Raw genomic sequence first — 72,089 nt, forward strand, 5'->3', positions numbered from 1 at the left:
TGACCAGCCAGAGCCGCCAGCGAGCCATGACCAGCCAGAGCCATCAGCGAGCCATGACCAGCCAGAGCCGTCATCCAGCCAAGATCCGCCAGAGCCGTCATCCAGCCGGGATCCGCAAGAGCCGTCATCCAGCCGGGATCCGCCAGAGCCGTCATCCAGCCGGGATCCGCCAGAGCCAGCCAGCCAGGATCCGCCAGAGCCAGCCAGCCAGGATCCGCCAGCCAGCCAGGATCCGCCAGCCAGCCCGGTGTTGTCCCTCAGTCCGGAGCTGCCGTCCCTCAGTCCGGAGCTGCCGCCCCTTATCCTGGTGCCGCCCCTTATCCTGGTGCCGCCCCTTATCCTGGTGCCGCCCCTTATCCTGGTGCTGCCCCTTATCCTGGTGCTGCCCCTTATCCTGGTGCTGCCCCTTATCCTGGTGCTGCCCCTTATCCTGGTGCTGCCCCTTATCCTGGTGCTGCCCCTTATCCTGGTGCTGCCCCTTAGTCCGGTGCTGCCACTTAGTCCGGTGCTGCCCCTTAATCCATTGGGGTTAATTTGGAGGGTGGCCATTTGGAGGAGGATACGAAAACGGGTAGTGACTATGGTGGGGTGGGGACCACGACCAGCGCCAGAGCCGCCACCGTGGACAGACGCCCACCCAGACCCTCCCCTAGACTTTATGCTGGTGCGTCCGGAGTTCGCACCTTGAGGGGGGGGTTATGTCACGCCCTGGCCTTAGTATTCTTTGTTTTCTTTATTATTTTAGTTAGGTCAGGGTGTGACATGGGAAGTTTGTGTGTTTTGTCTAGTTTAGGGTGTGTGTATTGTTTAGGGGGTGTTGTATAGTGTATGGGGTTGTGTTCAGGAGAGAGTTCTAGGAAAGTCTATGGTTGCCTGGTTTGGTTCTCAATCAGAGACAGATGTCATTAATTGTCTCTGGTTGGGAGCCATATTTAAGGCAGCCATAGGCTTTAGGTGATTGTGGGAGATTGTCTATGTTGAACGTAAGTAGCTTGTGTGTGCACTTTCGTTTGTAGCTTCACGGTTGTTTTTTGTTTTGTATAGTTTGTATAAGTGTTTCGTTTCGTGTTCATCTTCAAAATAAAGAGAAGATGTATTTTGCACACGCTGCGCCTTGGTCCACTCTCTCTAAAGAAGACAATCGTGACATTTGCGACCAAGCTTTAACTTCCTGACTGATGTCTTGATATGTTGCTTCAATATATCCACAGAATTTCCCATCCTCATGATGCCATCTATTTTGTGAAGTGCACCAGTACCTCCTGCAGCAAAGCACCCCCACAACATGATGCTGACACCCCTGTGCTTCACGGTTGGGATGGTATTCTTCGGCTTGCAAGCCTCCCCCTTTTTCCTCCAAACATAAAGATGGTCATTATGGCCAAACAGTTCTATTTTCGTTTCATCAGACCATAGGACATTTCTCCAAAAAGTTCGATCTTTGTCCCCATGTGCAGTTGCAAACCGTAGTCTGGCTTTTTTATGGCGGTTTTGGAGCAGTGGCTTCTTCCTTGCTGAGCAGCCTTTCAGGTTATGTCGATATAGGACTCGTTGTACTGTGGATATAGATGCTTTTGTACGTGTTTCCTCCAGCATCTTCACAAGGTCCTTTGCTGTTGTTCTGGGATTGATTTGCACTTTTCACACCAAGGTACGTTCATCTCTAGGAGACAGAATGCGTCTCCTTCCTGAGCTGTATGGCGGCTGCATGGTCCCATGGTGTATATACTTGCATACTATTGTTTGTACAGATGAACGTGGTACCTTCAGGCGTTTTGAAATTGCTCCCAAGGATGAACGAGACCTGTGGAGGTCTCCAATTATTTTTCTGAGGTCTTGGCTGATTTTCTTTTGATTTTCCCATGATGTCAAGCAAAGAGGCACTGAGTTTGAAGGTAGGCCTTGAAATACATCCACAGGTACACCTCCAATTGAGTCAAATGATGTCAATTAGCCTATCAGAAGCTTCTAAAGCCATAATCATTTTCTGGAATTTTCCAAGCTGTTTAAAGGCACAGTCTACTTAGTGTATGTAAACTTCTGACCCACTGGATTTGTGATACAGTGAATTATAAGTGAAATAATCTGTCTGTAAACATTTTTTTGAAAAATGACTTGTGTCATGCACAATGTAAATGTCCTAACCGACTTGCCAAAACCATAGTTTGTTAACAAGAAATTTGTGGAGCGGTTGATAAACGAGTTTTAATGACTCCAACCTAAGTGTATGTAAACTTCCGACTTCAACTGTAACTGTATTCCCCACTATTTGCGTGATATTTGTTCGCTAGCTAGACTTGAATTAAAACCTAACATGTAGCCTACCTATCCATACCGTAGATGCTACTGCTACTACTGCTGTAGACAAAGATCCCAATGTGTGTCTACTACATGAAGTTGAAACAGCGGACCTTGGAGGTGAAGCAGTTGTTTTGGAGCAGCAGCAGCATAACTAGACCATTTTTAAATTGTAAAGTTCGCCACATGATGACTTAGACACACTTAAATACGTATTCTATTTGATATGTATACCATTAAAACGTTTTTTTTTTCTTTCAGTTGTAGATGTTTAGTACGGTAACCTTTGTAGGAGCGAACATTAAACCTAAAATTCCCCTTTGTTAACTCACTTCCTAGTGCCCAGAGAGTTGCAGGTAGGCAGAATGTCAGCAGAAAGCTGTCAGACAGACTCTGATGCAGTGGAGAGCAGGGGGGAGGAAGAGGAGTTAAAGAGTAGCAGCAGTGCCGGTGAAGGAGTGACAGAAGAGATTGAACAAGCAAGTAATAAGGGAAAGGAAGAGTATGGACAGATTCGAAGTGAGGAAGTTGAGGTTTTAGATGATCCAGCACTGTGGCCAGAGAAAGTACAAGACCATGAAGGAGAAGCTATCGTTCACAGACTAGCCAAGAGGTGTGGTGAGGAGACAGAACTGTATTAAATCATGCCCCCAGACTCAGAAGGCAAGCCATTCCACAACTATTTACAGTACAGTAAGTCACCAAACAGAAGAAAAAAGGTGCAGAGAGACTGGCTTATTTATAGGTAGAGTGTAAAGGCATTATATTGCCTTTACATGTGTTATTTTTTCTCATGAGCAAAGTAAACCATCACCCAGGTCTCTGAATAGTAAGGATGGCCATAAGATATCATCACTGAAATGGTGGAGAATGTATGACAATCCACCAGAGCACGAGGATGGTGTGTCTCACAAGAACTGTTACTGGAAATGAAAAAATCTGCAGCATACCGTAACAACAGCTACAGGTATAGACAGTCAGCTGCAGAAACAAATCCAGTCATAAATGTATAAAAACAGAGCACTTGTAGAAAGGATTTTGGATGGGACACTGTACTTAGCATCTAGAAATCTGCCATTCTGGGGGAAATCACTTAATCTTGATGATGTGCATAATGGACATTACCTACTGTAGGCTTACTTGAACTGTTGTCAAATTTTGACCTGCTATTACGTCAGCACATACAGAAAGGCAGGGACAAAAAGAAAGGAGCACGGCTGACTCATAACCTCAGCCCTGAGAGCCAAAACGAGTTCATAGGAATATGTGGTCAAAGGGTGTTGAAAACAATACTTTATGAAAGAGAAGATGTAATCTATTTCTCGGTTATATGTGATGCAACTGCAGACATGTCCCATACTGTGCAAAATGTATCATTGGTGAGATATGTGCACAAAGATAAAGTTCAGGGAACAGGTGAATGGGAAATAATTGAACGTTTTCTTGAATTTAAAGACTTTGCTAGAAAGACAGGCAGTGACATTTCTGAAATGATTTTGTGCATTAGGAGGGCATGGCATTGCATAGCAGATTGCCATGGTGAAGGCTATGTTAATGGTGCAAATGTCAGGGAAAGTGAAGGGAGTTCAAGTACACATTCTGCAAAATAATCCACTGGACCAGTTAATTTTTTAATTTAACCTTTATTTAACCAGGTAAGCTAGTTGAGAACAAGTTCTCATTTACAACTGCGACCTGGCCAAGATAAAGCAAATAGGCAATAAATAGGCTATAGTAGGAAAGTAATTACAATTCAGCAGATTAACACTGGAGTGATAGATGAGCAGATGATGATGAGCAGACGATGGTGTGTAAGTAGTTATACTGGTTTGCAAAAGAGCAGCAAAGTAAATAAAAACAATATGGGGATGAGGTAGGTAGATTGGGTGGGCAATTTACAGATGGACTATGCTGCAGCGAACGGTTAGCTGCTCAGATAGTTGATGTTTAAAGTTAGTGAGGGAAATGTAAGTCTCCAGCTTCAGCGATTTTTGCAATTCATTCCAGTTACTGGCAGCAGAGAACTGGAAGGAAAGGCGGCCAAAGGTGGTGTTGGCTTTGGGGATGACCAGTGAGATATACCTGCTGGAGCGCGTGCTACGGGTGGGTGTTGTTGTCGTGACCAGTGAGCTGAGATAAGGCGGAGCTTTACCTAGCATAGACTTATAGATGACCCGGAGCCAGTGGGTCTGGCGACGAATATGTAGCGAGGGCCAGCCGACTAGAGCATACAGGTAGCAGTGGTGGGTGGTATAAGGCACTTTGGCAACAAAACAGATGGCAATGTGATAAACTGCATCCAATTTGCTGAGTAGAGTATTGGAAGCTATTTTGTAGATGACATCGTCGAAGTCGCGGATCGGTAGGATAGTCAGTTTTACTATCGCGTGAGTGAAGGAGGCTTTGTTGCGAAATAGGAAGCCGATTCTAGATTTGATTTGGATTGGAGATGTTTGATGTGAGTCTGGAAGAAGAGTTTACAGTCTAGCCAGATACCTAGGTATTTGTAGTTGTCCACGTATTCCAGGTCAGAACCGTTCAGAGTAGTGATGCTAGTCGAGCGGGCGGGCATTTGGTTTTACTAGCATTTAAGAGCAGTTGGAGGCCACGAAAGGAGTGTTGTATGGCATTGAAGCTCGTTTGGAGGTTAGATAAAACAGTGTCCAAAGAAGGGCCAAATGTATACAGAATAGTGTCATCTGCTTAGGGGTGGATCAGGGAATCACCCGCAGCAAGAGCGACAACGTTTATATATACAGAGAAAAGATCGGCCCGAGAATTGAACCCTGTAGTACCCCCATAGAGACTGCCAGAGGTCTGGACAACAGGACCTCCGATTTGACACACTGAACTCTGTCTGCGAAGTAGTTGGTGAACCAGGCGAGGCAGTCATTTGAGAAACCAAGGCTATTGAGTCTGCCGATAAGAATGTGGTGATTAACAGAGTCGAAAGCCTTGGCCAGGTCGATGAAGACGGCTGCACAGTATTGTCTTTTATCGATGGCGGTTATGATATCGTTTAGTACCTTAAGCATGGCTGAGGTGCACCCATGACCATCTCGGAAACCGGATTGCACAGCGGAGATGGTACGGTTTGATTCGAAACGGTCAGTGATCTGTTTATTAACTTTGCTTTCGAAGACTTTAGAAAGGCAGGGTAGGATGGATATAGGTCTATAACAGTTTGGGTCTAGAGTGTCACCCCCTTTGAAGAGGGGCATGACCGCGGCAGCTTTCCAATCTTTAGGGATCTTGGACGATTCGAAAGAGAGTTTGAACAGACTGGTAATAGGGGTTGCGACAATGGTGGCAGATAATTCTAGAAAAAGAGGGTCCAGATTTTCTAGCCCAGTTGATTTGTACAGGTCCAGGTTTTGCAGCTCTTTCAGAACATCTTCTATCTGGATTTGGGTGAAGGAGAAGCTGGGGAGGCTCGGGCAAGTAGCTGCAGGGAGTGCGGAGCTGTTGGCCGGGGTTGGGGTAGCCAGGAGGAAAGCATGGCCAGCCGTAGAGAAATGTTTTGATTATCATGGATTTATCGGTGGTGACCGTGTTACCTAGCCTCAGTGCAGTAGGCAGCTGGGAGAAGGTGCTCTTGTTCTCCATGGACTTTACAGTGTGCCAACATTTTTTGGAGTTAGTGTCACGTTCCTGACCTGTTTTCCTTTGTTTTGTATTTATTTTAGTTGGTCAGGGCGTGAGTTGGGTGGGTTGTCTATGGTTGATTTTCTATGTTGGGATTTTGTTTTCGGCCTGGTATGATTCTCAATCAGAGACAGCTGTCAATCGCTGTCCCTGATTGAGAATCATACTTAGGCAGCCAGGGTTTCACTTGTGTTTTGTGGGTGTTTGTTCCTGTGGAGGTTTTGTTGACACACAGGACGGTTTCGGTTTTGTCACGTTGGTTGTTTTTGTATTTTGAAGTGTTTTGTTGATTTTCATTAAAAGAATGAACACTAACCACTCTGCGTTTTGGTCCCCACCTTCTGTCAGCGAGGACAGCCGTAACAGAAACACCCACCACAAGAAGACCAAGTGGAGTGCAGAAGGGCAGCGACAGCAGCAGAGACAGACAGAGCAATGGACATGGGAAGACGTCTTGAACGGCAAGGGTTGCTACACATGGGAGGAGATCCTGGCTGGAAAGGATCGCCTCCCATGGGAACAGCTGGAGGCAGCGAGGAGAGCAGAGGCAACCGGAGAGAGGAACCGGAGGTATGAGGGTATGCGGCTAGAGGCTCACCCAAAAATTTATTGGGGGGGAAGGGATAAAGGGGAGTGTGGCGAAGCAGGGTTGGATACCTGAGCCAACTCCCCGGGCTTTCCGTAGAGTGAGAGGGCGTCGTACTGGTCAGACACCGTGTTATGCGGTGGAGCGCACGGTGTCCCCAGTACGCATGCTTAGCCCAGTGCGGGCTATTCCACCTTGCCGCACTGGTAGGGCTAGGTTGGGCATCGAGCCGGGTGCCATGAAGCCGGCCCAACATATCTGGCCTCCAGTAGGTCTCCTCGGGCCGGCGTACATGGCACCAGCCTTACAGGTGGTGTCCCCGGTTCGCCTGCATAGCCCAGTGCGGGCTATTCCACCTCGCCGCACTGGCAGGGCTACGGGGACCATTCAACCTGGTAAGGTTGGGGAGGCTCGGTGATCAAGAGCGCGTGTCCTCCTTCACGGTCCGGTATATCCGGCGCCACCTTCCCACGCCAGCCCAGTACCATCAGTGCCGACACCACGCACCAGGCTTCCAGTGCGTTTCCAGAGCCTGTTCCTCCTCCACGCACTCTCCCTGTGGTGCGTGTCTCCAGCCCAGTGCCTCCAGTTCCGGCACCACGCACCAGGCCTACTGTGTGCCTCAGCAGGTCAGAGTCGGCCGTCTGCCCAACGCCGCCTGCGCTGCTTGCCGGCTCAGCGCTACCCGAACTGTCTGCCTTCCCAGCGCTGTCTGAACTGCCTGCCTGCCCAGCGTGGTCTGAACTGTCTGCCTGCCCAGCGCTGCCCGTTTGTCCCGAGCCTTCAGAGCCGTCCAGCCAGGACCAGCCAGTGCCGCCCAGCCAGGACCAGCCAGAGCCGTCCAGCCAGGACCAGCCAGAGCCGTCCAGCCAGGACCAGCCAGAGCCGTCCAGCCAGGACCAGCCAGAGCCGTCCAGCCAGGACCAGCCAGAGCCGTCCAGCCAGGACCAGCCAGAGCCGTCCAGCCAGGACCACCAGCCAGAGCCTTCCGCCAGCCAGGATCCGCCAGAGCCAGCCGCCAGCCAGGATCCGCCAGAGCCAGCCGCCAGCCAGGATCCGCCAGAGCCAGCCGCCAGCCAAGATCCGACAGAGCCAGCCGCCAGCCAGGATCCGACAGAGCCAGCCGCCAGCCAGGATCCGACAGAGCCAGCCGCCAGCCAGGATCCGACAGAGCCAGCCGCCAGCCAGGATCCGCCAGAGCCAGCCAGCCAGGATCCGACAGAGCCAGCCAGCCAGGATCCGCCAGAGCCAGCCGCCAGCCAGGATCCGCCAGAGCCAGCCAGCCAGGATCCGCCAGAGCCAGCCGCCAGCCAGGATCCGCCAGAGCCAGCCAGCCAGGATTCGACAGAGCCAGCCGCCAGCCAGGATCCGCCAGAGCCAGCCAGCCAGGATTCGACAGAGCCAGCCACCAGCCAGGATCCGCCAGAGCCAGCCAGCCAGGATCAGCCCCTCAGTCCGGTGCTGCCCCTCAGTCCGGTGCTGCCCCTCAGTCCGGTGCTGCCCCTCAGTCCGGTGCTGCCCCTCAGTCCGGTGCTGCCCCTCAGTCCGGTGCTGCCCCTCAGTCCGGTGCTGCCCCTCAGTCCGGTGCTGCCCTTTGGAATAGTGGGATTGACATGGAGGGTGGATATTGGGAGGAGGCCACGGAAGCGGGGGTTGACTATGGTGGGGTGGGGACCACGACCAGCGCCAGAGCCGCCACCGTGGACAGACGCCCACCCAGACCCTCCCCTAGACTTTGTGCTGGTGCGCCCGGAGTTCGCACCTTAAGGGGGGGGGGGGGGTTCTGTCACGTTCCTGACCTGTTTTCCTTTGTTTTGTATTTATTTTAGTTGGTCAGGGCGTGAGTTGGGTGGGTTGTCTATGGTTGATTTTCTATGTTGGGATTTTGAGTTCGGACTGGTATGATTCTCAGAGACAGCTGTCAATCGTTGTCCCTGATTGAGAATCATACTTAGGCAGCCAGGGTTTCACTTGTGTTTTGTGGGTGTTTGTTCCTGTGGAGGTTTTGTTGCCACACAGGACGGTTTCGGTTTTGTCACGTTGGTTGTTTTTGTATTTTGAAGTGTTTTGTTGATTTTCATTAAAAGAATGAACACTAACCACTCTGCGTTTTGGTCCCCACCTTCTGTCAGCGAGGACAGCCGTAACAGTTAGCTACAGGATGCAAATTTATGTTTGAAAAAGCTAGCCTTTGATTTCCTGACTGACTGTGTGTATTGGTTCCTGACTTCCCTGAACAGTTGCATATCGCAGAGACTATTCGATGCTATTGCAGTCCGCCACAGGATGTTTTTGTGCTGGTCAAAGGCAGTCAGGTCTGGAGTGAACCAAGGGCTATATCTGTTCTTAGTTCTACATTTTTTGAAAGGGGCATGCTTATTTAAGATGGTGAGGAATTTACTTTTAAAGAACGACCAGGCATCCTCAATTGAGGGGATGAGGTCAATATCCTTCCAGGATACCCGGGCCAGGTCGATTAGAAAGGCCTGCTCGCAGAAGTGTTTTAGGGAGCGTTTGACAGTGATGAGGGGTGGTCGTTTGACCGCGGACCCGTAGCGGATGCAGGCAATGAGACAGTGATCGCTGAGATCCTGGTTGAAAACAGCAGAGGTGTATTTGGAGGGCAAGTTGGTCAGGATAATATCTATGAGGGTGCCCATGTTTACAGATTTAGGGTTGTACCTGGTGGTTTCCTTGATAATTTGTGTGAGATTGAGGGCATCTAGCTTAGATTGTAGGACTGCTGGGGTGTTAAGCATATCTCAGTTTAGGTCACCTAACAGAACGAACTCTGAAGACAGGGGGGCAATCAATTCACATATGGTGTCCAGGGCACAGCTGGGAGCTGAGGGGGGTCTATAACAGGCAGCAACAGTGAGAGACTTATGTCTGGAGAGATTCCTTTTTTAAATTAGAAGCTCGAACTGTTTGGGCATAGACATACTCACCTTGTGCATCCCATACTCTTAATCTTGTGGGTGTACATGCAGCTCATTCGTGCTCAGAAGTATCAACCTTTTTTCACTGTGTGAAACGTCTTTACAATCTGTTCAGTGCCAGCCCAGAGCGATGGGCCATTCTCAAGTTAAAAAAAACTGGCTGCTGTCTTAATTGCCTTTCAGACACGCGATGAAGTGTGTGTATTGCTGCGGTCCGACTAGTGGCAACTCATTTACCGTCTATTATCAAGGCCCTAGACATGCTTCTTGCTACCTGCAGCCTGAAAAACGAAGCCAAATCTGAGACAAAGCGTCTGAAAAGCTACTTCAATCAATCAATCAATCAAATGTATTCATAAAGCCCTTGTTACATCAGCTGATGTCACAAAGTGCTGTACAGAAACCCAGCCTAAAACCCAAAACAGCAAGCAATGCAGGTGTAGAATCACGGTGGCTAGGAAAAGCTCCCTAGAAAGGCCAGAACCCAGGAAGAAACCTAGAGAGGAACCAGGCTATGAAGGGTGGCCAGTCCTCTTCTGGCTGTGCCGGGTGGAGATTATAAGAGAACATGGCCAAGATGTTCAAATGTTCATAGATGACCAGCAGGGTCAAATAATAATAATCCCAGTGATTGTAGAGGGTGCAACAGGTCAGCACCTCAGGAGTAAATGTCAGTTGGCTTTTCATAGCCGATCATTCAGAGTATCTCTACCGCTCCTGCTGTCTCTAGAGAGTTGAAAACAGCAGGTCTGGGACAGGTAGCACGTCCGGTGAACAGGTCAGGGTTCAATAGCCGCAGGCAGAACAGTTGAAACTGGAGCAGCAGCACGGCCAGGTGGACTGGGGACAGCAAGGAGTTATCGGGCCAGGTAGTCCTGAGGCAAGGTCCTAGGGCTCAGAGAGAGAGAGAGAGAGAGAGAGAGAGAGAGAGAGAGAGAGAGAGAGAAAGAAAGAAAGAAAGAAAGAGAGAGAGAAAGAAAGAAAGAGAGAGAGAAAAATAGATAAAAAGAGACAATTAGAGAGCATACCTAAATTCACACAGGACACCGGACAAGACAGGAGAAATACTCCAGATGTAACAGACTAATCCTAGCCCACCGACACAAACTATTGCAGCATAAATACTGGTTGCTGAGACAGGAGGGGTCGGGAGACACTGTGGCCCCGTCAGACGCTACCCCCGGACAGGGCCAAACAGCCAGGATATAACCTCACCCACTTTTCCAAAGCACAGCCCCCACAACACTAGAGGGATATCTTCAACCACCAACTTACCATCCTGAGACAAGACCGAGTATAGCCCACGAAGATCTCCCCCACGGCACAACCCAAGGTGGGGGCGCCAACACGGACAGGAAGATCACGTCAGTGACTCAACCCAGTCAAGTGACGCACCCCTCCCAGGGATGGCATGGAAGAGCACCAGTAAGCCAGTGACTCAGTCCCTGTAATAGGGTTAGAGGCAAAGAATCCCAGTGGAGAAAGGGGAACCGGCCAGGCAGAGACAGCAAAGGCAGTTCCTTGCTCCAGTGCCTTTCCGTTCACATTCACACTCCTGGGCCAGAATACACTCAATCATAGGACCTACTGAAGAGATGAGTCTTCATAAAAGACTTAAAGGTCGAGACCGAGTCTGCGTCTCTCACATGGATAGGCAGACCATTCCATAAAAATGTAGCTCTATAAGGAGAAGGTCCTGCCTCCAGATGTTTGCTTAGAAATTCAGACAGTAAGGAGACCTGTGTCTTTTGACCGTAGCGTACGTGTAGGCAGGACCAAATCGGAAAGATAGGTAGGAGCAAGCCCATGTAATGCTTTGTAGGTTATCAGTAAAACCTGGAAATCAGCTTTGCCTTAACAGGAAGCCAGTGTAGAGAGCCTAGCACTGGAGTAATATGATCATATTTTTTGGTTCTAGTCAAGATTCTAGCAGCCGTGTTTAGCACTACTTCGTGTCTTTCAGGGCAATCTTCCTGAGCACTTTCTGGGTTGACGCTTTGCAGTGTATTGAGAATAGAAGCCTAATTCTTCAGTCAGGAAATATTTCTCTGGACACTGAAGCAGCTCACATTAAGGCACTACAGGAAGAAATACAGGCTCTGCGTAATCAATGGAACGCTCTTCTGGCAGAAGCCTCCATGGTGGCAAATGAAATGGGTGTAACTACTCAGTTTCACAGTGAACAGAGGAGCCGCCAGAAAAAAATAAAACCTGATGAGACTGAAGACTACGTAGCAAATTAACAGTCAGACACGGGATTTCGCAACACAGTGTTTTATGTGGCGCTGGATAGTATAATCAGTCATTTGGATGTGCGGTTCCACACGATTAGAGCTATATGCGAGGAGTTTTCACCAAAACTTACATTTAGGAAAATGACTGAAAACCAAATTTGTGTATCTTGCCACAAATTGAGAAACAAGTACTCCAAAGATCTCACAGATGGATTTGAAAATGAAGTGCGACGTCTAAAGGCAATATATGGTGCCACTTTTTCAGATGGTCTTTCTCCTGTAGAGCTCCTAAATGCCATCCACAAGATGCAGCTACAGAGCATTTTTGGAGAGGTGTGCATTGCACTGCGAATCTTCTGTACAATGCCTGTAACAGTTCCTGGAGGTGAACGTGCCTTCAGTAAGCTAAAACGTATAATGAACTATCTAAGATCTACAATGTGCCAAGACAGGTTGAAAAGGCCTTGCTATCCTTACAATTGAAAACCAGTTAGCTAGAAAATGTAACTTTAAAGACATTATGAGTTTGCTCACAAGAAGGCTCGACGCTGGGCTCTTGGTGCAGTGTAACCTCTGAGTTTTGTTTACAGGGAACAAACGCAAGGACAAATGCCTTAACCTGTTCTACCCAAGCCTGCCCGGGGATGGGCAAAATACAGTTTCAGAGTATTTTCTGCTATGGTTTATCTCCTGTTGAACTTACTCAGGAATGCCCACACAATGTCTTTACACTACAGTTGCAGTTTTTTAGATGCTTGTTCTCTGTAGGTACCACATTTATGCCTGCAGTCCACATAGTTCAGGATTTTTTATTTATTTTGTGTATGTTATTTAGGCATATATTTAGGAATTATGCATAGGGAAGAAGAGGGTTAGCCTTGTTTATAAGAATTGGTAATCGATTCTTTAATCTGAAACAGGATCATTGGTAATTTCTTCATTAAAACTGACTACAATAACATACTATATTAGAACATAAGTCACCAATTGTGTAGTTATTTATAATAAAGCATCATAAAAATGGCATGACAGACAGCTTTTGTTAACATTAGGAACCAAAAATGCTTGCAGTACTGTTAATATAGGCAAAGGACGGAAACTAGAATCTGCACAATTGTAGTACAGAGCAGCAGAAGCTTATAGTTAGTACATTTAATAACACATATTGTTCGGTATGGTATTTTAATCTGAAACATTCTGATTTCTATGTTAGGGGCCCGGTAGTTTTTTTTCTTCAATTCTGGCAACGCCCCTGTGGATCCTAATAAAAAATAATAAATTGCAGATGTCCTCCAGAACAGATAGTCTCCAATGAAGACTGACGTCAATAAAGGTCTGCTGGCTGTACAGTTTAAATTAGGGTCTTATTCAAAGTTGGCTTAATATCTATCAATATGCTCTATTTCATAAAAAGGTAAATAGTACTCGAGACATTGGAATCATTTACAAATGTCAATAACTTGAATGAACATTTATTTCACAGTATAATTTCAATGTGATGGTGAAAGCATACTAAAAAGGTTCACACCAAGTGTGATGTTGATTTTTTAAATTCAGAATTAAATTGTAAGGAGGATCAGGTATCAGCCAAACAACAATCAGCTAGCTTGTCTAACTATCTTAGCTGGCATACCTTCTGGCAAGGTTGGTAGACTTTAGAAAAGCAAGCAATTACTAAATGTACTGAATATGACTCACATTCCTTTTAATCTTTTACCCAGATTTTAGCAGAGATGAAGAGAAGCATATTTCATTTCTTTAAAAAAATAACTACTAGTCAGGAGGATACAGACAGTTCGAGAGGTATGCTTAGATACGCGGGAAAATAAACATAGAATTAAACATAATGATTATGGCGCTAGATTGCAGATTTTCTTCTTTTTTTTTTCATGTCTTTGAAACATTCAAAATTATCCAACTTCCTGAAAGAGGGACCACGGACCACCTCCAGCCATCCTCACGTACTGTGTGCCACTTCAGATATTTGCGTTGCATGACGCCCCTGCTCCACTGTATCATGTCCTGTATAGATTGGATTTTCATGCTGGTAAAGTAAAATTCTCTTAAAAACAAAAAAGCTAAAATGTCCACTATTCTATTCCATCATTTATATTCTACCGCATTCTATTATATTCCGTTCTATTCTATACTGTCTGGGTATCCTCAGTTATGCCCAGATATTCCGTGACCAGGTAGTTTATGGTTTGAACTAAGCATTGGATGTGTTATTAATTAATGGAAAGCAATATGCAGGGAATCTTCTGTGCTGGTGTTTACCTATCAGCTGGCTCAGGCTCTCCAGAGCCCATTGAGGAAAATCAGAACATTGCTTATTTTCGTTACCGCTTGAATTACTCTTGAGTATCACTAATTGGGCATAATTACATGTTTGTTTGATATTGTTATTGTGTAAGAACATCTGTGTGTACAATGCTGTAGATACGACCAGAGAAGTATGTAAGACAGAAAACATCTCAGCAAACATGGCCCCATGTGGGTATTTGGTAGGCAGGGTGGGCACGGGCTAGCCTACACCAGGCCCACAGCAGTCCCGCATCAGCCCAACAGGTCTAGCCCACACCAAGTCCAATACTGGCTAGCCCACACCAGGCCCACAGCAATCCCGCATCAGCCCAACAGGTCTAGCCCACACCGGTCCAACACAGGCTAGCCCACACCAAGCCCGCACCAGCCCAACACAGGCTAGCCCGCACCAGTCCAACACAGGTCTAGCCCACACCAGCCCAACACATGATAGCCCACACCAACCCCAACACAGGTCTAGCCCACACCAAGCCCAACACTTGATAGCCCACACCAACCCCAACACATGATAGCCCACACCAACCCCAACACAGGTCTAGCCCACACCAAGCCCAACACAGGATAGCCCACACCAACCCCAACACAGGATAGCCCACACCAACCCCAACACAGGATAGCCCACACCAACCCCAACACAGGATAGCCCATACCAACCCCAACACAGGATAGCCCATACCAAGCCCAACACAGGTCTAGCCCACACCAAGCCCAACACATGATAGCCCACACCAACCCCAACACATGATAGCCCACACCAACCCCAACACATGATAGCCCACACCAACCCCAACACAGGATAGCCCACACCAACCCCAACACAGGATAGCCCACACCAAGCCCAACACAGGATAGCCCACACCAACCCCAACACAGGATAGCCCACACCAACCCCAACACAGGATAGCCCACACCAACCCCAACACAGGATAGCCCACACCAACCCCAACACAGGATAGCCCACACCAACCCCAACACAGGATAGCCCACACCAACCCCAACACAGGATAGCCCACACCAACCCCAACACAGGATAGCCCACACCAGCCCAACACATGATAGCCCACACCAACCCCAACACATGATAGCCCACACCAACCCCAACACATGATAGCCCACACCAACCCCAACACAGGATTGCCCACACCAACCCCAACACAGGATAGCCCACACCAAGCCCAACACAGGATAGCCCACACCAAGCCCAACACAGGATAGCCCACACCAAGCCCAACACAGGATAGCCCACACCAACCCCAACACAGGATAGCCCACACCAGCCCAACACAGGATAGCCCACACCAAGCCCAACACAGGATAGCCCACACCAAGCCCAACACAGGTCTAGCCCACACCAACCCCAACACAGGTCTAGCCCACACCAACCCCAACACAGGATAGCCCACACCAAGCCCAACACAGGATAGCCCATACCAACCCCAACACAGGATAGCCCATACCAACCCCAACACAGGATAGCCCACACCAACCCCAACACAGGATAGTCCACACCAACCCCAACACAGGATAGTCCACACCAACCCCAACACAGGCTAGCCCACACCAGCCCCAACACAGGATAGCCCACACCAACCCCAACACAGGATAGCCCACACCAACCCCAACACAGGATAGCCCACACCAACCCCAACACAGGATAGCCCATACCAACCCCAACACAGGATAGCCCACACCAACCCCAACACAGGATAGCCCATACCAAGCCCAACACAGGATAGCCCATACCAAGCCCAACACAGGATAGCCCATACCAAGCCCAACACAGGCTAGCCCACACCAAGCCCAACACAGGATAGCCCACACCAAGCCCAACACAGGATAGCCCACACCAACCCCAACACAGGATAGCCCACACCAGCCCAACACAGGATAGCCCACACCAGCCCCAACACAGGATAGCCCACACCAACCCCAACACAGGATAGCCCACACCAACCCCAACACAGGATAGCCCACACCAAGCCCAACACAGGATAGCCCACACCAACCCCAACACAGGATAGCCCACACCAACCCCAACACAGGATAGCCCACACCAACCCCAACACAGGATAGCCCACACCAACCCCAACACAGGATAGCCCACACCAACCCCAACACAGGATAGCCCATACCAAGCCCAACACAGGATAGCCCACACCAAGCCCAACACAGGATAGCCCATACCAAGCCCAACACAGGATAGCCCACACCAAGCCCAACACAGGATAGCCCACACCAACCCCAACACAGGATAGCCCATACCATGCCCAACATAGGATAGCCCATACTAAGCCCAGCTAGAGAAGGGGGCTCATTCGACTATTGTGTGGTTGTGCACACAATTATTTTTATGCAAACGTTACTGAGTGTCGTTCCAGTTTAAACATTATGTTGTGCGATGCCCAATTTTTGGGATCTTGTACACGGCCAATAATGAAGTCTTTAAAAAGACTTCAAAAAGTGCATGTGACATATATCTTGTAAAAAAAAATATATGTATGATTGTAACAACTTGGTTGTCTTTCTGATACAATAATGTATCACATTCCATAAATACCTTTAACACTTGGAAATTATGCAATTTATGCATTGAATTAAATTCCTAATAAATGGCAAAGATGCATTGGTCCAATGTGGGCCTACACGGGGACAATATTTTAGCCTGCATTGGGCCCACATTGTGCCAATTTGGAAATATTTGCTAGTTTTTCTTTTTTGATTATTTCAGGCAAAGTGAGAGCTGCCTTCATCAGATATGGGCTACTCAGATAGGGCCACACGTGGCAAATGCCTTGGGGGCTAATGTCCAGCCAATGAGCAAAGGTGCATTGGCCCAATGTTGGCAGCCTATATGGGGCCAATATTTTTGCCTGCATGGGGCCCAAATCGAGCCATCATGTTTTCTGGGATAGAATAAGAATTTTTAAATCTCTGCTGTTTGTTGCTGTGCAATTATGCAAATAATTGCAGTTGCTGGCTAATTGCATAAGTATCGTAACTGAAATTACAAACACAAACACATGCAAGCACACACGGCCAGTCTCTCCGAGCTTTGCTCTACTGTGGGAATATTGTAGTGGGATCTCACTCTCTCTCTCTGCTATAGATGGTGGTCTCTCTCTCTCTCTGCTATAGACAGTGGGCAGTGCTGACCCAACCATCTGGACTGTCTCTCTCTGTGGCCTCCTGTGAATCATCTACCAATGTCTTGTTTATCAAGACAAAGGATCACAACAAATTACGGAGCGGAACTTTTACAGCTTTACGTAAACTGCACATAAACCGCAGAAAGGAGTGGCTTGAGGCATTATCGATGAACAATCTGAGGAGAGAAATGGGGTTAAGATAGAGATCTGAAGATATGCTGGGCCTGGGCATCCTTCAAAACCTTTAAGTGGAGTGATCCCAGGTGACAGAGATGAAGATAAGGATGAGAAAGCAGGGATTTCAGTCTGTTGAAGCACCTGGCCCACTAGGTCTGGTCAGCTCAGTGCACTAGTGTCTCCATCCCAAATGGCACCCTATTCCCTTTATGGTGCACTACATCTGACCAGGGCCCATAGGGCTCCTCTGTTCAATGTAGTGCACCATATAAGGAAATAGGGTGCCATTTGAGACGGACACATTCGTGCACTGGGCTGACCAGGCAAAAAAGAAACTACAGATTACTATGGCTGGCCAGTGGCCTTGAACATAGAGTTATACTGAGTGGAGGATTTGAAAGCCACACAACAGTCAACAAAAAGCTCCAAACCCATACGTATTGGTGTTGCAAGTCATTCATCGCAATTAACCAGCTATTTCACGACACAACATTTCGAGTTGTCTTTGAAGCATGGCTCAGATGGGAGAGGAAAAAAACACCCTGTTCAAACAGCGCCATCTTGTGTCAAAAGATCATACTGTCCTCTAAATTGGCCCTGAATCTCAGTGCCGGTTTTAGGTCAGTTTTGCCTTTTAGATCACAATGAATAAGATTGCATAGACAGGGGGACCTGATCCTAGATCAGCACTACTGCTCTGAGACGTATGACACATATGGCCCCAGGACTCCATACAACTGAACCATATACTGTATCATAGATACTCAACAAGAGGGATGTACTCAAACAGTGAAATCAACATTTGATTCCGGACAGAGACAACTACATTAGGGAATTCCCGTATGGAGTGTTCGCAAACAACATTGTTTATTGACACAGTCCTGGAGTGACTGTCCTGAAGCCTGTTTTCTTTTGAACAGGCATTGCCAAGTCAACCTAAAACAGCAGGTTCCTCAATCACCCCCCGACCAAGCAGCAATGTTTTTACTGCAAAGGATAACAAGGAGGTCTACTTTTACTAAACAAAGAGTGCTCAATTGTATGTTCATCCAGCCAAAGTAATGATACAATGTAGGTAATTGTGTTACTCACATAGTATAATGCCATGGACCATGATGGGCCCCTCTCAGTCAGTCCACCAGGCAGACAACAGCTGAACTTCCAGCTCCAGCGGGACTTCTCGCTCGCAAATATCATTGTTTCATCCAAAAACAGCGCTCACACACTGCTAGAACGGAGGTTTACACTCTGTGGGTTATAATTAGATTGGTTAGGATCAGATCAAATCTCACACAACGTTTGTGAGTAGATTTATAGTCGATAGCATCTCAGTGAAGAGAAATTGACAAACGTTCACCGAACATTATGGAGCTATGTTGTAACAGTTACTCTAGCTCTCACTCTACTCCTTTGTTCTTAGCAACGATTCGAGCTGCCTGACAACAGAGAAAGATCTCCCCGATTAAAGGAGCGAACAAGAAGAGATTCACATTTAAGTCAATTTAACTGGCTTTGAGAGGATTCCCATGTTGACAGCTACTCTCTGTGACAAACATGTTTCCCAAATGACACCCTGTTCCCTATTTAGTGCACTCACTACTTTTGACCGGAGCCATATTGATCCTGATCAAAAGTAGTGCACTAGATAGGGAACAGGGTGCCATTTGGGACACGGACAAAAGTTCTAGTATCTAAAGACCTATGCACCTTTAAAGATAACCTCTAAGCTCAGTGACTAGACCACCGGGAGTTCATTCATTGCCCTTACGATAACCAGACGCTGCCCCAGGAGGACTCCTATTGGTCTGATTGATCCAAGGAAATGACTGTCTGCCTCATGACATATATCCACTTACAGTGGCAGGCCTTCATTAATGTCTCTGTGTGTTTTACAATCAGCGGGCAAAGACAGACAGATCACCGAATACACCGCATTCCTCAGGGCACTGTTTGGAGGGGGACATGTGGAAAAGTACACCTCTTCATTGAAACACGGCAGGGAGAGCGAGAGAGGCAGCCACATTAATACCAGAGCTTCTATAAATCTATCCACTGTCTACGCAGTTCCTCTGACTTTACCATTGCTGAGCCGTGGCAGCTTGAGGAGAGAGTGCCCCTGGCGCTTTCCATGTCTGTGGCCTACCTCTGCCTTCAACACTGCTGGCTCCGCTGCAATGTGAATTCCTGGAAAATATGAACTTGTGTCGACTTGCAAGGCTCAAACTAATACAGCGGGAGTTTTTTCCCCAACACCATAAATAACTAAAAACAACACCTTTGTTGCTGAGTGGCAAAAGGATATAGTTGAAGCAGAAGTGTCGAACATATCTTTTAGAGAATGGTCATTGGGAGTGAGGTGAAACCCTCAACCCTGACCCAGTATGAAGCCAGTTAGTGTAACGGGTGACGCTCTCCTCATCCTCGGATGAGGTGAGGAGAGAGGGATCTGAAGACCAAAACGCAGCTTGTGGGAAATAAGCCATCTTTATTATAACAACGATAAAGATGGCAACACGAAACGAAACAAAACACTTTCAAAACTACAAAATAACAAAACGACGTTGACTAGACCTGAACATAAACTTACATAACTAAACATAAACTTACGTACAGGAAACAGACGACATCGAAACGAAACGAAACAAACAAACGCTACAGTCCCATGTGGTACGAACATAACATACGGACACAGGAGACAATCACCCACAAACAAACAGTGAGAATGCCCTACCTAAATATGACTCTTAATTAGAGGCAAACGCAAACCACCTGCCTCTAATCAAGAGCCATACCAGGCAAACCAAAACCAACATAGAAACAGATAACATAGAATGCCCACCCAACCTCACGTCCTGACCAACTAACACACAAAAACTAACATAAATAGGTCAGGAACGTGACAGTTAGAATAACACTTACACGATGTGTTGAAGGTCAATGGAAGGAAAAAGTGACATAAGTTTCTATAAATCTACCAGTTTATACAAAAAAGTTAGTTGATGTAGTTCACATCAAATACAACAAATATATTTTTTAAATGAAATACCCCAAAAATCAAGAGCAGAGAGAACAGTTGACTTTTTATTTGTATAGGAAGTGCAGAAACTCACTTGTCAATTCATTCCAATTTCTACACATACTGTAACTGGAAAATAACAACATGGATATGAAATTAACTTTGTAGAATACAAAAGTTTAATCAATGAACAAGCAATTATGAAAGTCAAAATTCTGTCTCTTAATCCAAACAAATGCGGACGAATTCTCTTGAGATCATTCAACGTGCCCTGACAAAAGTCACGTTTTCAAAACTTGGAAATTGGGTCTTGCCTTGAATCAAGAAAACGTCAAAGCAGCTTTCGTCCAGTTTGACAAGGACTGTTTAAACATACATACAGTAACAGCGAAAAACTCCTGGCAGCCCAACAAGTCCTAAAGTTGTTCTATGAGGAAAATAGAATGGCCAGTGTTTTAGGTACACCCATCTAGTACTGGGTCAGACCCCCCTTTGCCTCCAGAACAGCGTGAGTTCTTCGGGGCATGGATTCTACAAGGTGTGGTGTTCAAACGTTGCTAGGAAAACATTTCACACACCATTACACCACCGCCACCAGCATGTACCATTAATACCAGGCAAGGATGGACCATGGACTCATAATGCTAACGGCAAATCCTGACGACTCAACAAGAAACGGGAATCGTCGGTACAGGCAATGTTTTCCAACCCTCAGTTGTCCAGTGTTGGTGATCGCATGCACACTGGAGCCGCTTCTTGTAGTTTTTGACTGATAGGAGTGGAATCTACTGCAATAGCCCATCCGTGACAAGTTGTACGTTACGTGATGCTGTTCTGCACACCACTGTTCTACTGCGCCGTTATTTACCTGTTTGTGGCCCCCCTGTTAGCTTGCACGATTCTTGTCATTCTCCTTCGACCTTTCTCATCAACAAGCTATTTTCCCCAAAAGGAAAAACCCAGGAGACCGGCAATTTCTGATGTACTGGAACTGGTGTGCTTGGCACCAACAATCATGCCCCACTCAAAGTCGCTTAGGTCACACTAACGTTCAATTGAACAGTAACTGAATGCCTTGATGCCTGTCTACCTGCTTTATATAGCAGGCCACGGCCACGTGACTCACTGTCTGTAGGAGCGAACCATTTCCGTGAGCGGGGCGTACCTAATAAGCTGGCCACTGAGTGTATCTCACATAGGAATAGCCGCATTTGGTCTGATTTCCTGATTTGGTAGACTGCAACCCAAACTTAACATGGTAAAGTGGTCAATTCTACTGCTTATGTAAAGAATGCCTAATATTGTTGCAGAGCTCAGTCAGAATAGTTCCATTATACCAAGTTTTTCTCCCTTAACGTGATAGGCTTTTGTACAAAAACTACATTTTAGGTAAATGAAAAATCTAATGGTGCTCACTCCACAGACAGGACTAGTAGCTCCGAGGACAGAGTAATCCTGTGCAGTGTGTATCCACTGTCATGGTAACAATATTAACGATGAACCCTCTGGCAAGGAATAATCTGGTCATAAACCATGACATATTGGCAATAAATTGTAGCGATGTCATCCCTCATTGTACTCTCTCTCTCTCTTTTGCCCAACAAAAGATCTTACAGATCCCTGAAAGGTAAGTAGCAACAAAATCATACTCTAAAAGAAGGGTAAGACACAGTACACTTGAATACCTTCGACCTATACACGTAAAAAGTGAAAATGTACAGCGCGTTTGGGTACAACACGCTTCGTAAGTAATTGTTATTATTAATGACGGTGAAGATAGGTTTTGTGTCCCCCCCCCCCCAAAAAAAAAAAATAAGCAGAGATCTGATCCGCCTATTCCGAAGAACGTCGGCAGAAAGTCAAAAGAAATGGGCTTCCTGACATCCAACTCACTTCAGCGAGTTGACTTATCAAAGAGACAACTGGATGGATTCATTGTCAGCATTGTATGTGATTGTGGAATGGCCATTCTGCACAACATGACTAAATGTAACAAGTCTATACGCAACAAATGCTTTAATTGAAAGTGCATTACAAAAGCCCTGTATATTAAACAGATAAAGCTAATATTATACTTTCTCGATACTGCACCTCATACGAAAAAAAGTCGTCACACGTTTCCCCATTTGCAAACGACTCAAACAACAACCAATGTGACATATGGTTTACATAGATTGCTTCCATATCCAAAGTGCTTTTCAGAGAGATGGTAGGCACGTTCCTCACCGTATCACTATGAGTAGTCTTGTCATAAAATGTTCATAAATAATAGTCTCGGGTGTCAGTTCAGCTCCTCACCATGAAACATGATGGGGTTCGTCCTCCAAACAATTAACCCCCACATTTCCCTTTTTTCATACGTTTTGCGCTTGATACCTGTATTCCACGTTGTGCATGTCCATTTTCCTTTTTCATAACATTCCAGTTACTGTGTATAGAAACGTAGCATGCTGATGTGCTTACTATCTTATTACCAAGACCATAGTCTTATTTCCCACACTCAAACGTCATTATGCTTTTGTTATAATAGTCCCCACTTGTAGTTACATGGTTAACTGACTATGAAGAGTGTTTCCCTAATCGTGGGTTGTAGCATGTTCCTAGACGGTATTGGCATTGGGTTTGAGGTTAGAAACAGTTGCTATGCTATTTTCTGGTTCAATGGCTAAAGGCTTGAGGTGGGTCACTGTGCAAACATGTTTGGGACCACTGCTTTAGAGGCAACGACCTCCGTACCGACGACTGAGAATGGTACCAAGCTATCTGATTGTCTTCTATGAGATGGGACCAAGCGTTCTGTTCTAGAGTGTTCTCGGAGCTGAAATTGAACTTTTAACCTCAGATGTGACCTTCAATATTCCACTCAGGAGAGCTGGAACAGTTATTGGGTAAGTTCCTCCAGTGGGTTTCTAGAAAAAGAGCATAAAAGAGACACCGTTTCAGGGTCATAGAGCTCTATGTGGTGAGCACTGGAGTAGTGGCCATTCTGGACTGTTCTGCAGCTTGAGAGGAGAGTTACTGCAGCTGTCTGTCCAAGATGATCCTAGATAAGACACTAATCTCTCAGTGTGCTCCTGAATTGAACTATGGGAGCATGATCTCAGTGCATCTTTCGTGTGAGGCAGAAGAGGCCAGGCCTGAAACCAACCCAGCTTCACTGTGGTAATGCTAGTGACAGAGACTGAGTTCTTTCCTCACCGAGCACTTCTTACACTGCACCACGCAGCACCAGTGGAAGCGGCAGAGGCAGTTCTCCTCGAACACCACTGTCTCGTCCCGGTAGCCACGCTCACAGCACAGCAGGTCACAGCCGCTCACGTCCATGGCTGTGCTGTTGCACATGCGGCCCCGCGTGCCCAGTGAGCCCGTCTTCCTATTGGGCGAGCAGAAGTCGGGCGACTCGGCCGAGTAGATCAGGTCCTGTTTGTCCGGAGGCTTGATGTTCTGGCCTACGGGAACCAGGGTCTTGCCATCGTTGCCTCCCATCACCTTGGAAGCTCCATTGAACCGCTCCAGCAGGCGATCACCCACCTCGCGAAAGTGAGGCATCTTTTTCCAACAGGTCCGGAGTGTGCAAGACCCGGACAGGCCATGACATTTACATTCAGTCCTCATATAATTCCTCACCGCCTGTAGTAAAGACACAGAGATAGATAGGTGAGATTAAAGCAGACACTATTCAGAAGGAATTTATCCCCTCCCCCACCCGGCCTCTGGCCTTCCCAGAGATCACAGGCCTTGACATCAGAACAGAGATCATTGAGTTACAATTGAGGTAATTAACCCATTTTGCATGCAGAGTTCCAAGTCTTTAACGTCACTTTGTTGTTATTCCACATGTGTGCAACCTTTTCTTCTACTTGTTTAATTCAAAACCTGTCTTCCTGAGACTATAATTGGTCCAACTACATAGCCACTCCTCCCCATTTACCTGTCTCTGACCCCTTGGGAAAGGTTTTGGCTTGTGTGCCAATGTAACATACTGTGATGAAGCAATACTGACAGGGGTGAGCAAAGTCCCAGGAAATTCAAAGCAATAACCTGTAATTAGCTTCTCAAAAGAGCAGACAACCTCCTAACTGAGTGCAATGCTCCTCTCTTCCTATCAACAAGGAGGCCATTGTGAATCCAATATTTTACGTTTTTAACATACATGTACTGTATTGAGTCCTTAACAAAGACCTGAAAACGTTAACGCTTTACAAGGAGAAAAATGAGCAGCTACTTGCCTTAAAGCCTTGAAAACAAACTGTGAAGCTCACACTTGTTTTCTTTTATCCGAAATATGATTCTTGTTAAAATATCAGTTTACATTGTTACAGAACTATAGCTAGAGGCTGTCTTGGATGATGCATTTGACGAGAAGAGGAACATTCAGCTACACAATGAATACTTTCAGCACTTAGGCCTAATTTTCAACTTTGTTTCTAAAGAAAGCCTTACAAATAAATGAAAGAATTTCACTTGATGATAGTGAGCATAATAAAAACATTTCCCATGTATGCTTGCTTGTACTTTTGCTTAAAATCAGCACAGGTAAAATAAAAGATTGAAGATGAGTGTGTTTGGGGGGAATTATAGAAAGTTAATTCACAGCCTGGGATGGTCTAGTGTTCTAAGCTGCTGCCTCTGGAGCACGTGTACTGTACATTGTACCGCTGGCAGCAAGGGGCCCTTTCAGCTTATTTTCCTTTCTATCTCTACCCTTTGTAATAAAGGATTAAAAAGTACAAAAGGAGTGCAACAATCCTTATTAAAAAAAGAAAAGTTAATTCACTACCAGTCGTCCTGCTTCGTTGTTGTGGAGATCGATCAACGTCCTGATGTCACTCTTGCCCTTTTTCCTCTTGGCATCCATGAACTGCTTGGACTTCTCGTAGCCAAACTCCACGTCGTCTCCGCAGCCACCCCACTCCCACTTGACTCCCTCGCCAGAGGTGGTGGTGGAGGAGGAGGCTGGCCGGGGGGGAGCCCTGCTCCTGGTTGCCTCACAGCCACACTGCAGCAGCTCCCCCATACTGCAGGCCTGAGTCACCGTGTGGGTCACCCCAGCCGCTGTGATGGCGTACACAAACGCTGTCTCCCGGATGTCTGAAACACACACACACACACACACACACACACACACACACACACACACACACAGGGGTGTCATCAGAGGAGTGAACAGAACAGTGACCCAGGTCATGTACCGTGCTGATACCACTGGTATCTGAGATAGGGGGGGGCTAGTACACAGCTGCAGGACTATTTGTGTAGTAGGGGAGTTTACCACTCTAGCCCAGAGGGATGTACGGCTGCAACTGCAGATTGATCCTCTGTCTTTATCTTAGGGACCACAACATCATTCTAATTTCTATTGTCCTTTGTTGCTTTGGAAAAGACATGTCTATGCCGTGTTCCTAGCTGCTATAAGGGAGAAGAGGAGGTAGGCAGTTAGCGGTCCATTGTGTCGAAGCTGAAATGAATGACATTTATTTTCTGGAGCTGGAAGACATGAGCGTGTAGTCACCGCTTAGCCCTGTGCCAATTCCATATCGCATGATTCAGTGAATGGGATTCATTAAATCTAGTGAAACGGAATCGGTGCCGTGCGAGGGCCCTTTAGACCAGCACCCTGTGATATTAATACCAGCTGTCCGTCTGCACACCCACTGATGGCTCCATACAGGCCGGTTCTGTGTGTGTGGCGTCTCCCTGCCAGCCCAGACCCAGCCTCAGCCCCAGCCCAGCTTGGACCAGCACCTGAACACACAGTCCTCCTCACATACTGCTCCAATAAAGCCCTTCCCTGCCTGCCTGTCGTGCGCATTGTGAAGGCCCTTCCCCATCACACACCATCCCTGTTTCATCTCAGGTTTAGACTGCAATAGATCTGGGGGGGAACAAATGTTCTCCTCCCAGGACAATTGAGTGTACAGAAGGGACAGAGCTGACTAACTCAATAACTTCTGTTGAGACTTCTCTTAGACAGGCCAGTCATGTCTGCTTTTGCAGGAAGTTTCATATAGTCTGCATCCTAAATAGCACAATATTCCCTTTATAGTGCACTACTTTTGAGCAGGGTCCACTGAGTGTACAGAACATTAAGAACACCTTCCTAATATTGAGTTGCGTTCACCCTCTGAATGGCACACATACACAATCCACGTCTCAATTGTCTCAAGGCTTAACAAATTCCTTCTTTAACCTGTCTCCTCCCCTTCATCTGAGAAGTTCATTTAACAAGTGACATCAGTAAGGGATCATAGCTTTCATCTGGATTCACCGGGTCAGTATGTGTCATTAAAAGAGCACGTGTTCTTAATGGTTTTGTACAGTCAGTGGATATGGGTCATTCTACAGAAGTGATGCAAATTGGTGGTTAAATGTTTTTTGTTCACATTTGTATCCTATTTCTCCAAAACTTTAAGCACGTCTTACAACACACTGTGTGTCACATAGACATATCTACCAGTGGAGGCTGCTGAGGGGAGGACGGCTCATAATAATGGCTAAAACGAAGCCAATGGAATGGCATCAAACACATTTGTATTTGATACCATTCCACTTATTCCGCTCCAGCCCTTGACATGAGCCCGTCCTACACAATGAAGGTGCCCCCAACCTCCTGTGATCTCTACTACTCACACACTTTGTTTGTATTGCATATTTCAAAATAATGTACTGAATTCCAGCTCGCTGAATTTGTCACTACCGAAACATAGTGATAGTTGCAGCAAAGGGAGAACCACGCACAGTAGTGATCATTTTGATTAACCTTCTATTACAGAATCATTTTTTAAACGTTATTTGCAGACAACATTTACAAAACAGGAAAAAAAACATGATTTTTTAACCAGATTTTCAAAACCTTTCAATTTCATTTATAGAAATATGATCTCTATTATTCTCTGTAAAAGGTTCAATGTCGATTTTATGAATCTGAAACCTATTGATTGATTGAATTACTTATGCATATAATTAGTTATGTCGTTAGATGTTTAAATTGTCTCTATTGTGGGAAAATATCAGGCGTTTTGGTAGTGACCAGGCGTATACATTCGGAACATAATTGCTTACTTAATTGATACCATATCAAATGTCATACACATACATTTCACAATTAATAAATGTCTTTCTGTTTCTTTCTGCATTTTCACTGCTGCCCTGCACAGTAAAAATAAAAAGTGTTCATTTAACTGTTGAATTCAACACTGTTTCAGATAACATTTGGTCCCAGTCTACATAGTGTTAAAGCTACTCTACAGGTAGTGTCACATTTTCAAAATTAATTTGACTCACAATGGTGTTAAAATTCACACATAAATGTGTAATAATATGTAACACTGGTTTAACATCAATAGGCTATTACTCTATAATTAAGTAAATGTCAAAGTGAAAACTATTAGTTGTTGACCTTTCTTACCTGATTATTTGAGGATGTGCAGGAGCAATTGCGTTGACAAGTAAGTTGAAATAATGATCATCCACAACCACAGCAGAGGCTTGGCATGTTTTTTCATTCCAATGAATTGAGTTGAATTACACTGCAATGACTGCATAATTTTACACTCCGACACTATAGCTCATTGACTCCTCATAATGTTGAAAATACTCATCCCGGGTTAAAATAAGTCAACACTCATTTTTACACCCACTTTTTTACTGTGTAAGAATGTTGTTCATCGACTACAGCTCAGCCTTCAACACAATTATGCCCTCCAAGCTCATCACTAAGCTCAGGGCCCTGGGTCTGAACCCCTCCCTGTGCAACTGGGTCCTTGACTTCCTGGCGGGCCGACCCCAATTGGTGAAGGTTGGCAACAACACCTCCGCCACATTGATCCTCAAACACGGAGGCCCCACATGGGTGCGTGATCAGACCCCTCCTGTACTCCCTGTTCACCTATGACTGCGCGGCCACACACGTCTCCAACTCAATCATCAAGTTTTCTGACGACAACAGTGGTAGGCCTGATTACCAACAACAATGAAACAGCCTACAGGGAGGAGGTGAGAGACCTGGCGGAGTGACACCAGGAAAATAATCTCTCCCTCAACGTCAACAAAATGAAGTAGTTGATCGTGGACTACAGGAGACAGCAGAGAGAGCACCCCCCCATCGACATCGACAGGGCTGCAGTGGAGAGGGACAAAACCTTCAAGTTCCTCTGCGTGCACATCACTGACAACCTAAACAATTTTTTTCACACAGACAGCTTGGTAAGAAGGCGCACTACGCCTCCAACCTCAAGAGGCTTTTGTCCCTAAGACCTTCACAAACTTCTACAGGTGCGCCATTGAGAGCATTCTGTCGGGCTGTACCACCGTCTGGTACGGCATTGCACTGTCCGCAACCGCAGGGCTCTCCAGAGGGTGGTGTGATCAGCCCAACGCATCACCGGGGGCACACTGCCTGCCCTCCAGGACATCTACAGCACCCAGTGTCACAGGAAGGTCAAGAAAATCATCAAGGACCTCAGCCACAATAGCCATAGCCTGTTCACCCCGCTACCATCTATAAGGTGGAGACCGTACAGACGCATCAAAGCTGAGACCAAGAGACTGAAACAGCTTCTATCTCCAGGCCATCAGACACCGCTAGCCCGCCTCCAGTACCCTGCCCGCCTCCAGTACCCTGCCCGCCTCCAGTACCCTGCCCGCCTCCAGTACCCGGTACTCTATTCTGCACCTTAGAGACTGCTGCCCTATGTACATAGTCATTAAACACTGGTCAATTGAATAATGTTTTACCAACTTTATATGTATATACTATATTCTAGTCATAGCTCATCCTATATAACTACTGCTGTACACACCTTTTCTATTCATATACTGTCCATACGGTCGTTACACACAATTATACTGTATGCATATATTTATATTCCGGTCTCTGACATTGCTTGTTCTGATATTTCTTTAATTCCTTCAAAAAACATATTTATTATTTTATTCTGGATTATGTGTATTGTTTTTTTATTGCTAGATATATTACTGCTCTGTTGGAGCTAGAAACACAAGGATTTCGCAGCACCTGCGATAACACCTGCAAATCTGTGTACGCAACCAATAAATAATCAAAAATAGAAATAATGATCTATGTGTTTAAAACCTCTCTCGGGTATGTGCGTCCCACCTGGCCAACATCCAGTGAGATTGCAGAGTGCCAAATTCAAATAGAGAAATACTCATTATAAAAATTCAGAAAACAAAAACATATTTGACATAGGTTTAAAGATGAACTTCTTGTGAATCCAACTACGGTGTCAGATTTAAAAAATGCTTTACGGCGAAAGCATACCGTACAATTATTTGAGAACATAGCCCAGCAGACAAATCATTACAAACAGTAACCAGCCAAGTAGAAGAGTTACACAAATCAGAAATAGAGATAAAATTAATCCCTTACCTTTGATGATCTTCATATGGTTGCACTCAGAAGACATTCGTTTACTCAATAAATGTTCCTTTTGTTCGATAAAGTCTCTCTTTATATCCAAAAACCTCCGTTTTGTTCATACGTTTTCTTCAGTAATCCACAGACTAAACGCAGTCACAGCAGGCAGACAAAAAAATCCAAATTGTATCCATAAAGTTCATAGAAACATATCAAACGATGTTTAAATTCAATCCTCAGGTTGTTTTTAGCCTAAATAATCGATAATATTTCAACCGGACAATAACGTTGTCAATATAACAGGTAAACATGAAAGACACTCTCTCGGTCATGCGCATGAAAAAGCTCTGTGACACGGCAGGGTCATCTTATTCAGAATGCTCTTACTTCCTAATTTTTCAGAATACAAGCCTGAAACAATTTCTAACAACTGTTGCCATCTAGTGGAAGGCATAGGAACTGCAATTTGAGTCCTAAGTCAATGGATACTGTAATGGCATTGAATAGAAAACTACAAAACCAAAAAGAAAAATCCATTCAGGAAATAGTTCTCAGGTTTTTGCCGGCCAAATCAGTTCTGTTATACTCACAGACACTATTGTAACAGTTTTGGAAACTTTAGAGTGTTTTCTATCCAAATCTACCAGTTATATGCATATCATATCTTCTGGGCCTGAGTAGCAGGCTGTTTAATTTGGGCATGCTTTTCATTCAAAATTCCAAATGCTGCCCCCTACCCTAGAGAAGTTGTTTGTGGTAGATTATTATTTATTTGTATGAATGTAAAAAAAATACAGTGGACTTTTTTTAATGTATTTTTATTTCACCTTTATTTAACCAGGTAGGCCAGTTGAGAACAAGTTCTCATTTACAACTGCGACCTGGCCAAGATAAAGGCTGTAGTGGCGAAGTAATAACAATTTAGAGGTGGATCAGAGAATCACCAGCAGCAAGAGCGACATCATTGACGTATACAGAGAAAAGAGTCAGCCCGCGAATTGAACCCTGTGGCACCCCCATAGAGACTGCCAGATGTCCAGACAACAGGCCCTCCCATTTGACACACTGAACTCTGTCTGAGAAGTAGTTGGTGAAACAGGCGAGGCAGTCATTTGAGAAACCAAGGCTGTTGAGTCTGTCGATAAGAATGTGGTGATTGACAGAGTCAAAAGCCTTGGCCAGGTCGATGAATACGGCTGCACAGTACTGTCTTTTATTGATGGCGGTTATGATATTGTTTAAGACCTTGAGCGTGGCTGAGGTGCACCCATGACAAGCTCGGAAACCAGATTGCATAGCGGAGAAAGGTACGGTGGGATTCGAAATGGTCGGTGATCTGTTTGTTAACTTGGCTTTCGAAAGGCAGGGTAGGATAGATATAGGTCTGTAAAAGTTTGGGTCTAGAGTGTCTCCCCCTTTGAAGAGGGGGATGATTGTGGCAGCTTTCCAATCTTTGGGGATCTCAGACGATACGAAAGAGAGGTTGAACAGGCTAGTAATAGGGGTTGCAACAATTGCGTCGGATAATTTTAGAAAGAGAGGATCCAGATTGTCTAGCCCAGCTGTTTTGTAGGGGTCCAGGTTTTGCGATGCTTTCAGAACATCAGCTATCTGGATTTGGGTGAAGGAGAAATGGAGGAGGCTTGGGCAAGTTGCAGGGCTGCTGACCGGGGTAGGGGTAGCCAGGTGGAAAGCATGGCCAGCCATGGTTATTGAAATGCTCAATTATCGTGGATTTATCGGTGGTGACAGTGTTTCCTATCCTCAGTGCAGTGGGCAGCTGGGAGGAGGTGCTCTTATTCTCCATGGACTTTACAGTGTCCCAGAACTTTTTGGACTTTGTGCTACAGGATGAACATTCTTGTTTGAAAAAGCTGGCCTTTGCTTTCCTAACTGCCTATGTATATTAGTTCCTAACTTCCCTGAAAAGTTGCATATCACAGGGGCTATTCGATGCTAATGCGGGACGACACAGGATGTTTTTGTGCTGGTTAAGGGCAGTCAGGTCTGGAGTGAACCAAGAGCTATATCTGTTCCTGGTTCAAAGTTTTTTGAATGGGGCATGCTTATTTAAGATGGTGAGGAAAGCACTTTTAAAGAATAACCAGGCATCCTCTACTGACGGAATGAGGTCAATATCCTTCCAGGATACCCGGGCCAGTTCGATTAGAAAGGCCTGCTCGCTGAAGTGTTTTAGGGAGCGTTTGACAGTGATGAGGGGTGGTCGTTTGACCACAGACCCATTACGGACTAACAATCAAGTGTCAATCATAGAGATAAATAGAGGACTCTTGATGGATATGACCCATTTAAGTATGGACATTGCAATTGAGGGCTTCCGCCATTTTAAAGAATTTCAAAGTTAGTTAAATACTGTGACTTACTAAGACATTTCGTAGAAAGAAATCCCATCTTCAGCTAGGAATCAACTCTTAAGATTCAGTATTTTTTGAAGAGACTGATCAGTTGCTGTACTTCCGAGAACACGCGCATCTTTCATAGCGAGCTAGTGAGGGACGAAGTGAGAGGGGAGCGGCACAGTATAGGCAGGTCGCCACCAGGCAGACGGAGTCAGAACCGTGTACTAGGCCTATCCATCGGCAATCAAAAGCTGTATCACACAATGGAATACTGTATTTCTCAATTTCTTGGCTTGTAATGTTTCTCAACTTCAGTAGAAACAGGGCCTATCATCAATGATTAGGCTCGGATATTCTACACGCAACAGACCCAAGACTGAACACACACTTGCTTCATTAGCGAAGAGAAAGAGCAGGCGAGCCAGCTGCACAGTGATTTTAATTCTGTGAAAGAAAAAAACTAAAAACATTGTTTTTCCATTAGGGATTTTTCTTAACGTTAAGGATCCCAATTTAATTTAAAGTTTTAACATTTAAACGTTCACACCCCTACCCAAAACCATACTTTACATATCTATTGAAATATTAGGTGACATTTCTTAAAAATACAAGATTTTCCAATTTTTCTTACAAATTTTCTCTAAGATGTTTGCACATAGACTACTCACCATGTGGCCATGCTGGAGAGGGGTGCGATCCCATCACCTGGTGATATTTGTAGGGGTGAAGCTTAAGGCACATTATACAAATGGTGGGTCTAATTCTGAATGCTGATTGGTTAAACCAGCATTCCAGCCGGTGTCTATTCCACAAGTTACCACCAGCTAAATCTATGATGTTAAAATGCCTATTTACTCTGTTCTATCTGACTGCGCAATCCACTGTTCCATCAGCCCAGCCAAGCAATTTATAAACTTGATCTCGACATTATCTCACATTTCTTTTAGACTAACATTTCGTTTCAACAGCAGAGATTTGTATAAACCTTGCTGTCTGTCTCTCCAACATTTGTAAAATTGTTTCAATATTCAAATTCGATCTCCAGCTGTCCAATAATAATGAAAGTGTCAGTGGTTGGGACGATTGTGTTAGCTGTGTGGTTGGCTAGCGCCTCTGAACAACAGTGTCCTGACTAAAGAGCAAATGTTCTATGCCAGGTGAAATCGTGCCTCATTAGCTCATTGTTATGGATGTATCCAATTAAATGTCAATAGAAAACAGCTTAAACAAATGCAAATGGAGCTAATTTCCTGTTATTCTAGCTGCACTTTTTTGACGTGGCTGTAAATTAGCCGTCGTTGGCTAGCTAGCAAGCAAGAGATAAGAACGTTGCCAGCCAGTATGGCAATGGAACATTTAGAACGAACGTCTGGGTCAGACGTTCATAGATGCAGAACAAAAAGACTGAATGACTGGGTCGTGTCTCTGGCAACTGAAACGATAGAACGAATGACCAGCCGGCTTGGATAGCAGCCCTAGATTTGTGTCGGGACTATATATTGTGGAAGGATGAAATAGTATGAAGAAATAGTATGAATCATTATTTGAATGTATTGGTAACCGGTTGTATAAAAGTGATAATGCCCCTTGATGCCAGTGTTTGGAGGATATTTTGGCACTTCGTCTCGGGCCTAACAACACCCATGCCAATATCCTCCAAACACCGGCTTCTCGGGCATTATCACTTAATTAATTCTGCAGTCTTTTAATGTGTATGTTTCGGTAGTGTCATCAAAAGGTGGGACAGCATTTTTGGGGGGGAAAGATCTTTAAAAAACGAACAAAACGTCTGATTAGATCAGCATCTTTCAATGTAATTATAGAACTACTCAACATGTTCTATTGAAATAATAGCTGGTAAAAAAAAATCCTAAATCATGATTTGCTTTATTTTCAAACATGAAGTTTAGGAGTCAGGGTGTGGGACAGCCACCTCTCAATAGAAATAGGTGTATAAACAATGACTTTATACTATATTAATGTAACAATATGTTTGTTATTGCCTTGGATTGAATTAAAGCATTCCAAGACATAACTTCTTTTTTTTTTTAAATAGTTGTTTTTGGGGTGGGACAGCAATGTACCCCTCTCCTGTAGAATCACCCATATATGGGATAGGGTGCCATTTGCGACGCAAATGGAGGGATTATGGGTAATGTCTAAAAGTCATGCCTGTTTACTGTTTCAGTTGGAGAGGCGGAGATTAGAACGATGCAAAGAGAAAAGAACCGTAGACAACTAATCAGCCTCCACAGAATCTCCGAGGAGGTCGATGTCTAGACGAGCTACAGTAATAGGTGTTTCAGTAATGTCCCTCAGGCTCGCTCGTCTTTATCATGAGCAAAGCAATCATCGTGTCTATATTGGAAAGAAGACATTCAATTCATAGAAGTGAAATGAAAAATGATAACACGATCAAAAAGTATTTCTGTTCAGTTGTATAATGTGACCCAGCCCCTTGACTAAGATAATAAAAACACACTTACATGACTAAGAGAGAAGAGGTTATTTAAAAATATAAAAAAAAAATATCTTGATTTAAATGAACACCATTTTCTATTTTCCTCAGAGACACAAATTCCACAGAAATTCTCCAGCAGCCTACGCCTGGGCCTGCCTGGGAGATCACTTGGTGCCAGAAGGTGCTTCGCAAGGAATTAGACCATCTTTTTTTAATACTCAATCTTTGAGTCAATGATGCATGCATTCAGGTTAAAAAGAATCGAGGAAACCCAGGGCCCCTCTATGTAGCAGTACATGTGACACAGCCTGAGCCTGATGAGTGTGAATCATTTTGGTTGATTGATTTTGCTGCCCTGTGCCACAGTCCAGGAGAAGTTCTAGTCTTGTACAGCACGTATCTCATTGCATCTCTGAAATCCATTCTATTACCTTGAGACGTACAGAACAGTGAGTACACCAAGTAATCCCTAAACATGCATCAAACAGACAAACACACTTACTCAAAACGACACACATAGCACCTTAAAAATGATGCGTAGCCTTATATCGCACAGATTTGACTATAATCCGATAATTGACGAAATGCAGCTGCTCTGTTGATCTCTGAATCAACACATACAGTATTTCTTTCATCATGCAGAGTCCAAGGCCATATGACCCACTCAAGCCCTCAACTTACAACCAGAGGAATGTTTAAGAGTGTATAGATTGTAGCTGAACATTGGTGTTCAACGTACGCACACTACTGTGCCTTAATGCAGGTGTGAATAAAAAGATGACATTGAGGAAACAAGAGAGACGATTAGCTACAGTAGGTTAACTCGTGGAGCAACTGTCTGCCCCAGTGGACCCGTGAGAGTGTAATCTAAAGATTCACGGTGTTACCTGATACAACAAAGCCATTACACCCTCTTTATCTGAGTTTAGAACAGAGGGAAGAAGCAACATCTCCACTTTGATGGTATCAGTGTCAGGGCCTGACACAGGATCAGGATCAGCCCTGTGTAATTAACACTTCAGGGCTAATCGGTTCTAACATAACAGAGATTAAGGCAATTACGGTGTTAGATCATTACCAAGAAAAGTAATTGCCTAAAAATAAGTGGATAGTACATGACTTTAATGTTCGCAGTGGTATGTAACGTTTTGTTATATTCATATTTGTCCACATTGTAATTTTTTTTTAATCTAAGTGTTTTAACTAATTATTATTAAGGAACTGGTTCCACAGCCTTTTTTAATTTACTGAACTTTTCGGTCCAAGTCTTACCTGAACTAAAACATTTAGTTGGCCCAAATTTAGCTCCAACTTGAGAAAACTCTGGCCAAAATGGTGTTTGTTAAACTTGTTTTTGGGGGGCAGTTTAACTACAAAAGGGTGTGCAACTGGTTACACACACAGTGCTTTTAACATACAACGTTTTCAATGTACATATTTGACACACGTTCCGCATGTTCATTCATACACTAATTACGATTTGAACTCACAGCCTCTTGGTTGATGGCATTCCGATCCTCCTGCTACACCACCATGTCTTTGTGAATTATCACTTAATCTGACTATTCTCTCATCGTTGATTCGATTGACTTATTTAAGTGATTTTTTATTTTTTTCGGTATTGTTGTCTGACGTTGGCGGAGCATGTTACTCTGTGTTAATGTTACTCCTTAATCACCACGATAAATGTAATAGTTTTTCTTGAGTGTACTTTTAACAGAGCTGAGATTTACTCTGAAGTGCAAAGTGTAGCAGTACGGGTGAAATCAGTCGTAGACACAGACATGATGGTGTAGCAGGAAGATTGTAATGCTGTGAACCAAGAGGTTCTGAGTTCAGATACCAGGTTGAGGACATGTTGAATACTAATTACTGTATACGTGCACAATGTAATCAAGTATGGCAATGTGTGTCAAATCTGTACGTTGAAAACATTGTATGTTAAAAGCACTGTGTGTAACTAGTTCCACAGCCTTTTTTAAGGTAAGATGTCCAAATAATAGTTTCTAGTTCAAATCAAATGTTATTTGTCACCGAATGTGCCGAATATAACGGTGGTAGACCTTTCAGTGAAATGCTTACTTACAAGCCCTTAACCAGTTTTAAGAAACCCCCCCCCCCCCCCCCAAAAAAAGAAATAAAAGTAAGAAATAATTAAAGAGCAGCAGTAAAATAGCAATAGTGAGGCTATATACAGAGGGTACCGGTACAGAGTCAAAGGGTGGGGGCACCGGTTAGTCGAGGTAATATGTACATGTAGGTAGAGTTAAAGTGACTATGCATAGATAATAAACAGAGAGTAGCAGCAGCGTAAAAGAGGGGGGCAATGCAAATAGTCTGGGTAGCCATTTGATGAGATGTTCAGGAGTCTTATGGCTTGGAGGTAGAAGCTGTTAAAAATTATTTTGGACCTAGACTTGGCGCTCCGGTACCGCTTGCCGTGCGGTAGCAGAGAGAACAGTCTATGACTAGGGTGGCTGGAGTCTTTGACAATTTTTAGGACCTTCCTCTGAAAAATTGTCAAAGACTCCAGCTACCCTAGTTGAATGAACATATGAGACAATTTGAGCAAACACATCACTTTAAGTTGACTGAATTCTTGCCTATGTTTTCTCATGCTGGAGCCAAATTTGTTAAGTTCAGGTAACACTTTGACCAAGAAGTTGAGTAAACAAAAAAAAAGACAGCGGAACAAGTTACTTAATCATATTTAATTGAAACAACATTTTTTTTTTTACAGTGCAATTTATCCCATGTCTAACTGGGATCATTTCATTGACATCATGACATTATGCCGCAGTGTCTCACCTCATCCAGAGAGTTTGGCTAGAGTCCTATGGGTCCTGATCAAATGTGGTACACCATATAGGGAATAGGGTGCTATTTGGGACATAGACTAAGAAAGGACAGATACTGAAAGACCTAAAATGTGTGGTGTTTGTTTTCTCTCCAGGAGTCTGGAGAAAACCTCTCCGCCCCCCCTCCGGCCAGACGATGCAGAGCTCCCAAATGATGATTGACAGAGAAGCAGACAGAAGCAGGAGCATTTTAACAGAGCTAATAACGAGCTGCATTCCTGAGGTGGCAGAAGAATTATGATTATTCTATCTTGTCACAACTGCATACTGTCTCCGAGCACGTCTAATTACTTCATTACAACCATGAGACAACATGTCGAAGCAGCCAGCATAGCTCACAGCAAACCACTGGCAACCCCTGGCATCGATAAGTCAACACAACAACAGCTCTGGTTTATGTTTGAATATAGGAAGAAAAAAGCCTCCAGTTATTTTTTGCAAAGGGGGAAAGATGTCAGCTACTTTGAGCAGCACCCCCAGCCCGCCGCGTGCATGTGAGGAAGTGAACCTGTCCTTGCAGATCTTCCTGCACTGACAAATGGTCATTAGAGCTACATCTTGGTAATTGTTCGGAATGCTTCAAAACATAGGAGCACTTAAGCCATACCTATAGACATGGAGGAATTTATGATTAATTGCCATTTTGGCAAGGAGTTTCACTGAGTTCTCCAGTTCTCCAGTGAAAGGAGTAGCTAACGTTGTAATCCTTATACTGACAGCAAAAACTCTTCACTAAATTTACACTCAACTAAAGCTACGAAGATGCTACTTCTGTCTGGGAACAAATCAGAGCCTGGGTTCCCAAAAGCATCTTAAAACCTCTTAGATGTAAAGTTCCCTGTTTAGGGGTCTGCGTTGTTCCGCTACCGGTTCCGATCAAATTTTTGGCTTACGAATTTATCTGTGGACACTGTCGATCAATATGCCTTGCATTGAGCGATAGCCCTGGTTCTTACAGACACAGTAGTATATTTTGTCTGGCTGTGTGACGTAGGATGTGAAATATGAAACCACTTGAAGCTGGGATGTCCCTCCTACCATTTCATTCGCTCTTCCGACTGTCCATCAACTCCTGGCTGAACCCTACGTCACAGCCACTGACAAAGCACATGACCGCAATCCTTATATCATAGAGAGTGAGGAGAGAGTGATTTCGTCACAACAGCACATTGAGATCAAAATAGCCATTCATCTAAAATAATTCATAGATTTTAAACAAAAAACACGTTCTGTTTTCTTAGATGAGATGAACTCCTAAGGAGTCCAGGAAGCCAAGCTAGAGCTCGGTGAGACGTTCACAGCCGGGGAGGCAGATGTTTTGATCTCTAACACTAAACACACAAATATGTATTTTACAGTTATTAGAAGGGTGAAATCTTATAGTTAGTCATTTTATGATTTCATTATACTATATTTAGAAAGCATTTAAGTCATTTTGAGCCTTATTCATACAGTTTTGTTGTATACAAAATAGATACATATTTTTATCGTATTTGTACTGTGCTTGAGCTTGTGTCCTCAAAATTGGCTACACCGCAGCAATTTATAACTATTTTTACCAGAAAGGTGAGATATTACATTTTTTGGGGGAGTATGCAGCATTACTAGTTATTGTTTATGGCTCTCTCGTGATAAATAATTACTTTTGGAGATTACTTAAATTACATTTCCGATTACATTTAGTGACATGTAACTGATTTTCGTTAGAACCTTCGTAGGAGCATCGTTAAATATCCGAGTTGTTTCCCGAAACCATCATAAGTCAAGTTGCACTTGAAAACACTTGTTATTTACTGACCGTCTCAGACCACTCATAGAACAGCTAAGGTAGTTGTTAGATCATTTTTTGCCGTTCCGCATCACTTTATACACAGAAGAGCTCGGCTAAACATAGAATCAAGCTGTTTACAATACAAATTTGTCTTCGCAATTTAACAAGCGAAGAATAAAAAGATGATTCAAGTGAAAATGAGATGACTGCATAACAAAAAAAAATACAGCAGGGCTAAAGGCAACATAGGCCTATATATATATACATATATATTTATTGTTCAGTCAATTGAGTTCTATTTGTAGGCTACACTGTCTGTAACACCTCAGTATATTTCATGATGTGTAACAACATGTACAATGAAGTGACAAAGTAATCTGTGATTTAGTGCATTATTATAGGGTAAGCATTAGAATAAGCCACCTCAATATTTGCAGCCATATGGTGATATCTCTAGGAGCTGATCTGTTGTCAGTATTGTGGAATAATTAGAATGTTAAGGTAAGATTTGAATGGAGAAAGCTGATCAGAGAGCTGCGCTGCCGTTCTTTCCTTCCTCTCAGTGTCGACAAATGGTCCAACGATGCACCTCGCGAACGTTCTTTCTGCCTGGTGTTTTGGGAAAGTCATGTTACATCTTCGGCCGTTGTAGGAAAGATGCATCGTTAAAACCCTTTTGTAAGCATTATTTCCATCGCTATCGGGAAACCGGGCCCAGTCCAATAAGAGCGGTCACATAAAACCAGGTCAAATCAATGTTCTAGCTGTTCATCTGCCGGTTGGATTCACATATGACCAGAAGAGACCAACCGCACCACAGGCACTCTGCCCTCTGCTGACTCTCAGCAACAAAACAGGAACGTTGCAAACCACAGTTTAAAGGAAGAGGATGTATATAATCTAGCACTATAGAAGGTATCGTCTTAATACCCACATATTCCTCACCGAGCGAACAAAATAACTTTAAAGAGCCTGCAGAATACTTAGCTTTGCCTCAAGAGATTAAAGGCTTCATCTGTAATGACTTATTAAATGGCTATGGCAAGAGATAGTTTCTACTCAGGTTCTTCAAGACAAAATCTTTCAGGGAAAGTTATAATGGACACTTCTCGTGTCAGATTAATGACGGTAAAGGACAGGAATTCTGCCAACGCCAGCAGGATGCTTGTAACGGTACTCTAATTGTTTTGAATATGAAAGACCTGTTCAAAAGATTCTTCAAACTACTGAGGTCACGCATTAGCTAGATAGTAGAAGATAAAAAACAATAATGGATACACTATATTGAAGCTAAACGGTGGTTTGTTGACAAAACACTTCCTTGTTGGTACACACAGAACGGTCTCTATTAACCAAGCATAGAAAAGTGCCACGGGAGGAGACAACGTACAAAAAGCAAGACAATAATTGCATAGTAGCAGGGCCTACATTTGTTTTATTACTCAGTTCAAAGAGCCCCGGCCATGTTGGAGATCAATGGTTATATGAGAAGCAATTTAGGAGATCATTTTGAGTTTGCAATTTGATGCAAAAGAGGAGCAGTCGAGTGTAAATCTGTCTTGTTAACATACAACAGCTGGCCTTGTTCTCCACTGCACTTTGGATCAGAGTAAAGTTGAAGTGAGGCCATTGGCTGTGCACTCAAAGGTCAAGGGGTCACGTCTTAAGTGAGACACTTAAACCATTTGAAAGGCACTTAGATTATTATTTTCTATGTCAGGCAGGCAGTGTGTATGTAGAGTTATTGGGAAAATTAGGGGGAAATTATCACAGGGTCCTATTTTCCATAATGACAAGTTCTCACTCACCTTGTTGGAGTATTTTGCCAAAGTACTTGTTCTGACTGGTGCAGTTCCAGCGGCGAAAACGAAACTGGTACTGGCACTCCCGTACACCCAGCTTGGCACCCTTGGCGACCTCGTGGACGATCTCTGGCTGGTTCTGGCACAGCTCAGCCTGCTTGCCCACTAGTCGCTTGGTCTTCCGACAGATACTATTGGGGTCCATGACCAGAGGGCTCCCCACTGCCCTACAGGGAAGCATACAACAGATAGACTGTGACTACAAATCACACTACAGTGGCATAACATGATGAGGTGTTCGTGTCTTACTCTTACTACATATAAGTAATCACTGAAGCTAAATGTGTAAAGGCAGTCAATGTTGTTCTCCTCCTCAAACGAGGAGGAGCATGGATAGGACCAAGATGCGGATTGAGGGAAATAAGCCATCTTTTAATAAAAACAGCAAACAAGACACTACAAAACAACAAATGAGACTAACCTTCAAACTGTCCTGTGAGGACACAGGAACAAACACCCACAAAAGCCTACTGCCTATGGCTACCTTAAATCTGGCTCCCAATCAGAGACAAATGAATGACAGCTGTCTCTGATTGAGACCCAATCTAGGCAGCCATAGACATAACTAGACAACCTAACAAACACTATCCCATACACATACAACACCCATGGACTAACCAAACACACACAACATACAATGCCCACCCCAACTCACGCCCTGACCAACTAAACATAATCAAAATAACATAAAAATAGGTCAGGAACGTGACATAACCCCCCCCTCAAGGTGCGAACTCCGAACGCACCACCAAAAGTCTAGGGGAGGGTCTGGGTGGGCATCTGTCCACGGTGGTGGCTCCGGCTCTGGACGCTGTCCCCACACCACCATAGTCACTCCCCGCTTCCGTATCCACCACCCAATGACCACCCTCCAACTAAACCCACCTAACTGAATGGGCAGCACCGGGACAAGGGGCGGCACCGGGACAAGGGGCGGCACCGGGACAAGGGGCGGCACCGGGACAAGGGGCGGCACCGGGACAAGGGGCGGCACCGGGACAAGGGGCGGCACCGGGACAAGGGGCGGCACCGGGACAAGGGGCGGCACCGGGACAAGGGGCGGCACCGGGACAAGGGGCGGCACCGGGACAAGGGGCGGCACCGGGACAAGGGGCGGCACCGGGACAAGGGGCGGCACCGGGACAAGGGGCGGCACCGGGACAAGGGGCGGCACCGGGACAAGGGGCGGCACCGGGACAAGGGGCGGCAGGTCCTGGCTGAGGGACTCCGGCAGGTCCTGGCTGAGGGACTCCGGCAGGTCCTGGCTGAGGGACTCCGGCAGGTCCTGGCTGAGGGACTCCGGCAGGTCCTGGCTGAGGGACTCCGGCAGGTCCTGGCTGAGGGACTCCGGCAGGTCCTGGCTGAGGGACTCCGGCAGGTCCTGGCTGAGGGACTCCGGCAGGTCCTGGCTGAGGGACTCCGGCAGGTCCTGGCTGAGGGACTCCGGCAGGTCCTGGCTGAGGGACTCCGGCAGGTCCGGGCTGAGGGACTCCGGCAGGTCCGGGCTGAGGGACTCCGGCAGGTCCGGGCTGAGGGACTCCGGCAGGTCCGGGCTGAGGGACTCCGGCAGGTCCGGGCTGAGGGACTCCGGCAGGTCCGGGCTGAGGGACTCCGGCAGGTCCGGGCTGAGGGACTCCGGCAGGTCCGGGCTGAGGGACTCCGGCAGGTCCGGGCTGAGGGACTCCGGCAGGTCCGGGCTGAGGGACCCCGGCAGGTCCGGGCTGAGGGACCCCGGCAGGTCCGGGCTGAGGGACCCCGGCAGGCCCGGTTTGAGGGACCCCGGCAGGCCCGGGTTGAGGGACCCCGGCCGGTCCTGGCTGAGGGACCCCGGCAGGTCCGGGCTGAGGGACCCCGGCAGGTCCGGGCTGAGGGACCCCGGCAGGTCCGGGCTGAGGGACCCCGGCAGGTCCGGGCTGAGGGACCCCGGCAGGTCCGGGCTGAGGGACCCCGGCAGGTCCTGGCTGAGGGACTCCGGCAGGTCCTGGCTGAGGGACTCCGGCAGGTCCTGGCTGGACGGACTCCGGCAGGTCCTGGCTGGACGGCTCCGGCAGGTCCTGGCTGGACGGCTCCGGCTGGTCATGGCAGGACGGCTCTGGCGCTAGGCAGACGGCAGACTCTGGCCGGCTGAGACGCACTATAGGCCTGGTGCGTGGTACCGGAACTGGAGGCACCGGGCCGTGGGCACGCACCTCAGAGCGAGTGCGGGGAACAGGAACTGGGCACACTGGACTCTCGTGGCGCACTCCAGGCCTGGTGCGTGGTACCGGAACTGGAGGCACCGGGCTGGAGACCCGCACCATAGGGAGAGTGCGTGGAAGAGGAACAGGGCTCTGGAGATGCACTGGAAGCCTGGTGCGTGGTGTAGGCACTGGTGGTACTGAGCTGGGGTGGGAAGGTGGCGCCGGATATACCGGACCGTGAAGGAGGACACGTGCTCTTGAGCACCGAGCCTCCCCAACCTTACCAGGTTGAATGGTCCCCGTAGCCCTGCCAGTGCGGAGAGGTGGAATAGCCCGCACTGGGCTATGCAGGCGAACCGGGGACACCACCTGTAAGGCTGGTGCCATGTACGCCGGCCCGAGGAGACGTACTGGAGACCAGATACGTTGGGCCGGCTTCATGGCACTCGGCTCGATGCCCAACCTAGCCCTCCCAGTGCGGCAAGGTGGAATAGCCCGCACTGGGCTAAGCACGCGTACTGGGGACACCGTGCGCTTTACCGCATAACACGGTGTCTGACCAGTACGACGCCCTCTTACTCCACGGCAAGCCCGGGGAGTTGGCTCAGGTATCCAACCCGGCTTCACCACACTCCCCTTTAGGCCCCCCCCCCAAGAAATTTTGGGGTGAGCCTCTCGGGCTTCCAGCCTCTCATACGTGCTGCCTCCTCAATCCACCGCTCCTGGGCTGTGGCTGCCTTCTTCTCCTCCCGCGAGCGGCGATTCACACCAACCTTAGCCCAGGGTCCTTCTCCGTTGAATATTTGTTCCCAACTCCATTCCTCTTCTCTCCATTGCTTTAGTCCCTTTTCTCTCTCCTCAATCCGCTTGGTCCTGTTGTGGTGGGTGTTTCTGTAAAGGCAGTCAATGTTGTTCTCCTCCTCAAACGAGGAGGAGCATGGATAGGACCAAGATGCGGATTGAGGGAAATAAGCCATCTTTTAATAAAAACAGCAAACAAGACACTACAAAACTACAAATGAGACTAACCTTCAAACTGTCCTGTGAGGACACAGGAACAAACACCCACAAAAGCCTACTGCCTATGGCTACCTTAAATCTGGCTCCCAATCAGAGACAAATGAATGACAGCTGTCTCTGATTGAGACCCAATCTAGGCAGCCATAGACATAACTAGACAACCTAACAAACACTATCCCATACACATACAACACCCATGGACTAACCAAACACACACAACATACAATGCCCACCCCAACTCACGCCCTGACCAACTAAACATAATCAAAATAACATAAAAATAGGTCAGGAACGTGACAAAATGTATGTGTTCTTCCATTAGGCAGTTTGATTACTTGACATCGGGTGTGGAGAGAAATGCTAAAGCTGCAGTGATGCGGAAACACAAAAAGGAGCTAGAGAGCTGCATCTTAATTCCCGGGTTTCTTACCTAGCGTTGACAGATGTATGTTTACCCTTAGGAAAATTGTTTATTTCAATTCCTAATGGGAGTACGGGCCTCAGGTTCAACACTGTGAACTCTTGCCAGTACTTCTCGTGACAGTTGCTATGACATAATGTGAGAACAGCCCTATCCCCCTGTTCCCTCTATTCAATAACCCTGCATCTGACTCCAGTTGAGCTGGTGTGATCTGTAAAGCTCGAGTCAGTTTTTATCATTATGTGGGAGTAGGAGTGTGTGAGAATACCTCCTTGCTTTTCACTCACCCTTGTCACAGCTAATCTTCCTGACTAATAACGTTCATCTGCCTTGTGAGTTTGTTTTAACAAGTCCAACAAGCACTCTTGCCAATCCCTAGCATTTGCGGTCTGATCAGAAGCATGAGACACAGGACCGCTGCTCTTAAAATGGAATGCATCCCATCTCCAGTAAGTCAATTACATTATTAAGTCCAAACCATTTATATACCAATGTCCGAAATGTCACTGTATATCTGTGATTCAATCAAAATAACAATTATTTGTACAGTTAGATGCACCTTTTTATTTAGCCATAGCGTCATGGAAAACTAAAACTGAACTGCCAACATACTGTACACAAAATAGCATAATGGCTGCACAGATTAAGTATTGAAAAATGATTGAAAGCCTAATAATTCACACTGTCCTAAAAGCGGGGAGTGAACAGTAGCTTAATGCCCACAATGTGAGCCATCTTCACTAAAGTGTGAGAACTTGACTCCGACAGTCCGGCGTCACCGACTTCCGGGATCCTGACATCCTTCTGCCAGTCACTGATGATGTTTTGACGACGTCTCTATAGAAACGGATCACAGGGGAACACATCTCCGGCACGCTATAGTATACCCACACAGATCTGACTCCAATGATTCCACACCCCTGTGTAAGTAACATGGGCAGATACAGAACTTAGCAGACACACCAAGTCTTTACAACCCCTGATTGTCTGATGTGTCATGGCCTTCAAACCTGGTGGAATCTGTGAGCCAGGATCATAGCTTTGAAATTGGCTCAGCGCGCTGCTCACAAAAAACAGGGACCAGGTTTTACAGCAGGAGGTGTAGACTCGTAAAAAAAAAGAAAGAAGAAGCAGACCATGTTTCAGAGTTTCTTCTCCAAGTCCTGTGTCGTTGTCAAAGGGAAAGGCAAACCCTCCTCGCCCAATTCAAAAGCCAGGCTTTTATATCACACGAGCGGCCGAAGCAGCTCGAACACTGGCCAGGACGAATCGTGTGGTCTGAATACGGCTCCGGCAATATGTAGATGAAGACATTTCTCTGTCTTGAACACCATGCTGTGTTCCAGTGTCAATACAAACCAGGACTGACCTGAACAAGACACTCACTATGAGGAACACAGTGTTATCAGTGTTGAATATAAAGGATAGGAATCTCTGTAAAAGCACACTTATATAGGCAGTACAAAATCAGATAAGCAATCAATCTTCCACGTCCATGCAATGTGTCATTATTCCTCTCCTTTATCAGTCACGGTAATGCTCCTGGACACGATAATGGTGGAACAGAGTCTAATCATAAGAGAAAGGAGGATGCACTACCATCTATGCAATCAAGAGCACTTCGAACAGTGCCTCGCATGAAACATCACAGAGATAACCAGAGACCAAAATAGAAAGGGAAACACTGATAAAGGACATGTATCCAAATAGTCAGTCTCCATGTAGGCCATCATGATCTTTTGGAGATAAGCTGTTCTTCTAGCTTTGTGTGGACCTCAAGTGACATTATGAAGTGCATGGCCATAGATATATGGGCTTTTTTGTCACTTTGCAAACAATGCATTTCATCCTCCTAATTCTCTATGCCGGCTATGGTGGATATGAAGTCAGTCATGACAAGGCTGGAACGCTAGCTAGAGAGTGGCTTGTGTTCAGCTCTCTGGTCCGTGTCGCCGAGCCATGGCACACTCTTCTCTAAAACTCAAATCCTGAACTCAAATCCTACACAACACTGATGCACCGCTGCTGTCTGTCACATGTTTGTCTTGCAATAAGTGAGGACAACATGAGGTCTACGCGCGCACTGAAAAATCTCAATGTCTGGAAATTGGTGGAGGCCACATGCTCTGTGGTGAAACAGTGTACATAGTAGCCCTGGCCAAGCCATGTCATTGAATCTTTATCTGATCCTTCTGGCCTTGAATGGAAATCATGCGAATTTCCAGAAAATTTGATTTAGTGTTGTGATGGCGCTAGAGGGGAAGGCTGCCGTCTTACCGGATCTTAACCAACCATGCTATTTTGTTTGTTTTGTACATAATGTTGCTGATACAGTCTATTATGACTGAGAAAGAGCTTCTGGACATCAGCACTGGGATTGCTCAACTCAAACTGGACGAAGAGTTATATTAGGAATATATTACAGACACCCGACCAGGCCCAGATCCCCGTTATTCGACGGAAAAGGAAAATGAGATTTCTTCGGAAAGAGATCAGGGTGCCTTGTGAGGATCAGGCGACGAGTGGCTAATCTGCCCATGCCTTCCGTCCTGCTAGCTAACGTTCAATCGCTGGAAAAATAAATGGGACGAACTGAAAGCATGTTTATCATACCAACGGGATATTAAAAACTGTAATATCTTACGTTTCACTGAGTCATGGCTGAACGACGACATTAAGAACATAAAGATGGTGGGTTATACACTCTATCGGCAGGACAGAACAGCAGCCTCTGGCAAGACACGGGGCGGGGGCCTATGCATTCATGCAAGCAACAGCTGGTGCACAATATCTAAGGAAGTCTTGAGGTTTTGCTCGCCTAAGGTAGAGTATATCATGATAAGCTGTAGACCACATGTATCTACCAAGAGAGTTTCCATCTGTATTTTTTTATAGCTGTCTACATACCACCACAGACCGATGCTGGCACTAAAACCGCACTCAATGAGCTGTATACTGCCATAAGCAAACAGGAAAACGCTCATCCAGAGGCTGCGCTCCTGGACTTTAATGCAGGGAAACTTAAATCAGTTTTACCTCATTTCTATCAGCATGTTAAATGTGTAACCAGACAACTAGACCACCTTTACTCCAAACACAGAGATGCGTACAAAGCTCTCCTTCGCCCTCCATTTGGCAATTCTGACCATAATTCCATCCTTCTGATTCCTGCTTACAAGCAAAAATTCCAACAGGAAGCACCAGTGACTCGGTCTATAGAAAAGTGGTCAGATGAAACCGATGCTAAGCTACAGGACTGTTTTGCTAGCACAGACTGGAATATGTTCTGGGATTCTTTCGATGGCATTGAGGAGTACACCACATCAGTCACTGGCTTTATCAACAAGTGCATCGAGGACGTCGTCCCCACAGTGACCGTAAGTACATACCCCAACCAGAAGCCATGGACTACAGGCAACATCCGCACTGAGCTAAAGGCTAGAGCTGCCGCTTTCAAGGAGCGGGACTCTAACCTAGAAGCTTATAAAAAATCCTGCTATTCTCTCCGACGAACCATCAAACAGGCAAAGCATCAATTCAGGACTAAGATCGAATCGTACTACACTGGCTCTGATGCTCGTCGGATGTGGCAGGGCCTGCAAACTATTACAGACTACAAAGGGAAGCACAGCCGAGCGCTTCCCAGTGACACGTGCCTACCAGACGAACTAAGCTCTATGCTCGCTTTGAGGCAAGCAACACAAACATGCATGAGAAGATCAGCTGTTCCGGATGACTGTACGATCCCCCTCTCCGCAGCCGATGTGAGTAAGACCTTTAAACAGGTCAACATTCACAAGGCCACAGGCCCAGACGGATTACCAGGACGTGTACTCCAAGCATGCGCTGACCAACTGGCAAGTGTGTTCACTGACATTTTCAACCTCTCCCTGTCTGAGTCTGTAATACCAACATGTTGCAAGCAGACCACCATAGTTCCTGTGCCCAAGAAAGAACACTAAGGCAACCTGCCTAAATGAATACCAACCCGTAGCACTCATGTCTGTAGCCATGAAATGCTTAAAATGGCTGGTCATGGCTCACATCAACACCATTATCCCAGAAACCCTAGATCCACTTCAATTTGCATACCGCACCAACAGATCCACAGATGATGAAATCTCTATTGCACTCCACACTGCCCTTTCACACCTGGACAAAAGGAACACCTATGTGAGAATGCTATTCATTGACTACAGCTCAGCGTTCAACACCAAAGTGCACTCAAAGGTCATCACTAAGCTAAAGACCCTGGGACTAAACACCTCCTTCTGCAACTGGATCCTGGACTTTATGACGGCCGCCCTTAGGTGGGAAGGGTAGATAACAACACATCCGCCACACTGATCCTCAACACAGGGGCCCCTCAGGGGTGCGTGCTCAGTCCCCTTCTGTACTCCCTGTTCACTCATGACTGCACGGCCAGGCACGACTCCAACACCATCATTACGTTTGCTGATGACTCAACAGTGGTAGGCCTGATCACCGACAACGATGAAACAGCCTATAGGGAGGAGGTCAGAGACCTGACCGTGTGGTTCAAGGACAACAACCTCTCCCTCACCGTGATCAAGACAAAGGAGATGATTGTGGTCTACAGGAAAAGGAGGACCGAGCACACCCCCATTCACATCGACGGGGCTGTAGTGGAGCAGCTTGAGAGCTTCGAGTACCTTGGGTCCACATCACCAACAAACTAACATGGTCCAAGCACACCAAGACAGTCATGAAGAGGGTATGACAAAACCTATTCATGCTCAGGAGACTGAAAATATTTGGCATGGGTCCTCAGATCCTCAAAAGGTTTTACAGCTGCACCATTGAGAGCATTCCGACTGGTTGCATCACTGCCTGGTATGGCAACTGCTCGGCCTCCGACCGCAAGGCACTACAGAGGGTAGTGCGTACGGCCCAGTACATCACTGGGGCCAAGCTTCCTGCCATCCAGGACCTCTATACCAGTCGGTATCAGAGGAAGGCCCGAAAAATTGTCAAAGACACCAGCCACCCTAGTCATTGACTGTTCTCTCTGCTACTGCACGGAAAGCGGTACCGGAGCGCCAAGTCTAGGTCCAAGAGGCTTCTAAACAGCATCTACCCCCAAGCCATAAAGCTCCTGAACAGCTAATCAAATGGCTACCCAGACTATTTGCTTTGCCCCCCCCCCCCCCCTTCTACGCTGCTGCTAATCTCTGTTATTATCTATGCATAGTCACTTTAATAACTCTACCCACATGTACATATTACCTCAATTACCTCGACACCGGTGCCCCTGCACATTGACTCTGTACCGGTTCCCTCTGTATATAGCTCCACTATTGTTATTTACTGCTGATCTTTAATTGTTTGTTATTCTTATCTCTTACTTTTTGGGGGTATTTTCTTAAAACTGCATTGTTGGTTAAGGGCTTGTAAGTAAGCATTTCACTGTAAATACCTGTTGTATTCGGGGCATTGTGACAAATACAATGTGATGTTTGATTTGATAACGATAAAGATCTGGTATAATGAAGTGCTTCTCTACAGATGATGCAGAGCTGAAGCTTGGCCCAGGACCCATTCCAGGAGCAGATGAGTGGAAATGGCACAAGCTATATGCACACCTGTGGGCCACACTCCTGGCTGCCTGCCAGACTATGACCCACACACAGCCAGGAGGACCGGGAGTTTACTTGTCCTGAAACTTGCAAAGGCATTCCAAATTCTCTGGTCTCACTGCTCTCTGCCAAAATGATTAGAGCCTAATCAAAGAAGCTCTGAAAGAAGAGGTTTATCTCAGGGACGTTTCATCTACCCCCACAAATGGCATCCTGTCTGTCTGGTCAGGCTGACAACCATTTGCTTTAAAAGACAAGGGGCAGAGAGACAGGAGTGAGATGGCATGCACAGCTCTCAACAGAAAGCATCTTTGTCCTGTCAAACTGCAGGACCTCCAGGTGTGCTCACCTGAGTACCCCAATTTAGTCTTTGGGGAGAGAGGTTCACAGTTTAGCAGTACTAATAGCTGGCCTTCAAACTTGAAAAGGTTTGATTTAGTTAAACATCCCTCTTCAAATGTACGTGTCTCAAATTAATTGTGGAAATTACTTCAGGAAAAAAAAAATCTGTCTGTGTCTTTTTAAGTCTCATACATCTCAGAGTACTGAACAAATAATTGTTTTATGATGACATATCCACTGCCTCAAGGTCCACAGGAAAAAAATCCAACTCTGACCTCCTAATATCTCTGTTTTTACAACAGGCAATCGCAGACCTCCACAAACTGAGGCTGAATCTTTTTTGGCTAGCTGAGTCATAACATTCGGGACTTTCGTTTTTTATTGTTGATTTCATTGAGTTACTTAACCACATTTTAGATATGAGTTTGTGACCAACAATAAAAATGCTGTATTGAAAATAAATGTTGTGGTTCGTTAAGACATTTTTAGAGATAGTTTGATCGGTCATTACAATTGTTTTGAGTGAGTTTGCAGTAGGAAGGTGGTGATAGATAAAGAACACCTAAACGTTTAATTAGTATGTAATTGTAGTCTAAGTGTTACCAAATGTTTCACAATGCGGTCAAGGTCATCAAAAGTGTTACCATGTTATTACACTTGTCAATACGAGGCTCTTTGAATAGTGGTTATATCAATAGAGTCAAATGCAGAATTGCATATATGTTAGTACATCCTGACATCATGCCAATCTTTAGCCAGATATCAACATGGATGCGTGCAAGGTTTAACCTACATAACATCAGATGACAAACACCACCGTATTCTAAGAAACTTTATTTACATTAGCAACTAAACTTGACGCACTTTTTAATTGTTTGTTGCATGACTTACCACCATAACCCAATAATATTGACCGGACACAAGAGGATGAAAAACAGGGCTAGTTGAGTCCGAGATAATGGAATCGTCATGATGAGAGTGTCCTTCAAAAAAAACAACGTTAAATTAAAAAGTGAGAGCCGCCAATCCCCAATTCAATTAAGGTGTTGTTGTTTTCATTGGATGTCCTGCAGAGTTCGTATTCTGCAGGATTCAGCACACCCACTAAATGCTCAAGAAGTCCTTTGAAACCCTCTTTGGATGCACCACTAAAGTTCGATTACACCGTCAGGAGGGAAGAGACATCGTGATGAAATTTGTTAACCTCTTCATAGTCGTCTCTCTGGCAGACAGATTCAAGACTGAAATACCAGAGGCAGAGGTGACAAGCACGTCCTAACTAAAACACCCAAATTCCAATAGCACAGCGATTTTAATCTGGCAGCAAGGTACTACAGCCCGGGGGTGATGGAATGTAGCCAGACCTTGGGCAGAAAAGTAAACCCAAGGACCAGCAGATTCCGTGATGACAATTAATGCTAAGGTTTTAGTGCCAAAGTAATACAATCTATTGGCCTTGGTAACAACCGTAAAATTTTACTCGGCATCGAAGTGTCGGTACTTTTCGATTCACAGGTAGGCGCAAAGCACACACATTTTTCCGGGTGTCTGCACTCTAATGCACTTTTCAAGTGGGAATGTACTTCCTTTGCATAAGATATGCGCTCATCCCCACCTGGTATGATGTCGCTTCGGGCCAAGTGAAAACCTATTTTGTCACTCAGAAAAACGGAATAATTTGTTGGAAGATATAAAAATATATTTTACATCAGAATGGCAGAAAAAGGAAAACATTTTCCCCTGAGGGTTTATAGTGAAGAAATAAGAGCTTTCAGGTGTTGCATACCTTTGTCATATTTGCATTATCTGTTGATAATGTGAACATGCATACTTCTGGGGAAACGATGTAGACCCAAAGTTGTTTTTCCGAAATAAAGTAGACCAATAGACCAGTAAAGCCAACTTTCATTGCAACTCTAACAGTTGTGGAAAGGCAATAACTTATTCATCAAAAAATATTTATTGAGTGAGAGATAATATATTTCTGCTCATCCATTCATCTATATTTGTATTTATTTATTCAGGACAAATAGTCTAAGGTAATCTTTGGGCAATTACCTCCATCTGTGCTGAAATATATTTTATGATTTGTTTACATTATACTGTATGGAAAAACCTTCTCAGTGCTTTTTCTTTGCTGAGCTCACATTCTATTTTTTCATATTAGTCGTTATTAAATTATTTACAATCTTTTCACACTTTGTGCCCGTGTGTCATAAATGTTTTAGATAGGATTACCATCTACTTATCTCCTTTTAGAGTTGCCAAGGGCATCCCACTTGAAATTCAAGATCTCTGTCTTCATGTAGCCCATCAAAGATTCACCCCTGCATTCCAATACAGTGTTCCAATCAATCACAATATAAACACAAGCAAACAGGTAATTTCACTAGTCTCATTTGCATTTTTCATTTCTCTCTCTTATGGCCCTGAGCAGCTAAGAGGAAAGAAGAGGAGCCTTGTCTGCTATCTCATGTCCAGGTCTCTTTGATTCATACCTTTTGTTTTCCCTCCAACTTCAAAGGTGAGATATGGAAGAGTTTTGTCTAAGCTGCAGGCATGTCACGGTAATGATAGTTCAATTTATCATTAGATAAAAAAGAAGTGATATCTGGCTTAGCCTCAATGTATCATCATTGGGTCATCATTGGGTCATGTGACAAAGCAGACATTGAATCTAAAGTTTTTTTGTTGTTGTGTGACCTACAGTAAACTCAAGATCACATGTAGGACACAATTCAAAGTTGACTGAACTGTGTATTTTTTTTCTGCACTTTTGTATCAAGTTTGAAGTCTCTCTTTATTAACCACATGCAGACAGTTCATGTTCCAGCTTTGAGTGCAATACCCTTACAATACCCTTACATTACCGTTACTACCCTTACATTTTTGGAATTCCTGCAAAAAAATGCTCTGCTATTTATATGAATTGCACTCATAATCATATAAGAAAGTTATGAAAATTAAGTTATCACTCCTCGTCTATATTTAACTGAGGCATAATTGCAAGCATGACTACTCCCCTTGTAGTCCCCCCCTCTCTCTCTCTGTATGGGTGAGTGTTTTTGTTAGGGAAGACTGATTCTTCATACTTGGCTTAAACTTTATGGACAATAAAGATCCCATTTCAAAGTACAGCAGGGTGTTGAGCCTGGGGCCTTGGCTGAGTGTTCCTGGGAACAGCCCTAAGCAGAACTAGTGTATGTCTTTAGCTGACAGTGCTTCAACAATCCCTTGTGCTGCTAGCATGTGCTTCATACTTCGCCCTTGCAACGTGGCTCAGCGTACTCACCACTGCCTTCATCCAATCATGAAATGGCTACCTACTCTCTGCCATGGGATTGCACCTCCTATCTCTGGTTACCAGAGCTTCATCTTTCTACCACACATTAGCCCTTTGTTTCTCAAATCTTAAAATCCCCTTAATCTGGCAAAAAGTCAGTCAATACATTCCCATACGATTGTCATCCAAAATGATTCGACATCCCATCACACATCATATTTTATATTACATTTCAAATTAAATTTGCCGCTAAGTCAAAAACACATGGTGTATATGTGCGTTAACCTTTTTAAACAAACCACAGTCATTTTTTTCACAACCGGTAAGGAAATTGTATTAGAAAACATTGATATTGCCACATGATACCACATATCTGTATACACTACGTCTGTTTGGATCAAATAAATTGTGTTATGTCATATGATATGATGCCCTGACTACAGCAAATGAGGGAGACGGATGCAATATTTTCATCAAAATTGTGTAAATGTTTTAGGAAAACAGTAAATTGCTCAGAGAAAAAAAAGTATTATCTCGTATTCTCACATAGGCAAGGCCCCTTGGTGTTGACGCCTACAAATCAATGTCACTTGTCTGCACTGTCACCTATGACCCTTTGCGGTGAGTCCGCATGCTTCCTCAACACAAACCTAATTCCCGTGCAGATTACGCATTCTGACTGTAAAAACTTGTTACATTTTTTACTGATCATGAGATCACCCCCTCAGCAGCAAATTGTCCCCTTAGAATCGGGCCAGCCTATTGGAAACATAATTAATTCCAGCAGTTTTCGCATCTTCCAAGTGCGTCACTTTTAATACTCCATAATAGCATCACTGTTGAACTTTTGTTTATTAGATTAGGTTTGGTCCAATCAATTGCGTGAAAGTGAGACCCACTGTCGCTCAGATAGTGTCTATCTGATAGTGTGTCTATCACTTATATGCACAGCTGCTTTTATATCACCAAGATCTGTCCTATTGGGCAGGGTCATTTTACACGAAGCCATGGAACTACAGATGTGTTCTTATCTTGGGCCTGTGTTTTAAAAGACAAAGAGACAAAAGGAGATAAGTGGCGCTGCTTCTGAATTTCCGTTCACTGAACATGTGTCTCCATGTGCTGCCTTGCATCAACGGTGTCGGTGTCTTGCAAAGGAAATACAGTATTTATATACTACTAGTGAATCTCTCCTGGGAGAGAATACTCAGAGGTCTTTTGTTGTGTTGCACATTTTGCAGGGAGGTGATCAGAAGTTGACAGGCCACACACTGATCACTGGAATGAGAAATCCAGTTCATGCACAGTGCTCACAATGAGATGTACAGTAGTAAAACGTTGTCGGCCACGGTGTGCAACCATGGGAGAAATGCATTCCCTAGCATGTTCAACAACATTGATGATAATAGTTTCTTTACTTTTGAAAAAACATTTCCTTTATTACTTTTCTTTTCATTACCTTCACGACATTATTGTTCATTATGATACCTCATGACGGTATGTACAGTAGGTACACTACATAGTCAAGCCCTGCTACTTTGGAAATATTCGTTTTGTCTGATTTGTAGGCCTGTTGAATGAAAAAAAAACTTGAGAAGAAATGTGTTTCTATATGAAAAACACTGACATGGTTTATTAGTATATAGCGCCACATTGTGGAAATATATGTAAAGAACGCTTCAGAGAGAAGAGAGGAAAGAATTCATGACCAGCCTTGGCTACTCTGTAGTGTGAGCTTTGATGTCATCAATTATTTAATGAGATGTGCCATGAATTTATAAACATAGAGATCATATTAAAACACTATACGATTCGATTCCATGCAGTATTACAGTATTCTACATTAAGGATAATGTGGACGCTACAATCATTTCCAATATACTACATGTAATTTCTCTGAACGTTCTGCGCCCCCCTGAACCGGTCTCTGGTGTCACAGGTCTGAATCAGAATGAAAACCAGTAGCCTACTGCTGCGGCCGTCCAGTGGACCATAATTGATGTGATGATAGTTGCTTGCGAGTGCGACTTTGGTAATCAGCGGTTGAGTAGGTGAGCAGCCTCAGACGCGAAGCGATGCCCCACTCCCGTCAAAATCTATCCACGCGAGAATATAGCGATAATCAGACCATGTGGGGATTTTTTTTGCATGGAGGTATTTGAGAGTGTCGGATTTGGTCAACAAAAATATGTGATTTCTAATTTGCTAAATGAGGCTTATTTGATCGAATACAAGTGCTGTAATATATCTAGGTTGTTACGAATATTCTGATATAAGTGGACGCACGTGGTATTTTGGCAACTTTGAGAAAAACGACTTTATATTTGAGTTGTGTCTGTCGTTCACACACGAGTATCTGCCCTCTCATTGGCTACAATGTTCCCACCTGATCTCACCTCCTTTTCCTGTCTTTGCAACGACTCCCATTGTTAGAGCGGAAACAAGACCATCTCGTCATTATATATACACTGCTCAAAAAAATAAAGGGAACACTTAAACAACACAATGTAACTCCAGGTAAATCACACTTCTGTGAAATCAAACATTTGTGGCCTGCTGGAGGTCATTTTGCAGGGCTCTGGCAGTGCACCTCCTTGCACAAAGGCGGAGGTAGCGGTCCTGCTGCTGGGTTGTTGCCCTCTTACGGCCTCCTCCACGTCTCCTGATGTACTGGCCTGTCTCCTGGTAGCGCCTCCATGCTCTGGACACTACGCTGACAGACACAGCAAACCTTTTTGCCACAGCTCGCATTGATGTGCCATCCTGGATGAACTGCACTACCTGAGCCACTTGTATGGGTTGTAGACTCCGTCTCATGCTACCACTAGAGTGAGAGCACCGCCAGTATTCAAAAGTGACCAAAACATCAGCCAGGAAGCTTAGGAACTGAGAAGTGGTCTCTGGTCACCACCTGCAGAATCACTCCTTTTTTGAGGGTGTCTTGCTAATTGCCTATAATTTCCACCTTTTGTCTATTCCATTTGCACAACAGCATGTGAAATGTATTGTCAATCAGTGTTGCTTCCTAAGTGGACAGTTTGATTTCACAGAAGTGTGATTGACTTGAAGTTACATTGTGTTGTTTAAGTGTTCCCTTTATTTTTTTGAGCAGTGTATATATCATTTTATTTAACCTTTTTTTAACTAGGCAATTCAGTTAAGATTTTTTTTGATTTTACAATGACGGCCTGCCCCGGCCCAACCCCCCCTAACCCGGACAAAGCTAGGCCAATTGTGTGCCTCCCTATGGGACTCCAGACAACAGGCTGGTTGTGATACAGCCCGGGATCAAACCAGGGTCAGTAGTGACACCTCTAGCACAGAGATGCAGTGCCTTAGACCGCTGTGCCACTCGGGAGCCTAAATACATTATATAGAGTATCTCTGATAGCCTACTCAAAATATGTTAGTGCCGGAAGAGACATTTCAGTTGAAGGCATTCAGTTGTACAACTGATTAGGTATCCCCATTTCCCTTTTCCTATTCAGAATCCTACCCTAAACCCTAACCCTTACAATAACCTTAAAGGCCCATTGCAGTCAAAAACATGATTTTCTGAATTGTATATATATTTCCACACTATGTGGTTGGAATAATACTGTGAAATGTTGAAATGTATGATGCCCTTTTTAGTTTAAGAGATGTTTGAAAAGACTGCCTGACATTTCTGCCTGTTTTGGTGGGATGGAGTTTTGGCCTGTCTGGTGACATCACTAGGCAGAAAATGTGTTAATAGACCTATAAGGAGAGTTTCAAACCTCTCTGCCAGTAACAGCTACGTTTCAGTTTTCATCTCCCCACTCAGACCACTCCCAGACAGTCATAGTAAAAAGCTATTTTTGTATATTTTTATTGAGAAAATTCACAGTAAGGTACTTAATTGTTACCCAGAAATATTGATATTGAGATAAAAACGGCTGCATTGAGCCTTTAACCACAACCATAACCCTTACCTAACCCTAACCTTAACCCTTACTGTAACCATTTCAATTTCAAATTCAATTGGGTAAGGGCGTCCCAAGGATCCCGATAGCAAGGAACACTCAAAATAGGTTGACCTTCCGGTGATTTGGTGCACGTCTGCCTCGTGAAAATGTTCTTGATTTAATTTGAATACCGCATCACAGATGCATTTGGAAATCTTCACGAGCAATGCATGTATGCAAAGTAGCCAAGGTTACTACCTGTGCTATCTGCTGCTTCAACGCGGAAGTGAAGAGGAAAAAGTGAAAATATGTGTCAAATGACATGGTGCATTTGGTCGCATGTTGGATCTTGCCAAGAGGTGGACCATAAACAGCTATTGGGAGAGGGTGAAGCAGATCATTTTGCACAACCCAAAACCCCTAATTTCTTATATCCTAAAACAAATGCACCAAGTGGTTAACAAAGTCCATTCGTGTATAGGCTCATGTATAGGCCGGTGACTTTTATCAGCACCTCCCAAGCTGAACACTTCACTCCCCATCCCCCACGACCCAGAGCCCGAGGGTCTAGGCTACCTTATAAACCAGCCTCTCAAACTCTCTCTGACCTGTGTGCCCTGGCCCTGATTGGTGGTTGCTGATAGGTTATTAGGGGGCAGGTAGGTTATTAGGGGGCAGGACACCTGGCAGCTCTTCAGACTGTGCAGGCCACAGTCTCCTCACTTCTTCTCTGAGTGGACTTGTGGGATGGGGGTGCGTGGAGTAGTGAGTTGTTACTGTTATTGGAACTTGGTGTGTTTATTGTTACTGTTGGGTGTAGTTGCTGATAGATGCTTCCATATTTAGCTCTATTATACAGTCCTTTGCTATGAGTGTTATTATTGCTCCAGTTGTCCTATTGTTGTTCGTAGTCCATTGCGTTCTGTGTTATTCTGGATCCATGAGCTTATCCTGTGTCACAGAACCACATCCTTTCCACGTCCCTATCTGTTGTTTGTGTGTCTATATGGCAATAAAGTGTTCTTGTGTCTAACTTTGAGGTTGCCTTATTCCCCTCTGACCGGGGGAGGTACTAGTGGGTCACAGATCAGCCCAAACGGAGAGTCGCTCTCGTTCAGGTAGGTTAATGCTACCCCAAGTTGATATGGTTGATATTTTTTTAAATGGGCCTATTACAATAATATATTGGAAATATGGCCTATTTTGCAGTGTGCCATCTACAAGTTTGTTTTGTAGTGTCAGATGTAACTGAGTGTCCACTATCACCGTTTATGTGCCCTAGTTCCCATAGCCTCTAGTAAGGTGTCAGGGCTTATAGGACAGTGACCTGGAGAAAGATATGCAGTGTCATTCTAAACACACGTAATGATTTCTTTCTAATCTAGGGCCTTTTTAGGGCCATTTTTGCAAGGTAAAAAAAAGTGACAATCAGAGAGCATTATCCTCTAAAATTGCACATATCCTCATAGTCCTCTATTTAGTCTCTTAGGGACAGTTTCTCAGACACATATTATGAAAAATACATACACAATCATTATTCTATTATTAAATTAGCATTTGTAGGCCTCTGACACCCCAGGTCCTTCATAAAACCAGGCCAAGGTTTCCAAGTCAAGAAGACAACAATATTCTTCTTGTGGGGCATTTTTGAACAGTCATGCAGCTGAATATTTGTTTTATTTCACACACTAACCGTGTATCATGAATTCATAGTAACCGTGAATCATTATTATTTGATTTTACCTTAACCCGCAAATCTGGGCTTTGTGTTTGATTGAATGTGACTCTAGGATGCCCTCTAGTGTGACAGCGCACCTCTGTAAATAGGCTTTTCAGCTGAAGCAAGGATTTACTTAAAAACAGCTCCTTTTTTAAACCAACATTTATCTAGGCCACAGTATTTTGATCTATTTAGCCATGGGCGAGGTCGGTGGATTTTATTTGACCAATTCTGCGATTCAGAAGGCTACAGAAAGAGTGCTGGAAACGCCTATGCTAATGTATTTCTGACGTTGGTGTGTTTTATTGGGGCGGAGCTAGAGACCACTGACACGTAAGGATCCTGCATTAATTCCAAGGGAGAAGCTACATAGGCCTACATCTTTTTAGTCGAGAAGGATGTCCTTTTTAAATATAACCAGCTGCTAATATTTTCTATTTGGATTTATGTATATAATTACCCAAATAGTCACACATTAGGGTGGGTGTAGGCTGGCGAGAGGACCGACGTAGTCTATAGTCAACGTTGAAAATGAGATTTGCAATGTTTATTTCTCTGCTGAGGCCGATCGGGCCGGTTATTATCGGTGTTTCTTTGGGATTTACCTTAAGTTTACTTAGTGTGAATTGGGTAGAGGAAACTTGTGTCCTCGACGGGAAAGCGAGTGAAGAAATACGTTTGGCCCAAGATGGGATTTCAAAAGGAGCGAGGAGACCCAATTCGATATCGACTGTGGATGCCGAGGAAGATTTTGAGCCAAGAATAGTGCCATATAAACCAGTCCAACAAAGCCAAACAAAGCAACTTTTTCGGTAAGCATTCAAAAGAGATGTTTAAAACCCGAGAAGGTCAAATGTGTTATTATAAACATGCTTCAACAGTGTAGCCTACTAAGATCTTATTTTTCCAGTTGATTTCTACAGTCTGTTTTACTGTCTGACGCTATTGCCCCACAACTTTTTTCAGATTGGATATTTTGTTGTAAGTTTTCCCAGAAACTCCTTACAATGTTGCAAATTGTCCTTCAGCGGTATATTACGAGCCTAGGTTAATTTAGGCATGTGGTTTTCACCTCTTTCTTCGTCAGTTTTTTTTTTTTTTTTGTGCATTATTTTCAACTCATAGATGTCAAGCACACTTAAACAACATCAGTTAGCAATTGATGAACAATATAACATTACATTGGAAATCAGTCCGTCTTGGAGTCTGCTTTTATTATGCCCACTAAAACAGAAACATCTGTGAAAGGCCAACATTCCTGAAACTAAATCACAAATTTTACAACCTTCACCATATCTGTGCCCTTCAGTCTCCAGCTACCAGACTACGGTATTTTTGGCCATAACAAATTATAGTAAAGTTGTATTGATGTAGTCTACCTACTGTATGTGAAAGAATATTTGGAGAATTGCTTTTTAATATGGTGTCATGTGCTTGCCTAACCTTGTGTAGCATGCACAGTCAAGTTTTGCATCATGGTGTAGTTGTGTATTACCCTGGATGTAGAAAATAGTCAAGTTTAACAAAAACCCTTGAATCAGTAGGTGTGACCAAACTTTTGACTGGTAAATATATATATATATTTAGTGAAGACATCAAAACAAGGAAATAACACATGGAATCATGTAGTAACCAAAAAGTGTAAAACAAATCAAAATATATTTGAGATTCTTCAAAGTAGCCACCCTTTTCCTTGACGTGAGTATATACCAAGCGTGTGCAAAGCTGTCAAGGAAAAGGGTGGCTACTTTGAAGAATCTCAAATATATTTTGATTTAACACTTTTTTTGGTTACTACATGATTCCATGTTATTTCATAGTTTTGATGTCTTCACTATTATTCTACAATGTAGAAAATAGTAAAAAAATACAAACCCTGGAATGAGTAGGTGTCCAAACTTTTGACTTGTACTACTATACTATTCTCTCAACCAGCTTCACCTGGAATGCTTTTCCAACAGTCCCAAACCATCTCAATTGTGTTGAGGTTGGGTGATTTGTGGAAGCCAGGTAATCTGAAGCATCACTCTCCTTTAAACAGTTCATGTTGAGATGTCTGTTACTTGAACGCTGTGACGCAATCATCTTGGCTGCAATCTGAGGTGCAGTAATGAATTTATCTTCTGCAGCAGAGGTAACTCTGGGTCTTCCTTTCCTGTGGCAGTCCTCGTGCGAGCCAGTTTCATCATAGCGCTTGATGGTTTTTTACAACTACACTTTAAGAAACTTTCAAAGTTCTTAATGTTCGGTATTTACTGACCTTTATTTCTTAAAGTAATGATGGACTGTTTCTCTTTGCTTATTTGAGCTGTTCTTGACAATTTATGGACTTGGTCTTTTACCAAATAGGGTTATCTTCTGTATACCACCCCTACTGATTGACTCAAACACATTAAGAAGGAAGTACATTCCACAAATTCACTTTTTAAGAAGGCACACCTGTTAATTGAAATGCTTTCCAGGTGACTACCTCATGAAGCTGGTTGAGAGAATGCCAAGATTGTACAAAGCTGTCAAGGCAAAGGGTGGCTGCTTTGAAGAATCTCAATTATAAAATATATTTTATAACACTTTTTAGGTTACTACATGTTTCCGTATGTGTTATTTCATAGTGTTGATGTCTTCACTATTATTCTACAATGTAGAAATAGAAACCCTTGAATGAGTAGGTGTTCTAAAACTTTTGACTGGTACTGTATGTTTACGTACAGTGCCTTGCAAAAGTATTCAGACCCCTTGGATTTCTTCACATTTTGCTTCAAAGTGGGATTAAAATGGATTTAATTGTCATTTTGATAAATTAAGAGCTAAAATATAGTTGTGACAAGTATTCATCCACTTTGTTTAGGAAAACCTAAATTAGTTCAGCAGTCAAATTTGGAATCTGTGTGAAAGGATAGCGGTTGAAATGATTTTTGAATGAAGAACCCTTCATCTGTGCCCCATACATACTACATCTGTATGGTCCCTCAGTGAAGTATTGCATTTCAAGCACAGATTTAACTACCAAGACACGGGAGCTTTTGATAAGCCTCATAAAGAAGGGCAGTGATTGTTAGATGGGTAACAATAACAAATCAGACATTGGATATCTCTAAGCATGGTCAAGTTAATAATTGTGTGGGGTTTATATATTAAACCACCCAGACACATCAAAGATAATCGTCCTTCTGCTCAGGGATGTTACCATGAGGCCATTGGTGATTTTAGAACAGCTACATTGTTCAATGTTTGTGATGGTAGAAAACTGAGGATGAATAAACAACATTGTAGTGACTCCACAATAATGACCTAAATATTCGAAAATGTTCATCTTGTATGCAACGAGGCACTAAAGTAATCCTGTAAAGGAATACATTTTTTTGCCAAAATGCAAAGCCTTATGCTTGGTGAAAATCCGGCACATCAGAGGAACTGCCTCTTTATTTTTGAGCATGGTGGTTGCTGCATCATGGTATGGGTATGCTTGCCATTGGCAAATACTGAGGTGTTTTTTAAAGGATAAAAATAAATGGAATGGCGCTAAGCACATGCTAAATCCTAGAGGAAAACCTGCTTCAGTCTGCTTTACACCAGAGACTGGGAGAAGAATGTACCTTTCAGCAGGCCAATCGCCTACAACACAAGGCCAAATCTACACTGGGATTTCCAAGACGACAGCGAATGTTCCTGAGTGGCCAAGTTACGGTTTTGACTTAGTCATGTGAAAAAGTAGGCACAGCCCCTGATTTTCAATATATTTTTTTACATATTTGGCAGATGAATATGTAATCTTCACTTCAACACTATTGACAGATAAAGGTAACCTAATTTACAAAATACACCGAAAGATTATACTTTGCAATCATCTATTCATCAAAAATCAACAAATGTACACCCCTAGCTTCAATAGCTTCTGTTTCCCCCTTTGGCTGAAATAACTTAATGTAGCTGTTTCTTTTAACTGTCTATCAGTCTCTTACATTGCCTGGGAGGAATTTTTGTCCACTCTCCTACAGTACTGCTTCAACTGTCATGTTCCGAGGGCTTTCTTGCATGCATGGCCCGCTTCAAGTCCCCCTACAGCATTTCGATAGCATTGAGATCTAGGTTTTGCCATTCCAAACCCCTCAATTTCTTATTTTTGAGCCATTCTGTTGCAGCTTTGCTTCTGTGTTTTGGATCATTGTACTGTTGCAAGATCCATGTTCGGTTCAGCTTCAGCGTTTTGACAGATGGCCCAACATTCTCCTCAAGAATTCTCTGGTACAATCTAGATTAATCGATTGTACCATTCGATTAATCGGAATGGCCGATTTAATTAGGGCCATTTTAATGACCTACGGCTCGTATTACTGTGTGTTATGTTATAATTAAGTCTATGATTTGATAGAGCAGTCTGACTGAGCGATGGTAGGCACCAGCAGGCTCGTAAGCATTCATTCAAACAGTACTTTCGTGCGTTTTGCCAGCAGCTCTTCACAATGCTTCAAGCATCGCGCTGTTTATGACTGCAAGCCTATGAACTCCCGAGATTAGGCTGGCGTAACCGATGTGAAATGGCTAGCTAGTTAGCTTGGTGCGCGCTAATAGCGTTTCAAACGTCACTCGCTCTGAGACTTGGAGTAGTTGTTCCCCTTGCTCTGCATGGGTAACGCTGCTTCGAGGGTGGCTGTTGTCGATGTGTTCCTTGTTCGAGCACAGGTAGCGGCGAGGAGAGGGATGGAAGCTATACTGTTACACTGGCAATACTAAAGTGCCTATAAGAACATCCAATAGTCAAAGGTATATGAAATACAAATCGTATAGAGAAATAGTCCTATAATTCCTATAACTACAACTTAAAACTTCTTACCTGTGAATATTGAAGACTCATGTTAAAAGGAACCACCAGCTTTCATATGTTCTCATGTTCTGAGCAAGGAACTTAAACGTTAGCTTTCTTACATGGCACATATTGCACTTTTACTTTCTTCTCCAACACTTTGTTTTTGCGTTATTTAAACCAAATTGAACATGTTTCATTATTTATTTGAGGCTAAATTGATTTTATTGATGTATTATATTAAGTTAAAATAAGTGTTCATTCAGTATTGATGTAATTGTCATTATTACAAATAAATGAATAAAGATCGGCCGATTTTAAACGGTATCGGCTTTTTTGGCCCTCCAATAATCGGTATCGGCGTTGAAAAATCATAATCGGTCGACCTCTAGACTCAATGATGGCAAGTTGGCCAGGCCCTGAGGCAGCAAAGCAGCCCCAAACCATAATGCCACCGCCTCCATGCTTTATGGTTAGTATGAGGTTCTTTCGTTTTTGCCAAACGTGGTGTCTGGCATTGCGGCCAAACAACTTCACCTTTACCTCATCTGTCCAGAGCACATTGTTCCAGTAGTTTTGGTCTTTACCCAGGTGTTGTTTGGCAAACGTCAGTCGTGTCTTGAGGCTTCTTCCTTCCTGAACTCCCATGTCAGCTCTTGGGCTGAATTTGGTGGGATGACCTGTCCTAGGTAGATTGCCAGTAGCCTGGAATTTTATCCATTTGTAGATGAGCCGTCGGACAGTGGAATGACGTACTTCAAATTGCTTGGAAATGCATTTGTAACCCCTCCCAGACTCATGGGCATTAATTATTATTATTTTGAGGGCCTCGGATAGTTATTTTGCTTTTGGCATGATGTGTTACCACACACCCATATGGTTATAACCGAACCAGACCAAGTTTCTAATCTTAATGGAAGGCTGGACCCTCCTAAATTTCTCTCCAATGATTTTCTAATCACTTGCACCTGGTTCTAATTTTAGCCATTTTATATGATGGTAAAGGTAGGGGTGTACTAACTGTTTCTGCATAAGGAAAATGCATTTGTTTATTTTAATTGTGTAACATTTTCTAAGTGAATTTTCTTGTGTGTGGTTTGTTAAATTGGGTTACCTTTCAACGAATGTGGTGGGAATTTAGCTCAAATATGCAGGTGTCCAATTATGTAAAATAAAAATATCGATATACTTTCTAGGGCGTGTACGTACTTTTCACATGACTGTATATCTGCTTAAATATTTGACAAGACTTGAAATTGACTGTCTAGCCATGATCCCCAAAATTCTGCCAGCTTGAATAATTTAGAAAATAATAATAGGCAAATATTGTACAATCCAGGTGTGCAAAGCTCATACAGTATAGACTTACCCAAGTTGACTCGCAGCTGTAATCGATGCCAAAATGTGTTTCTAACATGTTTTGACATAGGGAGCTGGATGCTTATGCAGCGACTATATATTTGCTATTTAATTTCTATTAATATATTAAATGTTCAAGTTTTTCCTTCCACTTGGACTTAAGTATTATGTATAAATTGTTGCCAAAAAAGAACAAATCAATTGTAATCTCACTTTGTAACACACAATGTGAAGAAATCAATGGTTCTGAATACTTTTGCGAGGAACTCTTAAAAATATGTACAAAATCTCTGTATAGTATGTTTGTTTTTTTGTACTTGATTCTCTAGATTGAACTTTTCCCATTGAAAATAGCAGCAATCTCTTAACGTGCCGATCCATAGTTGCTACATACATTTTTGGATTGATATGTACCCATATGATTCTTGAAGAATATAACATAAATGCCTCATGCGCTTAGTACAACTGTCGTACCCCAAAAAATAAACTCCAATGTTTTGTAAATGTAAACGACCGCTGTTTTAATACCATTTTGATATCATGGATGATTGGTCCTTGCATCCATAGCCTAAGTTCCATTTCTCCAGCCTCATCCCTCAACTTTTTCCTGAAACTGTGTTTTGGGATGACACTTAATGTTTTCAATTTAAGGATCGCGTCTTCTTTTTTTAATGAGTGTGTATGCTTTCCAGGGCTAAGTACATCAGTACAGAGCTGGGGATCCGGGAGCGCCTCTTCGTAGGGATCCTGACGTCCAAAAGCACCATCAACACAATGGGAGTGGCAGTGAACCGCACCATCAGCCACCACCTGGACACTGTGGTCTTCTTCACAGGCATGCGCAACCGCAAAGTGCCCCACGGCATGTTCGTGGTCACCCATGGGGACGAGAGGCTCATATGGAACATTTTCCAGACCATCAAGTACATCTTGGAGCACTATGTCCATGAGTATGACTGGTTCTATCTGGCCCAGGACGACACCTACACAGAGGCAGACCGGATCAAACAGCTGGTGGATCACCTGAGCATAGACCGGGAGCTTTACATGGGCAGCCCTGAGGAGTTTATAGGTGGGGAGATGGAGGGGAGGTACTGCTACGGTGGGTTCGGATACCTCCTGTCCCGTACCCTGCTGCTCCGGCTCAAACCCTTCCTGGAGAACTGTAGGAATGACATCCTGAGCGCCAGGCCTGACGAGTGGCTGGGCAGATGCATCATTGATTATGCCAACACCAACTGTGTGGATGAGCATGAGGTAGGCTGTGTATTGCTACTGTCTTGTACAGACGAGTTCCATGAAGAGAGTTCTGTTCCATGGGTTTATGATCCCTTTGTCCAAGAGAATGTTTCCCGTAAATAGATTAGGCCTAGTCCTAGAATAAGAAGCATGTTTTAAAGGAGATTCTCTATTCAGTAAGGAGATTCTCTATTCAGTGTTTTTTTCTAGGCCCCGACTAGGCTTAATCTGTGCCCGAAAAAGCATCCCCAAGTGTTTCTCAGTAAGTGAATGTTTCTTGTGTCAACAAACCAGAGCTGTGTTGAATACATAATATGTCAAATACTTGCGCTGCGCTTCATTTAGTTCGTCCAGTCCAATAGAACCAATGTATAGTCACAAAAGTGGACGTTCAAGAATTGAACATGTGTATTTAGCCCAGGTCTGCTCTGAATAGAAACTACAAGCCAGTGAGAGGCAGTTGACATCTCCCCCCCAAAAAGATGAAACGGAGCCTGACTTTATGAAGCCTCATAAACTTGACTCATTATCTGTCAGTGTAGTCGGCTGGTTCCTGCTCCGTAAACGCTTGAGACACACGCACACCATATAGTAAAGATTGAAGGCCATATACTACAACATCAAAACATAACATCTTTCAAGATCCACCAGCCTCACGTTAGAACACTTTCTTTCCAAACTATATCTGTAGTTAAAAAGTAGCCTCCGTAAAGTGTATACTAGTGACATCTATAGAATAAAGCATGTTGCACCATATTAGTGCTAAAACAGAGTTACAACACCAGTGTTTTAGCACTGCATTCTCTGTAGAGACAGAATTGCCTGTCTTCACACTGTGGCCCCTGAGGGTACTTGTCCCCTCTGCTGTGACGGGGAGCTTTGCTTCTCCTGTTCTGCACTGACAGTCAGGGACCCAGTGGAGCCCTGTCACAGTCACACTGCTTGTCCAAGTGACAGTTTAAAGACTGTGCACCTTAGATAACTACATTGATTTAATCTGTTTGTATATGTTACCCGTTTTGGCCCATAGTGTGGCCGCATGCGCATTACACCTGCATTTGTTCCAACAATATCACCAGTTATACACCATTCTACCGCAATACTATTCAGAAGTTAATTTTTTTTAACATATTGAGTAGTTAATGCAAGACAGTTTGAGTTTGCCTAAACTTTTTTTCTGTGGCATGTTACGTTCTATACCCTCTTTAATTGGGCTTCCATTTATTTATTTTTTCTCCTGTGGTCTGGCATTTGAGCAGGAAACCATCTTGTTTAAGAGTCTGTATTGGAACAGAAACGGAGGGCCTGTTTCACTGCTGCGTGGTCATCTTGCCTCAGGGCCAGCACAACTCCAGGAGGGAGAAAGGAGAAGTAGGGGAAAAGTCAGATGAAATAACATGGGAGAGCGTTATGTGGAAGTACAACTCGCATTGTGTAGACTGCTTTGAAAGGAACTTTAATCACCCAAAGCTTTACTAAAAGATCAAATTTGGAAGCAGCAAAACAGTGAGTGGATACATTATTTCAGCCAGCTCCCATTATTATTTTGGACGTGCCTAAAACCTCCTATGTCCATATGCCCATAAGAAATGTGCCGGTCGGTGATTCTCGTATTTATATATCTTTAAAAATATATATATATATATATATATATAAAAAAAAATATTTTATTAGGATGATTCAACGTCCTTGGCTTCATGGTGAGAGCGTCCATGGCTCGCATGCAATTTAGGAGCTGTCTGCTATTTCTGGAGAAGTGCGACTACGATCTGTAGAGCGGATGTGATTTATAAAACATAATATTTGGTAGCAGTAGCCTATAATGATGAGGGGACATCACCCCCTCTTTATATTGAATTTGAATCTTTGCTTGGATCTCCTGTGAAAAGTTTGGAAGTGCGTAAAACCCTCCAGTCTACATTGCCTCACTATTATGTCCTCACAGGGAGCGGTTGTTGTGGCTGTAACTATATTTAGACGGCCTATTTTAAAACGAGGTGTTTTGATTTTTATAATCATTCACTCGCTTTTTAAGCTGTATCAATAGTGACTTTAATCTTGCTTATTGACAATGTTTGGCATGTCCGTCGTTCAGACATGGCAGACAATGCAATTTTACAGTTGGCCTAGGCCCATATATCAATGTAAAATGCTATGGTAAACAATACATCTCCATATTGAAGCCGTCGCAATTACTTCTTAGAACAATATGCCTTGCAAACATGTTCAACATATTTAGCAAATATGGGACAGGCCTACATACATTTTGTTATTTTGTTTCTGTAAGCTATTTAACAAAGTAGCCTATAACAAAATACATACAAATCAGCGTTGATGACAACTCACTATTATTCTACAATGTAAAAAATAAAGGAACTCTGGAATGAGTAGGTGTGTCCAAACCTTTGACTGGTACTGTATGTACATTTTTGTTTTGTTTTCAGGGGCTGCAGTACTACCATTACGAGATGGGCAAGAACTCGGATCCGAGTAAGGTGGAGAATGTGCAGTTTAAGAATGCCTTGACTGTCCACCCGGTATCTGACCCTGAGCAGATGTACAGACTACATAAACACTTCACTGAAATCGAACTTCAGAGGACATACGATGAGATCGAGAAGCTGCAGGTAAACGATCTGATCCTGACCACCACAAAACATCCTTTGTTCAGTGAACACCGACGGTCAGTCTCCCCTGTCTGTTTTCATTTAACATCAAGCGCTGAAGGCTTATTTCAGTTGAATATTTGTTTTGTGAATGACTGTTTTCTTGGTTGGACATAAGGGGCAGTTAAAGATATGCTTGGGAACTTTGCCAACTAGTATTTTTTAAACCTCCTGCTTTGGGCTGGATGAGTTGTGTAGTTCATTCATGCAGAATTCCCTAGTTTGAAAGTTTTCTGGAAGCCTTGCGGTGCCATTTTCCCCAAAATGTTCCCCACGTGGGCCAGCTCCCTAGCAATTTGAGTTCATGCCAATGAGATTCAGCCCCTCGCCATTTGAGTGACAGCTAACAAGATGTACACACAGCAGAGGGAGAGAGAGAGATGATGTGCAAATATCTGCATGTGACGTGGTATGCAATTTTCTGAGACTACTTTTGGCTCGTGAGCACTACTTTCAGAACTACTGGCTGAAACATATATGAAAGTACTGGAGAATCTCTTCAATTGTAGCAGTACAGTATCACTGTCAGTATGACTTTAGAGGTATTTTTATATCTGTACATCTCATGTGTCCACAGGCAGAGATAAAGAATGTGAGCAAAGTGGCTTTTGATGGAAACCGGAGCGCCCAGTGGCCCATTGGGATCAATCCTATGTTTGAGCCGAAGTCTCGTTTTGAGGTCCTCCGATGGGACTACTTCACAGAGGAGCAGGTGTATTCATGCATTGACGGCTCCCCCAAGTGTGAACTGCGTGGCATTGATCGGTTGGATGTTGCCGACGTCATCGAGATAGCCATGGGGGAGCTGAACAAGAAGTACAAGCCTGTCCTCCACCTGAAGAAGCAGCAGCTGATCAACGGCTACCGCCGCTTTGACCCCACTCGGGGCATGGAGTACACACTGGACCTGCAGCTGGAGGTAGTCAACCAGAAAGGCCGCAGTCGCTCCATCACCAAGAGGGTCCACCTGGTGCGTCCTCTGAGTCGCATCGAGATCATCCCCATGCCTTATGTCACAGAGGCCACCAGGGTTCATATCATCTTACCGTTGACTTTTCAGGAACGGGGTGCCGTCAACCATTTTCTAGAAGTGTTTGCCACCAATTTGTTTGAGACCAGTGAAAACGCCATCTTGACTTTACTGTTTATCTACGACCCATTCGAGGCCCAGCAGGTCAACCAGAATGACATATTCACCGGTGTTAAAGCGCAGATCAATGCATACGAACGCAAGTATCCGGCAGTGAAGATCCTGTGGATAAGTGTCAAGACAGAAACCCCTTCTCAAATCAAATTCATGGACATCATTTCCAAGAAGCACCCAGTAGACACGCTGTTCTTCATCACCAACGTCAACACCAACGTCAACTCCGAGTTCCTCAACCGTTGTCGCATGAACTCCATCAACAACTGGCAGGTGTTTTTCCCAATCCACTTCCAGGACTACAACCCAGACATCGCCTTCCACAACAAAGAGCCCCCACCCACAGTAGACCTGGTCAAAGACGCCGGACACTTTGACCGCAGTTCTTTCGAGGAGGCGTGCTTCTACAACTCCGACTACATGGTGACGCGCACCCGCATGGCCTCCGACGTGCAGGAGAACGAGGAGATCATGGAGACCTTGGATATCTACGACATGTTTGTCAAGTACTCCATCCTGCATGTGTTCAGGGCTGTGGAGCCGGCTCTGCACCAGAAGTACCGCCACCAGGCCTGTAACCCGCAGCTCAGTGAGGGCATCTACCACAGGTGTGTCCAGAGCAACCTGGATGGCCTGGGATCCCGTTCCCAGCTCGCCATGCTGTTATTTGAACAAGAGCAAGGAAATAGCACTTGATCACCATCCCCCTTAGAAACTTTACCTAGTATGTGTGCGATTGTGTGTATGCGTGCTTGTTTGCGTGAGTGTGATTTGTGTGTATGCGTGCTTGTTTGTTTTAAAACTAATGCAGTACATTCCTAAGCGGGAAACCTTTTTTACTAAATGTTTACAATAAAAATGTGCTGTCCGTACAGAAAACGACGATGGAACCAAATGTGGTTTAAACCTTCGGATTTGGTGGTCATGTTGGTCATCTCATTATTTTATCATGTTACAAAAGTTCTATTTGGTGGCTCTTGAGGGTATGGCTTCAAACCTGCACAACTTTTGATACTTGCTCATTTTGCAGTTTAGTAATCACTACTAAAGCACATCTGTGTGCCTTTTTTTAAATGTCTGTCAGTCCTCTTGTATTTTCATGTCTGTTATCATATCAAGCAAAATAAGTAGAGATTTTTTACATCGTATACATTTGATCAATATTTGAGTTCCTTACTTTCACATGACACTTCTCACATTTTGAATGAATGAGCTGGCATCTGCAATATAGATTCACTCTACTCACATGTTAACGGGGAGGAAGCTTTATGGCACTGACGTCATCAGATGAAGAATGAGATTACTGTTGGGTTGTGAGGATTGGATGGTAT

The 72,089-nt window shown here is 44.3% G+C and overlaps 2 protein-coding genes across 2 annotated transcripts in view; one reads left to right on the forward strand and one right to left on the reverse strand.

The window, feature by feature from the left end:
• Nucleotides 1–20,411: 20,411 nt before the first annotated feature.
• Nucleotides 20,412–51,790, reverse strand: LOC129821347 (protein Wnt-6-like). Its single transcript, XM_055878940.1, has 4 exons — nt 51,509–51,790; nt 41,004–41,224; nt 25,147–25,457; nt 20,412–23,996 (listed from the first exon to the last, which is right to left on the reverse strand). The coding sequence occupies exons 1-4, from the start codon at nt 51,586–51,588 to the stop codon at nt 23,535–23,537; spliced, it is 1,074 nt and encodes a 357-aa protein (XP_055734915.1). The 5' UTR covers nt 51,589–51,790; the 3' UTR covers nt 20,412–23,534.
• Nucleotides 51,791–59,720: 7,930 nt separating this feature from the next.
• The window catches only part of LOC129821348 (chondroitin sulfate synthase 2-like), a 13,848-nt gene continuing 1,479 nt past the window's right edge, over nt 59,721–72,089 (forward strand). Inside the window, exons 1-4 of the mRNA XM_055878941.1 lie at nt 59,721–60,358; nt 66,402–66,966; nt 69,393–69,575; nt 70,192–72,089. The exon at nt 70,192–72,089 is cut by the window's right edge and continues 1,479 nt beyond it. Of these exons, the coding sequence (XP_055734916.1) occupies nt 60,078–60,358; nt 66,402–66,966; nt 69,393–69,575; nt 70,192–71,454 (2,292 nt within the window). The 5' untranslated portion in view covers nt 59,721–60,077 and the 3' untranslated portion in view covers nt 71,455–72,089. The remainder of the gene's footprint in view (nt 60,359–66,401; nt 66,967–69,392; nt 69,576–70,191) is intronic.

The sequence above is a fragment of the Salvelinus fontinalis genome, chromosome 23 (genome assembly GCF_029448725.1).
Source record: "Salvelinus fontinalis isolate EN_2023a chromosome 23, ASM2944872v1, whole genome shotgun sequence".
Lineage (NCBI taxonomy): Eukaryota > Metazoa > Chordata > Actinopteri > Salmoniformes > Salmonidae > Salvelinus > Salvelinus fontinalis.

Excerpts from the sequence above, each read along its gene's own strand:
- LOC129821347 (XM_055878940.1), bottom strand. The coding sequence starts at position 51,588 with ATGACGATTCCATTATCTCGGACTCAACTAGCCCTGTTTTTCATCCTC. Across the intron at positions 25,458-41,003 it reads TGGCAAAATACTCCAACAAG|ACATCCGGGAGACAGCGTTT; the intron begins GTGAGTGAGAAC and ends TGTGTGTTTCAG. Across the intron at positions 23,997-25,146 it reads ACAACGAAGCAGGACGACTG|GCGGTGAGGAATTATATGAG; the intron begins GTAGTGAATTAA and ends TCTTTACTACAG.